Source organism: Staurois parvus, unplaced genomic scaffold, assembly GCF_062004578.1.
Source record: "Staurois parvus isolate SC_StPar_1 unplaced genomic scaffold, SC_StPar_1.0 ptg000009l, whole genome shotgun sequence".
NCBI classification, from domain to species: Eukaryota; Metazoa; Chordata; class Amphibia; order Anura; family Ranidae; genus Staurois; species Staurois parvus.
In genome coordinates this window covers 6,569,486-6,641,574 of record NW_028317805.1, presented here as the reverse complement: position 1 = coordinate 6,641,574, position 72,089 = coordinate 6,569,486, and the positions used below count along the sequence as shown (strand labels likewise).

Below are 72,089 nucleotides of genomic sequence, written 5' to 3'. Positions count from 1 at the left end.
TGGGAACCCGGTGCACAGGCAAGCTCACAATTTCAGTTTACTGAGGCACAGACAGAAATCCAGCATATTCTGTATACAGACAGACATATAGCACCTTCTGTACTGCATGATCATCATCATGATAATGATGTGGATCACATAAGCACAATGAGGTGCTTCTTGTTAGTTCTTATTCACACTTGTGTTTGAGGGACATTAAAAATGTGTGTGTCAGGAATCAAGGAATGACCAGAAAGGTGTGGACTGACACAGGGAAACGCAGGTCTCAGGTACAATACAATACAGGTTATTATTAGCCACCCAGATATATATATATATATATATATATATATATATATATATACAGTCATGGCCGAAATTGTTGGCACCCTTGATATTTCTCCAGGAAATCATGTATTTCTCACGAAACGTATTGCATTAACACATGTTTTGCTATACACATGTTTATTCCCTTTGTGTGTATTGGGACAAAACAAAAAAAGGGAGGAAAGAAAGCAAATTCGACATAATGTCACACAAACCTCCAAAAATGGGCTGGACAAAAGTATTGGCACCCTTTCACAACTGCGGATAAATAAGAATGTTACAAGCATGTGATGCTCCTGTAAACTCACCTGGGGCAAGTAACAGGTGTGGGCAATATAGAAATCACACCTGAAAGCAGATAAAAAGGAGAGACGTTCACTTAACCTTTGCATTGTGTGTCTGTCTGTGCCACACTAAGCATGGACAACAGAAAGAGGAGACGAGAACTGTCTGAGGACCTGAGAACCAAAATTGTGGCAAAATATCAACAATCTCAAGGTTACAAGTCCATCTCCAGAGAACTAGATTTGCCTTTGTCCACAGTGCGCAACATTATCAAGAAGTTTGCAACCCATGGCACTGTAGCTAATCTCCCTGGTCGTGGACGGATGAGGAAAATTGATGAAAGATTGCAACGCAGAATAGTCCGGATGGTGGATAAGCAGCCCCAAACATGTTCCAAAGACATTCAAGCTGTCCTGCAGGCTCAGGGAGCATCAGTGTCAGCGCGAACTATCCGTCGACATTTAAATGAAATGAAACGCTATGGCAGGAGACCCAGGAGGACCCCACTGCTGACACAGAGACATAAAAAAGCAAGACTACAGTTTGCCAAAATGTACTTGAGTAAGCCAAAAGCCTTCTGGGAAAACGTCTTGTGGACAGATGAGACCAAGATAGAGCTTTTCGGTAAAGCACATCATTCTACTGTTTACCGAAAACGGAATGAGGCCTACAAAGAACAAAACACAGTACCTACGGTAAAATATGGTGGAGGTTCAATGATGTTTTGGGGTTGTTTTGCTGCCTCTGGCACTGGGTGCCTTGACTGTGTGCAAGGCATCATGAAATCTGAGGATTACCAAAGGATTTTGGGTCGCACTGTAGGGCCCAGTGTCAGAAAGCTGGGTTTGCGTCCAAGATCCTGGGTCTTCCAGCAGGACAATGACCCCAAACATACGTCAAAAAGCACTCAGAAATGGATGGCAAAGAAGCGCTGGAGAGTTCTGAAGTGGCCAGCAATGAGCCCAGATCTAAATCCCATTGAACACCTGTGGAGAGATCTTAAAATTGCTGTTGGGAAAAGGTGTCCTTCCAATAAGAGAGACCTGGAGCTGTTTGCAAAGGAAGAGTGGTCCAAAATTCCGGGTGAGAGGTGTCAGAAGCTTATTGATGGTTATAGGAAGCGACTGATTTCAGTTATGTTTTCCAAAGGGTGTGCAACCAAATATTAAGTTAAGGGTGCCAATACTTTTGTCCAGCCCATTTTTGGGGTTTTGTGTGACATTATGTCATATTTGCTTTTCTGCCTCTGTTTTATATTTGTTCCAATACATACAAAGGGAATAAACATGTGTATAGCAAAACATGTGTTAATGCAATACCTTTTTTGTGTGAAATACTTGATTTTCAGGAAAAATATCAAGGGTGCCAACAATTTCGGCCATGACTGTATATAAATGCACAGTGAACAAACTAACCTTCCACTAATCTTAGGAGGTGCAGGAACACAGGCGTAGTCAGGGCTGGAGAGGTGGAATGGTCAGGCCGGCCGTAGGGTTCTGTAACGACTGCCTGGTGGTACCTCTAGCGGTCCTCAGGGCAGGATTCCCCAGGGCGCGGAGTCTAAGCCCCAGTCTGCCTTTTCACCAGAGCCCCTGATGGTGGGGATGGACTTGGCGCAGGACTGAGACCAGGTCGCGGCCCCTGAATACACCTGCTAGTGGTAGAGGGATCCGCCAGAGGTATGTGCAGGTACGGCTGGATCCGTGCAGGATGGATGGATGGCAGAGTAGTTAGCGTGGTCAGACAAGCCGGGTCGGTAACGGTGGAGGCAGATCAGTACAGAGCAGCAGGCAAAGAGTAAACGGGTCACAAGCCAAGGTACAGCAACAGGAGGTCAAACAGCATAGGAGTAGGCAGAAGAATAGTCAGGGATGAGCCAGTAGTCAGAACAGGAGACGGTCAACAGAGATCAGGATCAAGCCCGGTCAGCAACGAAGCAGGAACACAGGATACAGGTACAGAGGCTCATGGGAAAACATACACCAAGGCCCAGAGCACAGGCCTGGTCATGCCTTATATACACCTTTCTGCAATCAGCCCCAGGTTTTGCTGATTGTGAGCTTCTGGCTGCTAAGAGCACCCGCTGGTCAGCTCTGGTACTGCAGCCCACACGGCAGGTGAGTCCCACCACCAGTGCTGAGAGCACCCGCTGGTCAGCTCTGGTACTGCAGCCCACACGGCAGGCGAGTCCCACCACCAGTGCTGAGTCCATTCCTGACAGTGTGACTGATCCACACTTTTACCATCCCCCCCCAATCACTCCCCATTATGCTGCAAAGGCATTGTCACCTTAGTATGGCAATAGTGGCAGGTTGTTGTGTAAAACCACCCTAAGCCGTCTCCTGCAAAGAGGTGCCGTGCAAGCCTTCCTCCCAGCTCCCAAGTCAGTCTCCACATGGAGCTAATGTTGGCAAGTAGGTGAAAAAGCATTACTGAACAGGAAAAAAAATGTTGAAGTTTTATTTTTTATGGTGGGTGCAAGTAGATGGTCTTGCCTAAGACAAAAAATAGTCTAGTACTGGCCCTGCACACAGCATTTTGTGTGGTGAACAGATGGGAGACAGAATTGTGATGGGTGTCTACAACACTCTCTATGAATTCCTGGGATAGTGTTTGTTGTTAACTGTGAAATATAGTGGGGGGCAGAGGTAAGAGCTGTGGATTGGGGTGCATTGTAGATGGTTGTGCAGAAGTGAAATATGGCAGGAGAGCAGAGGTAATATGAGTGGCGGTGCAGAGGTGAGTTGTGGAATGGCTGTGTAAACTGTGGTTTAAGGGGTGCAGAGGTGAGATGTTGACAGGGGGGCAAAAGTGAGTTGTAGATGGGGGTGCTAAGGTGAGCTGTGGGCAGGAGGAAAAGAGGTGAGTTGTAGATGAGGGTTGCAGAGGTAAGCAAAGAGATGTGCAGCCTCAGCCAGGGTCACCAATAGGACAGTACAGTCAGCCTTGCTGTAATATTAATTATATTTTCCCTGGTCCCCATAAGTTCACCAGAGGTATCCAGGAGGCAAGGAGCAGAGAGGTACTCTTTTTTGTGTGCTGTGTTATAAAATGTCACAGGGATGTTTTCTTCTTCCTTTACCCTGCATTTGGCAGTTTTAACGCAATTTATTAACACACAAAATACTGCATCGCGAATGAATGGCATAGCATGAAGCTGACTTTGTCTTTGGCTTACCAGTTTTTTATAGCACACTCACTGGGATTTTTTTTTTCACACGGTAGATTATACGATGCAGTCTCTTAAGTAAACATTAAGTGCACATACTGTATGTAAATACCACATAGGCTCAGAATCTTTTTTTTTTTTCATTTAAAAAAAAAAAAAAAAAGCCTTTTCCCCTTCTGGAACTGCGCTTTTTGCTGCTCACCTCAATAGACACCTCATATATCCTCACTATTAACAACAAACAAAAGGCAAAGGTATTGTAAGGAGCTAAAACTCATACAATAATTTTACAATGACTTTTATATATCAGAAAAAAAAATCTATGTAATATGCATATAGTAAATTCAACTGATCTGTGCAATAAAACCTTCAATGAACTAAAAAAATCATCTTCTACATTAAAAATAACACACAGTAATGAAAATACTGCATGTTATGCTTTAGTAAATTAACCCTGGTATGTATTCATTTTTATTATGTTACTGTGAGCCTAAAAAATTAGTACTTGTGTGTATCATTGAACATCCTTTTATTAAGCACAGAGAAGAACCATTTATTTCATTAGCTCCCTTCTTCAATTCGCCTTCAATCACTGATCTCCCTCTGTGTGTTTAAATAAGTATAGCATATTTAAGCTGGCACTTGCTCTGGAGTCTTGTAAGACAAAGAGCACATAAAATAGATCCCTGCTGTTCTGTTCTACAAGATGTTGAGGGACCCTCTGGCATTAGAGACACTAATGTGCCATATAGGGGAAAACAATACCTTGTTATATAGATCTATGTGGCTGTATTTACGATGAGATAGGCAAACAACGCAGCCACGTTTGTCGTCTGTGCATTTTCCTTAACCCCTTAGGAATTAAAATTGCCCTCTAAGTCTGAATCTGAATGAGACTTAGATGCAGATTTTTTTTCTTGTGACAATGTGACAATAATTTGGTTTTTCCCTGCAGTAATCTTTCACTGATGCTTAAAAGCCCAATCCATCTTAAAGTGATATTTTTATTCATAAATGGAGTCTTGTCACCCATTGCCTTCTTAAGCTTTTGGAACTTTACCTCAGACCATCTTCCTGCTCTGTTTTAACCTACGTTGGTGTTTGACTTTTTCTTGCTCTTCCTAGTCCTCCTGTAGCAATCTCAATAAATCTGTGGAAATCGTTTATATGTGCTACCCCAGGGGTGAGGACTGGAGAATTGATATGCAAAGATTATACTATTTTTTTTACAATGACACCCTGAGAGACAAAAAGAGCTTCTTGAGGGAGTCATCCACCAAAACTCAAGTGCTATGAGAAACCTGACCATTTACCAGTTACAAGCAATGTGCTTGTAAATGGAATTTGTCTAGCACAGAGAAAACCTTTTCTTTATCTGGTTTTACATCTATAACCTCCTGCAGTGTGGATTTACACAAATATGTGTACATTGTACTTTGAAAGACCCATCGAGTGGCCAAGGAGAGGCCTAGTTTTATACTTACTGCCTCTCCTAGCCAACCATCTTATGCCACCCACATCTTGACCCCCCTCTGTCACGGACCGACTGACGGAAGCCTCTAGCGCCCCACAAGCCGGAATTCCCCAAGGCGCGGAATCTAAGCCCCGACCTGCTTGTTCACCAGAGCCCCTGATGGTGGGGATGGACTTGGAGCAGGTCGAGACCAGGTCGCGTCCCTGGGTACAACCAGCTGTGGTAGAGGTACTTGCCAGTGGCATGTAGCGGATGAGAGCCTGATGTGAAGAGGTGAACTAAGCATAGTCAGACAGGCCAGGTCGGTAACGGTGGAGGCAGAACGGTACAGAGCGGCAGGCAGAAGGATAAATGGGTCACAGGCCAGGTTCAGTAACAGGAGGTCAATATGTTCAGGAGCAAACAGAAGAATGGTCAGACAAGCCAGGGATCAGAGCAGGAGAAGGTCCACTTGCTAGCTTTATTATCACACTAACAAATATGGCCGTGGTAAACACACAAGGCAATCAAAGTTTTGGGAGGAGAACTTGAAGATCACAGTTTGCTTACTCTATATAGGGACACTTAGAACCAACAACTGGAAGTGTTGAGCCCTTCTCTTGTAACTGTTTGGTTCTAGAAGTGGAGAGCTGGAATGGGTGCCATTTAAGTGCATTATTCCATCAGCAAATGGTAAAGACTTATGCACTGCTATGTTCCAATTAAAGTGATAATATCAGGGAAGAAGATTACTGCACTCACTACTCTGGTGTACTCACACTTAAAATTAAATAAATGAAACAAATTTGGTGCACTATATCCTCAAAAATAAAACCAGGTGACCCTGAAGAAGTCACGAGACCTGTGACGCAGCACGTCAGGCGGAGCCTAGTGACATCACTTCCAGTCATGCTCAAACCGGCACAAGTGATGTGAGGAACCATTTTGATTGATGGCTATGATATGCTTTTGATTCATTACCTTTGTGAGTGCATTTTTTTACTTGAATAAAAGTGTTTACATTTTATGCACTATAATCTATTCCTTCTATATTTGATCATATACACCTTAATCCCACTGGATATCCGAGAGTATGTTCAATTACAGGGCCAAAACGAATGAAGTAGCTACTAAGGACTGGCAGTGGATAAGCAGAATTTGGTATCATCCCTAAAGTCATACATACTATCTGCTAGGTCAGGGAAGAAGTAGTTTAAAGAGGCATAGCACGTGGAAGGAACACATCACGGATCAGAAATTTGGAGACACATTTTTCTTGTAAAGCTTTTTTGGCCTATTATAAATTATAGGTCAGTGGTCAAGATCATATACAGCTTAATCCCACTGGATATCCAAGAGTATGTTCCCTTAAAGGGCCAGAATGAATGAAGTAGCTACTAAGGCCTGGCAGCAGATAAACAGAATTTGGTATCATCCCTAAGCGTGTATGACCTATCTGCTAGGTAAGGGAAGATGGTGAGTGCATGGTGCACCTACCTGGTGATGGGAAACACCACGATAGTCGGCACGGTGGAGTAATACATATTATTGTTCACCTTAATTTGGAGTAACATATAATTTTTTTAATGTGAGTGGATATTGTAGCACGTTTTATTTTTGGTTATACAAAATGGTGTTGCACTATGGTATGTTTTTGTTTTATTTTACACGGATCTGGAGTTTAAAGAGGCATAATACGTGGAAGGAACACATCGCAGATCAGAAATTTGGAGACACATTTTCCTTATAAAGCGTTTTTGGCTTATTATAACTTATAGGTATAGTGGGACCAAAATTCAAGCGTGGTGTTGATTATTGCTGGATGTTAACCCAATATATACTGGATTGGACGTTCATTATCGTAATTCTGTGATACATTTCTTTGGACTGTCACTTTATGTTCTCAAAATTTATGGTTTTATTTATGAGGAGATAGCGCACCACATTTGTTTCATTTATTCCATCAACAGCATTAAGTCAATAGAAGACCCCGCTAGATACGATACAAGGAAAACTTCAAACAAGCTCAATAGCTCTGGTAAGACAGCACCCACACCCTTTGATGGGCACCCAACAGTAGCTTAAACCATAGAAATACAGAAAGGAGTGCCAGACCAAAACCTGATGAAAGTCCAAAAAAAATGTAATCATTGGTAAAAAAAAAAAAAAGTGATATAAAAACAACCAACATGTTTGAGAGGCATCGGATTCAATCAGACTCGATTGGCAAAAGCAGAAAATCATTCACTGTTTTTGCATCGATCTGCAGCACTAAGATGCTTTGGTCATGAATTTGATCATATATCAACCAATCGGATTTTGAGTTTGCATGATGAAAACAGATATGTAATCTGTAATTTGTGACTTGCTTACAACTATCGATCGAAATCCAATTCTAGTATGTGGCATACTTAGGTTGTACACTATAGATTAGGTTGTACACTATAGATCGATTATTTCTATAAGAAAAATAAATTGAGTATTTATCAAAATGTGTATGGCCACCATTAGTCTGGAACCTTTTTATTATACACAGGAATGTGCTACTTGTTGCCCTAGGCCACTGCACACAGTTTCTCCGACTGGCTTGATGAAGGAGTGCAGATGCTCTGAGAAGCATAGCCAATTTTTATCCCACTGCTGTGATGTCACCTCTACTAGTGTGTGTTCCAACATGGCTTCTGTAAGTCGTATGTTTGAGGCGCTATCTTTCCACCATCTATCTGGATATACAGAGCCAGCCATCACACACAGAACAGCGGTTATTATTGATGAGCCTGTTGACATTTACAATGTGAGTTGCCAATTTTGTGTTTTTTTGTGTGCATTGGGCACATGAAAAGCTGTATACAATATTCATTTTGTTCATGTCTCAGCTCATATCAGCCATTCTGGCAGAAGTAGAGGCATAGGCACAGTGCCCTTGCCCCCTCCCTTCTCCTTCAGTTCATGTAATACACAACTGTTAACTGATGCCAAGACCTTCTTATCAGTCCATTATTGGACACACACAGACCCTTTCCATTGACCAATCCACATTTCAGCCTGGAAACCCTAATAAAACCGCCACCCTCTCAAGCTTGAGCAATCCAGAAAACTAACAGATACTTTGTCGTAAATAGGTAAGCTGAAGGGAATGGCCAATACACATTCCTGAATAACTGGTTAACTCATGAAATAATAACAGCACAGCCATAGTAAGGGCAAATTTACTTTGTCAGTTAATTTTTAACGTTTCAAGTCCAAATACCCCTATGTCAGACCATATGGGGAACCAATGCAATCCCTTATCTCTCCTAGGTAAAGTAGAAATGTGAAAGCTGGACAGTAATATGCACAATAGCAGACTGTAACGGGTAGGTATTCAGAGATCTCAATACCTACAGAAAACTATATCTGGGACTTTGTCATAAATGTGCTGACATCCCAGCAACCACCCCTTAGACAGGATGATTGGTCAGATGGTCTCTGCCAACACCCCCCTTAATGTAAAGAAAAATGGAGTGCAACCACATTTTGGGTTTTTGTACCATTTTGTACCATCAAGCAATTGAAGACCTGTCAAGTTATGAGAGCTAATATACCACACTGCTCATGGACTGAAATTTGCTGAAACCGAACTTGCAAGTATTCTTCATTTTTCACCTCTTTATCTTTCTGTTGCTTGTTGTCTCTTTGTTACTTTGTAATATCTTTGGTTGTTTTTTTAAATATTTTATTTGCATACTTTTTAACTCTTTCATTATTAAACTATATTTTAAAAAGTGCTAAAACTCTCCCTAATACCCTCATGCAAACTAATATAAATTCTGTCAATTGAAGAGTGCTACTCTAGTATAAATCTCTGAATATACCTGTCTGTGGTGACAGTGTGTATACAGACGTTTATTTTAAATTCATAATTGTTCTTACTAATATTGTGGACAGGTGATAGGCCGATCCTTTCTGGTGGCAGTGTGGAGTTTAAAGAGGTAATTTGTAAGTTAACTAAACCCAGTGACAATCTCTTGGCACCTAGATTGTGGTCCCGCCAGCTGGAAAATCTTTGTGCAGCATGAGGCTGAGAGTGGCTTTGTTGCGTAAGTGACAGCGCAGTGTGAGGTTGATTAGTTTTTTGTCACAGGTTGGTGAAAAGGACAGGGGTCTGACACCACATTTGTCACAGGTGCTTCTCTCTCCCTTGTTTGTTTAATTACAGAGGCTGCTTGTGCCCTGGGCTCAACTGTCACAATTGTTATGGACTATTATCAGAGACTTTTTATGAACTCATTTAAAATATAATATATGTTCATGAGGTCATACAGATTGGATTGTTTCTTTTTGTCACATGGGGCCTCAAACTATACTCGAGTTTCTAAAAAGTAATGAAAATACATTTAGCCACCACGTGCTACTTTGAGAAACTCATTTAAAAAAAACAACATGTGATAATACATAAGGTGATTAGTGAATTTAGAACTGTTCACTTTAACAACGGGCAAGTACATGCGGTGTGAGCTGGCATACTCACTAGAAATAATGGGGTTCAAAAACTGTACATACATGGTCAAATTTGCTAATTACATTGGGTGCAAAATGTAGTCATATGCCCTTACCTGCATTATCAAAGCATTGTGAACTGCATGAGACTACATCTAATTGTTAAACGGTTTACTTTTTTATATAGAACCTAAAGGTAAATATTTTTTTACCAATTTTCTATCCGTTTTTTTATTTTAGTTTAAAAGCATGTAGCTTTTTCTGTTAGGACCGTGTTGATATTAGGATGGAATTACTAAAGTGTTAAGTTATAGAAGGAAAGCCATTGACTGAAAGAAGGGCAAGCATGAACCAAGCTGTAGATATTTTGGCATGGTCCAGCTGGAAACTGTGGCAGAACCTTTGTTATTACTAAATTCTAATGGTTCACAGATTGCATAACTATGTCCGGCCTGTTTCTGAATAACGAGGGACTGTGATCTGCTAAGTCATTCACATGTAACTCAATCTCCAAAAATGCCAACGTGCCTGTTATCCTAATTCATAACTTTTACTTGCACTGTGAGTGTATTTCAACATCATAATTCAGAAGTGTGCAGTCCTTCTTTTTTATATCTGGGGCATGAGACAGTTTTACATTTTCTTTGCCTTTCCTCTTACATTCCAAGTCTTGGCTAATGTCAGTGGCTTTTTATATTTTATTTTTTTTTCTTGAACAAGCAACATTCTTAAGATGTGCTCTTCTCAGGCTGATGGAACTATCTTTGAACAACTGTGGGAATCGGAAAGGTCTGCAGTAATTGAACGCTTGAACATTTTCTGAAGATGTCGACTTTTTACTATTTTCACTGTCTTTCTGCTTGGAAAAAGAAAAGTTAACTGCCAGAAATATAGCTTAATGTTGCTTTAGGCAATGAACAGGTTTAGCTTGGTCACCATTTATATGTCATCGCTAACCAGTGTCACTGAAAGAGATCCAAAACTTAGTTTTGTGATCCTGCTTTCTTTAAAGGTTAATTCCATCCAACTGTACTGTTGAAAGAATTATATAGGAACTGTTTTTCACCCCATAAGATTTGTAAAGGAATGTACATGGATTTTTGATTAGCCTGCTTCAGCTGTGCTATTTGTTTGCATAGCATAAGAAGGCTGAGAATACTTTGTGAAGCTTGCAGGTGTGAAGACTCGCCTTTGTCATTTGAGAAGACTTACTCTAAAGTGCCAACTCTTTGGTGGGGTAACCCATGACAATTCTCCTTGTATTGGTCTAACTTTGTTTCTAATCAGTTGTTATGGGATGCTACATTTTAAAATTTGCACTTAAGAATAGCAACTAAAAAGTTTCCTATTCTGTATCCTTGTTCCATACCAGTGAATCAGCTAGCATTTTGAAAGGATAAGCTCACCTTTGGAAATATGTTACATGTTCCACCCCTTTTTAGGGTGGAGCATATAACATGTTCTCACTCCCAGAGCCTCTACATCTAGTGACAGCTAGCAGGGGACCTTCTCCCCCTGCTAGCTGTCACTATTTTTAAAAAAGCATGGTTGTATGGGCTCCGTCTGCCCAGCCACGTCATTCATGCACAGAAATCTGTGAATGAAAAACTACAAGCACTGACAGCCTTTGCAGCTGCCGGCTTCTAGTTCTCAATGAACTACCATGGCGCTGTTGTCTCTTGCTGTCAGTGTGTATCTGCCTGCCCATACGAGGTATAAACTCACAGATAGATACACTGCCAAGTCTGCAGAAGTCCTGCATGGCACCCGTGATCTGCTGATTGCAGGTGCAATGTTTTACAGGTTCCAAGTAAAAAAAAATAATAAATGCACATTTTTTTTATCTGCGCATTCATTTATTTTATTTTTTTACAAAGGTGAACTTATCCTATAACCTGAGGCTGTCAATCACAGCCTAACGGCAAACTGACTGTTCACTTTGCAAGGGACATTTCCCCAGAACTTAGTGAATGGGATGAAGGTCTGTTGACTTCCATCATCCAATCATGTACAAGCATAGTGCTGTTTTTTTTTTTGTTTCCTTGCATGTGATTGGTATTCTTTGCAAAGTGAAATACACACCTAACCTCAAGGGAAAATTCCATTGCAAAGTAGAACTTTCCTTTCAAAGTGAACAGCCTAATTGCCTTTATTAAATCATCGCTATTGTGTCTCTGTCAATGAAGATTTCCTTTCGGCTTCAACACCATGCTCAGTCAATTCCCCCCACCCCCATTATATGTTTTTCTGGTTCTTTTTAATATACTTCTCCTGTTTCCGAAGTCTTTAGCCCTGTCAATGTGATGCACTTGGTCCTTTTCAGTCGCTTTCCGGCGGTGGGCAGTCTCATCTCAATGTAGAAAGTAGCACTGATGAGTTGAGATGTCTTCATCAATATACAGTGAATGAAGGGTGCCTTGGTGTCAACACACCATGGGACCGACACATACAGTAACACCCTGTCTTCAGTCTTCCAGGTTGAATTTAAGATGTACTGTGGGCAACAGCTCTAGATTGAAGGTGAGAATTGCATTTAGAGTTGTTTTTTTTAACTGGCAAGGGTAACTATATACAACGTAAATGGGAAAAGAAATTACCACAGAGTTGGGCTTTAAAGAGCAAGCACTCCTGTTGAAAGGCTGCTTTCAAGTTTCAGCTGGTGTTTAGCAACTTGTGTGATTAACACTGTTTCTACTTAATATGGCATAAATATATACTCCAGTGAGTGCTTTTATTTTATTTCTTTGGCTTGTGTTTAAATATATTTCATGTTTATTTATAGCAGTTAGTTTTTCATTTTGCTTTTTCAAAATAGGTTTCCAGATTTCATGTGCATTTACAGGACATAAAGACATTAAATAGATGGTTTTTTGCCCAACTTTTCTGAGGTTGTGTGTGGAACGCGCTATAAAATATTGAAGAGCTTTGGAAGAACTTTTATAGAGATGAACAAACACAAAAATCCAGTGCATCATTAACCTTTTCCTTCCTAGTGGGGCCCATAGTGCATTGTGTTGCTACACTCTAGGTGATTTGCCTGAGGGCATGAAAAGCTACCTTAGATTGACATGTATTATCTGGTGGGAAATGCAGAGCGTTGTGTACCTCAATACACTGGAGACTCTTCACATCAAAGTGGATATTTGTGTTTGTGGATTCTGAGATAAATCATTTAGCATCTAATCCACCGGCATAGAAGCCGGAGCTCCCCTAACTTGTCAATAGGTTTTCAAACTGAGGTCTCTTTTCAGGTGCACTGAGGAACATTGGTGTGCATACTGCTGTCATTAGTGCTGGCTTTCTAAAAGTGATTTCCAGAGCTTGGAAGTGCTGCTCAAGAAATGTAGAGAATAAAATTTAAAAATGCCATGACAGTGACGGAGCTGGTCATGAAATAGGGATTAGAGGGGATCTCTTTTTCATTGAGGCCCCCTCCATGTAGTAACATAAAGTGGTCTAGGCTTCCCATAGCACCCTAGTATGTAAAAGTGGGCCGTGGTTCTTCCAAAATGCCATGTAACCCAAATAAATATACAGTACTTATTCAGTAGCAAGCTAACTCAGTAGTTGGCCTCGATAGCCCATATTGAGCTTGTATGTGTTCACTTTTCTATATAGATTTCCTTTTTTTTGTTTTTAAGAAAGCAAGAGCTAACTTTCACAGCTTGTTTCAGGTTTCAAGCATTTTGTTTAATTTTTCAATGGTGAATTTTTCTAATTTTACTAGGAGACTGAACTAACCCATACACTGTATGTACTGTAATTTATAAGTGAGATATAAAGTAGAGCCTGTTTTAGATTCTGCAGCTTTTAGACATGATCAGTAGTTGTTTCTTCTAAAAGGGATAAAACCTACTTGTCCTTCTCACTTTTTTATGGGTTTTCAAGGTGTTGCAAAGGGTATCCAGGCATTTCCAATTGGTGCTATCCTGGTAGGTTCTTGGAAATCCTAATAAAGCAGTTGATTGGTGGCATTTCTGAGCCGGAAGCACCACTAATCCTAAGGTGGATATGTTTCCCACTTTTATCACGAAAGTGGAGAATGCTCTTGAATTTTCAATAGATACAAAAGATAATCAGTTTAATTCTAAATTTTGCTAAGACATGGCGTGAATGCATTTTTGTGTATTTATGATAATTAAAGTCATACTGATTAGATTCACAATCTGAGGAGTGTATTTATGTAAAAGTTCACATAGCTATTCATTCTGCGAAAATGCAGTTACTGTGTGAATCAGGAAAAATTGAATGGTCTCAGGCTACTTCCCTTACAGGTCAAATGTATTCTTAAAGTGGTTCATGAATTGAAGTGGACTGGTTCAGGAAATTATCGCATCGCATTTTGGCCAATCGATAGAGCTAAGGATTATAGGAATAAATATGGTCCTCAGCTCTGTCTAGTGGCCATAATGCAGTATTTTCCCAAACCACTCTACTTTTTTTTATGAATTAATAACATTTAGCCTGTTAAAAGGAGAACATTCAATTTTGCCTTATTTGCATGGAATGAATGTACCAACACTTATGCTGGACAAATAGCTATGCAAACCTTTTTTTAAATAAATTCACCCCAAGGTTTGATATATTGATCATAGAATTAGTTCATGGACATGCAAACAAGTTTAAAGTGATCAGAATGCATAAAGGGGGGGAGGTGCAGCGCTAACTTAATAAATATACACTTAAATAGTTACACAAACCAATGTTAAGGTGCTATTAAAGTGCAAAACGGTGACTAAAATGAGTATAGTCCATAACGTGTTCAAAAGGTGTTCAAAACCCAAGAGTCTTCAAAAAGCTCCAATGCCTGGATTCGTGGATGAGGTGATAAAGGTATAAAGATTGCGCACTCACCAGATACGCAATCCAAATGCGCATTCAAAGCAGATAATCCTAGGGTCCTCATATGGATCTGGTCAGATCTGGTCACAAAAGCCCCTCGTCACTCGATGGTGTTTGCCACGCATAGAAGAAAAAAGGGGGGGCCACTCTGCAGATGTAAAGGGCTCCCAACGGAGCTGTTGGCAGTAAGTTTAAAGTGATACTAAAGGCTTACATGTTTTTGAAAATAACAAACATGTTATACTTACCTGTTCTGTGTAAGGGTTTTGCACAGAGCAGCCCCGATCCTCCTCTTCTCAGGTCCCCCACTGGCTCTTTGGGCTCCTCCTCCCCGACTGCTGTCTCTGAGCCAATGAAGAGGCAGAGATCTGGGACAGCAGCCGCTGTAATCGTACTTATTAAATAGATTTCAATTTTTTCAAATCTAAAAGTCAAATTACATACATTGCTAGAATTAATAGCAAGCTTTATTGTAGATACCTATGTGCTTCCAGTAATTTTCTTAGGATGTAAAATTGTGCCAAAGGCCAGGCAGCTGTAAGAACAAGTTTAGGTTCATAGGCTGTATATGCATCTTGTCTGCCTATTTCAGAACAATTTTTTATCATAAAAGCCAAAAAAGTACTGGAAATGAATTACAAAAAGAAAAAGAAAGCGGCAATCAATAATATCAATATTATACAGCAGCAAACCTCTAACCCAAATTTGGTGTAAAACCAAAAATCAAAATCGGAATGCGCTAAAAATATATATTAAAAAAAAAAAATCTATACACTGTGCAAAAAAGTCCAAACACCATAAGTTCAACATATGCAAAATTCCACTAATATTTTATGGATTGTTTCACTGTGGAATGTTGCATATGTTGAACTTATGGTGTTTGGACTTTTTTGCACAGTATATAGATTTTGTTTTTTTTTTTATATATTTTTAGCGCATTCCGATTTTGATTTTTTGTTTTACTGGAAATGAATTGCCTGGTTCCTCCATGAAAGGTGGAATGCATTGTGCTAATATATTTTTTTTTTCAAAATACAAGCAATCTCTCTATTCCATTTACTTTTTTGTACTTATGATGTCATCATCTGGTGCCTCTATCTTCAAGCTGTCCTGTTGTTGTGGTCAAATTTGACAGGCATAAGGCAAATGCCTTTTTTGCCCTCTGGTTGAAGAAACCCTGCCAGTGCCATGTTGCTTTTAGCTGCACCTTTGCTGCCAGCCCTTGAAATTGTGCCGCCCTAAGCTCAGACAGTTCCGTATTGCCAGTGTTACATTCCTGGAATCTCTCCGCTCCCGGCGTACTGGAATCCTGCTTTTACCTCTGATCAGTCATGCTAAGCCTGTGCTTATTTTTCTATTGAAATATGCAAAGACATCACACGACACTCATTTTTACAATCCTAATCTTTTACATCAGGCAATGGGAAACTAATTTCCTGCCCTGTCTTTACAATTGGAAAGCTGCATATTTGTTGAAATTGACATTAAGCTTAACATTCAATTATATAGCTAAACAGATTTATGCCCAAAATAAAACAAATCATAAAGCATCCCCGTGTATACATAATGTAGCATCTGTTTTTATGGCGTGTGCTCAACGGTTTCTTCATTTCCAACAGAAAAAAAGAAATTCTATTGTTTTTAAATTAAAATCATATTCTTTCTCAGAGCGCAAATACATGCTTGGAGCCATAAACTCCCGGCTGCTTTTAGTGCAAACAAATGCTAACAGAATAGGTAGTGACAGTGTGGCTGAAAGCTACCCACCCATAACTGATATTTATGTGTGGACACTGGCAGGCTGAATTTGTGTATCTGACAGAGGTTCCTGCTAGAAGTGGCTTTGTCCTCGTCTCTTACTCACTGCTCCTGCTGCATTCACTTATGAACCTGTTAGGTTCATAACTTCTTAAAAGTAAATGTACCAACTTTATGACCACTGACAGGTTAAGTGAATAATATTGATTATCCCACTACGATGGCATCTGAAACTTGGTAGAACATATTAACTACTTGCCGACCGCAGATAGCCGAATGACGGCTGCACTGCGGCCGTCCAGTTCTGGCTGGGCGTCATATGACATCCTCCCAGTACGCGCTCTCCTGCGCGCCCCCGGGGGCGCGCACCCGGCGATCTCCGTGATTGCTGTGTCCTACGGACACAGCTGATCACGTGATGTGGTACAAGGCCAATCACAGCGGCCTTTTACCACGTGATCAGCCGTGTCCAATGACACACTGATCACCAGGAAATGCAAATGCCGGTTCTCGGCTGCACTTTCCTCACGCTGTCAGATTGTGAGGAAAGTACTGCCGAAAACCAGCAGTTGTCAGAGCGGGGATCGGCACCGATCATCAGGGTCACTGATCATCAGTGCCCTGATTATCGGTGCCCAGCAGTGCCACACACAAGTTCCGCCCAGCAGTGTGCCCAGCAATGCACCCACCTGTGCCCAGCAGTGCACCCACCTGTGCCACCCAGCAGTGTCACCACCTGTGCCCAGAAGTGCCGCCTACCTGTGCCCAGTAGTGCCACCCACCTGTGCCCACCCACCAGTGCCACCCACCTGTGCCCACCAGTGCCACCCACCAGTGCCAATCAGTGCACCCCAGCAGTACTGCCAGTCAGTGCCACCAGTCAGTGCCCAGCGGTTGTGCCAGTCAGTGCCCAGCAGTGATGTCAGTCAGTGCCACCTATCAGTGCTGTCTATCAGTACCCATTATCAGTGTTGCCTATCAGTGCCACCTATCCATGACACCTCATTAGTGCTGCCTATCAGTGCCGCCTATCCGTGCCACCTCATTAGTGCTGCCTATCAGTGCCACCTATCAGTGCCGCCTATCAGTGCCCTTCAGTGCTGCCTATCAGTGCCGCCTATCAGTGCCCATCAGTGCTGCCTCATCAACGCACATCAGTGAAGGAGAAAAATTACCTGTTTGAAAAATGTTATAATAGAAACAAAGAAACTTTTTTTTTTCAAAGTTTTTTGCAATTTTTTTGCTTATAGCGCAAAAAGTAAAGTGCCCAGCAGCGGTTAAATACCACCAAAAGAAAGCTCTATTTGTGAGAAAAAAATGATAAAAATTTCATATGGGTACAATCTTGCATGACTGCGTAATTGTCAATCAAAGTGCGACAGCACTGAAAGCTGAAAATTGGCCTGGTAAATAAGGGGGTATAAGTGCCCAGTAGGCAAGCAAGTAAACATGTTGTCCATGAAGCTGATTGTATTGAAAGCAGAAAAAATGAGCATCACAGTTTGTTGTATATGAGGCTGGTAGCTGCAGACTCTTCCAGGTGTCCAAAAGCACCCACAATAAGTATGTGAGCATCAGAACTGGACCATGGAGAAATGGAAGAAGGTGGCCTGGTTTGATGAATCACGTTTTCTTTTACATCACGTGGATGGCTGGTGCGTGCACGTCCCTTACAAGGAGAAGAGATGGCAACAAGATGCAGTATGGGAAGAAGGCAAGCCAGTTGAGGGGATGTGATGCTTTGGGAACCTTGGGTCTGCGATTCATGTGGATATTTCTTTGACATGTACCACCTAGCTAAACATTGTTGCTGACCAAATACACCCCTTCATGGAAACGGTATACTCTTATGGTGGTGGCCTCTTTCAGCAGGATAATGCATCTTTGCAGAAATGGTTTAAAAACTGGTTTGTGGAATACAACAATGAGTTGGTGGTGTTGGCTTGACTTCCAAATTCTCCAGATCTCAATCCAATCAAACATCTGTGGAATGTACTGAAAAAACAAGTCAGATCCATGGAGACCCAACCTTGCAACTTACAGAACTTAAAAGACCTGCTACTGACTGCTTGGTGCCAGATACTACAGCATACCTTCAGATGTCTGGTGGCATCAATGTCTCAACAGGTCAGGGCTGTTTTGGCAGCAAAGGGGAACCTACTCGATTTTGGATGGGTGGTCTTAAAGTTATGGCTGATTATTATTATTATTATACAGGATTTATATAGCGCCAACAGTTTGCTCAGCTCTTTACAATATAACAGTGTGTATATATGGAAGGCTTCACTAGACAAGCCTTTTTGTGAATTAAAGTGAAAATGAGCTTTGGCCATAGAGGGCTAAACATCAAATTCACTGTGGGGAGCAGCAACAGGTCGTTTGGGATCTACCCCTTCTGCCCCTTAATCAAAGCCATGTAATGGGTACTCCATGACTGGGGTTGGCTGTATTACCCCGTTGATGGTATTAGTGACTCCTGTGCAGTAGATCCCCACCCCTGACCACAGGGTTGCTATAAGCAGCGCTAAAGTCTGATATTTAAAAAAACTACACTGAAATAGACCCCTAATTGCAGAGGCTGCCTGCTCACAATAAAACACACCTATCTGCCTGCTCACAGTCTTCCTTAGAATGTACACTGAGATGCACAGGGGCAGCTCAGTTCACATTCTGGCACAGTTCCTGTATGCTGGGATGACTGCACTTCACATGAATGGGAGTAGGAGTGGCACACGCTCCTCCATTCATGGGAGTGATGTGATTCCCAGGCTTGCCAATTAAGATGGCCAAAGACCAGCACCTGAAAGAAGCTGGAAGTAGTCAGACCACTAATGTAAAGGTAAGTATAGCTGAGTTTAATTCAACTTTAATGCCTACCGCCCCTCCCCCCCAACATACATGCACTTGCCATATATTCACTTCCCTGCTGCTCCTTGCTGCCAGGAGTAAAGAGAAATACCTGCTACTCCCAGATATCAAAATCATGTGACTTTCTCCCATGTGACAGTGTTGGTTCTTAGTGATTGGCCCAGCACTGTCACATGGGGCAGGGAAGGAGTCCTTCTTCCTGTGTAAACTCTGACTGAAGCTTACACAGGGCTACTCATGCTTGCTTTCAGCAGAGAGAGGAGCAGCAGGGGAACCAAGTGAAGGTAAGTATTAGCTCTGTGTGGGCCGGCTCTAAAGTCAACCCCTGCAAAACACAGATTCATGTCAATATCTTTTAAAAAATAATTTTCTGCTTTAGTATGCAGCTGTGATTTCCTACAATGGTCATTTCAATTATCAGCCCAAAGAAATCTTAATTTCTTTTTGTGTGATCATGACTGGTACTTGAAGGTCAGAACCTGTTGACCTGGGACACGGTGCAGAGAAGGTTCACATATACATTGGAACTATTTGTTTTACGTTTTTACATGCATATGACTGTGAGGGCTGTAAAGACACCATAAAAAACACTTTTCTGATTATCACAGAAATCGTTGTCTTTCAGAAAGTACATCGGGGTTATTTTATGTGGTCAGATTAGATTTCTCTTTAACATCCTTTGTGTATAAGAAATGTAACAAAAATTTCAGGTTCCTTCTGAGCTAACATAAACCTATAACTAATTCATCATATCCAAATGACTAAAACTGAGAGTAAGTAACAAAGTAGAATTTGACTTTAATACTATATAAGCTATGGAATGTGTTACACAAGTCAGCCAAACGGCTCTCTTGTGATTACTTATATGAGCATTAACACTAAAGTTCCAACTGCCTAGATTGAGCAAGCAGCAGCTGGATGATAACTTTGCTGGGAGTGACTTACATAAGACATGGAACACAGTCTCACCTATTGTGACATCACTCTGCAATGCCAGACACCTCTCACTACACACAGAACACAAGGCACACTGACTCACACACAATGTACATGTATGCACGCAAATGGCCAACTAATAGAGGAAAAAGAGGCTAAATCAGTTCTTTTTTTAATTTTATATTTTACAAGGATAGTTGTGTGTGCAAAATATGTGAGCATTTTCAATTAATTAAAGTGGTTGTAAACCTCAGACATGAACAAAGCATATCCCTCCATAGTGTGTACTTAATGAAGAGCACTAAGTGTCATTTCCATCTGCTGCCCTTTCCTATGCTATCAGCATGAATCACTGCTGGCAAGTTTTCCTGACACCAAGAGAAAAATGGTGACAGGGGAGGGACCTCCAGCAGATTGACAGCCTCAGCTCTGTTCTTGTGTGCTATGTGGAGGGGTGTGTGCCTCTTTTCTCCAATCAGCTTTCAGAGCTCGCTGTGTGTTGGCGACACACGTTCAATAAATAAGCTGCCTTAATGCAAAATAATGCATGACCAGGGGCGGACTGACCATTTGGAAACTCGGGCACTTAGCTCTGCAGAGTGTAATTACAGCTTTCAGCTGCCTGTTTTCTGACAGCTCAGAAAAGCTTCATTAATGGACTTTGAATGGATGTAGAGAAGAGAATACTGCAGATAGACAGGTACAACTTATGTAGGAGGATTTGTTTCATCTCTGTGTATCACCTGAGGCCAGTCTCTTCACTGGTTATATGTAAAGGTTTACAACCACCAGGGGCGGACTGACCATTTGGAAACTCGGGCACTGCCCGAGGGCCCGGGGTCAGTAGGGGGCCCCATGAGATGCCCCTGGTACCTTTTTCATAGGCTTTTTTGAGTTTGGGCAAGGACACAGGGGCCCCATGATCCCCTATTGCCCGGGGGCCCCATGATTTGTCAGTCCGCCCCTGACAACCACTTTGAATTATTAGCATTTCAGTAAGAGATGTGGATACTAATCATGTTATCACTGCATATCTTGGTTATCCACATCACTAAACCACTGAGCTCACATTCTACATAATGATACATCATAACAAAAATCACAGGGAAGACAACAAGTAGGCTGCAGTAAGATACTGCGGTTTATAGACAGAAATGTTAAATGAGAAAGCCAGTGATTCCCTAGGATATTTAGTACATACAGCCTGTTTATTCTGAGTTATCCTCTCTTTTAATAGTGTTCAGCAAAATGTAGGATAACATTACATGGACAAAATTGGAATAAATAAAAACTTTTTGTTCTTTTTCTTTTCAAAGTCAGATGTAACCACTTGTCATAATTGTGTGTTCAGCATGTTACAACCCCATAATAATAAAGGTGAGCTAATGGGCACTGATAATTTCCATCACCTGGCTGAACAATAGGCTGGACAACAATGTTACATACTGTACATGTCAGTTATCCTGGTTTTAATGCACTGGGTGGATTATAATGTTGGCAGCTTTGAGATAGTGTAATCTGTTAGTTTTGTGGTTTTGTAAAAGAAGGGCTATTATGTATATGTTAAGCAAATAAACATTGTCAACTGTTGCAAAAGTTGCCTTAAAATGATTTGTGATATGGCATTTACATGGCTGTATTTCTCAGGTAAATGTGTGCATTCTCCAAGTAGTGAGTATTTGTTTTCCAGACAACAGGAGCATTCAGAATCTCTGCTGGGCCGCTGTTGGCATGAAATTACTTTCAGATAACCAGAATAGTGATGGTATTGTTTTAATACATTATTACAGATCCGAGCAGAAGCCTTGTATTATGAACTGCAAAGTGCAATCACTGCACAGTTCTTAAAAAATGGAACCAAAGGTTGTAATGTATTAAGGAAATTACCTGTACAATATGTATACAGAGAGTGTGTGTGTGTTTGTATATATATACAGTCATGGCCGAAATTGTTGGCACCCTTGATATTTCTCCAGGAAATCATGTATTTCTCACGAAACGTATTGCATTAACACATGTTTTGCTATACACATGTTTATTCCCTTTGTGTGTATTGGGACAAAACAAAAAAAGGGAGGAAAGAAAGCAAATTCGACATAATGTCACACAAACCTCCAAAAATGGGCTGGACAAAAGTATTGGCACCCTTTCACAACTGCGGATAAATAAGAATGTTACAAGCATGTGATGCTCCTGTAAACTCACCTGGGGCAAGTAACAGGTGTGGGCAATATAGAAATCACACCTGAAAGCAGATAAAAAGGAGAGACGTTCACTTAACCTTTGCATTGTGTGTCTGTCTGTGCCACACTAAGCATGGACAACAGAAAGAGGAGACGAGAACTGTCTGAGGACCTGAGAACCAAAATTGTGGCAAAATATCAACAATCTCAAGGTTACAAGTCCATCTCCAGAGAACTAGATTTGCCTTTGTCCACAGTGCGCAACATTATCAAGAAGTTTGCAACCCATGGCACTGTAGCTAATCTCCCTGGTCGTGGACGGATGAGGAAAATTGAGGAAAGATTGCAACGCAGAATAGTCCGGATGGTGGATAAGCAGCCCCAAACATGTTCCAAAGACATTCAAGCTGTCCTGCAGGCTCAGGGAGCATCAGTGTCAGCGCGAACTATCCGTCGACATTTAAATGAAATGAAACGCTATGGCAGGAGACCCAGGAGGACCCCACTGCTGACACAGAGACATAAAAAAGCAAGACTACAGTTTGCCAAAATGTACTTGAGTAAGCCAAAAGCCTTCTGGGAAAACGTCTTGTGGACAGATGAGACCAAGATAGAGCTTTTCGGTAAAGCACATCATTCTACTGTTTACCGAAAACGGAATGAGGCCTACAAAGAACAAAACACAGTACCTACGGTAAAATATGGTGGAGGTTCAATGATGTTTTGGGGTTGTTTTGCTGCCTCTGGCACTGGGTGCCTTGACTGTGTGCAAGGCATCATGAAATCTGAGGATTACCAAAGGATTTTGGGTCGCACTGTAGGGCCCAGTGTCAGAAAGCTGGGTTTGCGTCCAAGATCCTGGGTCTTCCAGCAGGACAATGACCCCAAACATACGTCAAAAAGCACTCAGAAATGGATGGCAAAGAAGCGCTGGAGAGTTCTGAAGTGGCCAGCAATGAGCCCAGATCTAAATCCCATTGAACACCTGTGGAGAGATCTTAAAATTGCTGTTGGGAAAAGGTGTCCTTCCAATAAGAGAGACCTGGAGCTGTTTGCAAAGGAAGAGTGGTCCAAAATTCCGGGTGAGAGGTGTCAGAAGCTTATTGATGGTTATAGGAAGCGACTGATTTCAGTTATGTTTTCCAAAGGGTGTGCAACCAAATATTAAGTTAAGGGTGCCAATACTTTTGTCCAGCCCATTTTTGGGGTTTTGTGTGACATTATGTCATATTTGCTTTTCTGCCTCTGTTTTATATTTGTTCCAATACATACAAAGGGAATAAACATGTGTATAGCAAAACATGTGTTAATGCAATACCTTTTTTGTGTGAAATACTTGATTTTCAGGAAAAATATCAAGGGTGCCAACAATTTCGGCCATGACTGTATATATATATATATATTTTATATACAGGTGAAACTCAAAAAATTAGAATATCGTGTAAAAGTTAATTTATTTCAGTAATGCAACTTAAACGGTGAAACTAATATATGAGATAGACTCATTACATGCAAAGCAAGATAGTTCAAGCCGTGATTTGTCATAATTGTGATGATTATGGCTCACAGCTCATGAAAACCCCAAATCCACAATCTCAGAAAATTTGAATATTACATGCAATCAATAAAACAAGGATTGTACATAGAACAATATCAGACCTATGAAAAGTATAAGCATGCATATGTACTCAGTACTTGGTTTGGGCCCCTTTTGCAGCAATTACTGCCTCAGTGCAGCGTGGCATGGAAGCTATCAGCCCGTGGCACTGCTGAGGTGTTATGGAAGACCAGGATGCTTCAATAGCGGCCTTATGCATTGTTCGGTCTCATGTCTCTCATCTTTCTCTTGGCAATGCCCCATAGATTCTCTATGGGGTTCAGGTCAGGAGAGTTTGCTGGCCAATCAATCACAGTAATCCCACGGTCATTGAACAAGGTTTTGGTGCTTTTGGCAGTGTGTATTATAAATGATAGCGAAAGAGTATCAACCAAAAATCCAGAAAAACACACCATACAAATGTTATACATTGAGATGCAGTTCAGTGAGTAAAATAAGTATTTGATCCCCTACCAACCAACAAGATTTCTGGCTCCCACAGATTAGCTATATGCTCATGTGGTACACAGATTAGTCCTGTCAATTTAAGAACAACTCGTTATTTGTATAAAAGACAAGTGTCCACAGAATCTCTTTCTTCCATTCAAACCTCACCATCATGGCACAAGAACAAAGAGCTGTCAAAGGACATCAGGGACAAGATTGTAGACCTGCACAAGTCTGGAATGGGCTACAAGACCATCAGTAAGAAGCTTGGTTAGAAGGAGATAACTGTGGGAGCGATTATTCACAAATGGAAGAAATACAAACTAACCATCAATCGCCCTTGTTCTTGAGCTCCATACAAGATTTTGCCTCATGGGGTAAGGATGATCATAAGAAAAGTGAAGGATCAGCCCAGAACTACACGGGAGGAGCTTGTGAATGAACTCAATGCAGTTGGAACCACAGTCACCAAACAACCCATTGGTAACACAATATGCCACCATGGATTCAAATCTTGCAGTACCCGCAAGATTCCCCTCCTCAAGAAGGCACATATACAGGCCCATCTAAAGTTTGCTAGTGAACATCTAAATGACTCAGAGAAAGAGAGGGAGAAAGTGCTGTGGTCAGATGATTGAGCTCTTTGGCATTAACTCGACTTGCTGTGTTTGGAGGAAGAAAAATGCTGACTATGACCCTAAGAACACCATCCCTACAGTCAATCACGGAGATGGAATCATTATGCTTTGTGGCTGTTTCTCTGCTAAAGGTACAGGCTGACTTTGCTTCATTGAGGGGCCAATGGAAGGGGCCATGTATTGCAAAAGGTTGGATGAGAACCTTCTTCCCTCAGCCAGAACACTGAAGATGGGTTGTGGATGGGTCTTCTAGTATGATAATGACCAAAACATACCACCAAGGCAACAAAGGAGTGGTTCAAGAAGAAGCACATTAAGTTGATGGAGTGGCCTAGCCAGTCTCCAGACCTTAATCCTATAGAAAATTTATGGAGGGAGCAGAAACTTTGAGTTTCCAAGTAACAGCCAAGAAACCTTAAGGATTAAGAGAAGATCTGTAAAGAAGAGAGGACCAAAATCCCTCCTGAGATGTGTGAAAACCTGATAACCAGCTACAAGAAACATCTTACCTCTCTGCTTGCTAACAAGGGTTTCTCCACCAAGTACTAAGCCATGTTTTGCTTGAGAATCAAATACTTATTTTACTCACTGAACTGCAACTCAATTTATAACATTTGTATCGTGTGTTTTTGCTGGAATTTTGGTTGATAGTCTGTCTTTATCATTTAAAATACCGTATTTGCCGGCGTATAAGACGACTGGGCGTATAAGACGACCCCCCTACTTTTCCTGCTAAAATGTAGTGTTTGGGCTATACTCGCTGTATAAGACTACCCCTCTTCCAGTGCACACCAGTGGGAGGAATAGTGCCCCATCATTGGTATCAGTGGGAGGAATAGTGCCCCATCATTGGTATCAGTGGCAGGAATAGTGCCCCATCATTGGCATTAGTGGCAGGAATAGTGCCCCATCATTAGTATCAGTGGGGGGAATAGTGCCCCATCATTGGTATCAGTGGCAGGAATAGTGCCCCATCATTGGTATCAGTGGGAGGAATAGTGCCCCATCATTAGTATCAGTGGGGGGAATAGTGCCCCATCATTGGTATCAGTGGGGGGAATAGTGCCCCATCATTGGTGTCAGTGGGAGGAATAGTGTCCCAACATTGGTGTCAGTGGGAGGAATGGTGTCCCATCATTAGTGTCAGTGGGGGGTGGAATAGTGCCCCATCATTGGTGTCAGTGGGGGGTGGAATAGTGCCCCATCATTGGTGTCAGTGGGGGGGGGGATAGTGCCCCATCGTTGATGTCAGTGGGGGGAGGAATAGTGCCCCATCGTTGGTGTCAGTGGGGGGGAGGAATAGTGCCCCATCGTTGGTGTCAGTGGGGGGGAGGAATAGTGCCCCATCGTTGGTGTCAGTGGGGGGGAGGAATAGTGCCCCATCGTTGGTGTCAGTGGGGGGGAGGAATAGTGCCCCATCGTTGGTGTCAGTGGGAGGAATAGTGCCCCATCGTTGGTGTCAGTGGGGGGGAGGAATAGTGCCCCATCGTTGGTGTCAGTGGAGGAATAGTGCCCCATCATAGGTATCAGTGGGAGGAATAGTGCTCCATCATTGGTATCCGTGACACCAATGATGGGGTACTATTCCTCCCACTGACACTTGCTGACTCTGTTCTCGTATGGTGCTGCTGCAGCCAGCATATGTGGTTGCAGCAGCACCTCTACACTGACCACTTACCTGCTGGTCCTGCACTCGATTTTCGCGGGGCCGCTCGGCTCCACCCCCTCGCCGGTGATTGGCCGCCTGTGTGCCTTTCCTGAGCTACAGTTCTGGCGGCCAATCGCTGGTGAGGAGGCGGAGCCGAGCAGCCGCGCGAACATCCAGTGGCCGAACTGAAGGCGCTTCCTGGACCGGATCGTCGTGGGACCGGAACCAGGTAAGAAATAGCCCCTGCCCACCGCTGTACTTAGTGTCCCCTCCGTTAGGGGAAGGGGGGGGCGGCGGCGGCACCGCGCCGCCCCCCTAAAAAGTGTCAGTATGCCGTATACCGGCGTATAAGACGACCCCCGACTTTTGAGAATATTTTTAAGGGGTAAAAAGTCGTCTTATACGCCGGCAAATACGGTACATATATGATAAAAATTATAGACCTGTCATTTCTTTCTAAGTGGACAAACTTACAAAATCTGCAGGGGATCAAATAATTTTTTTCCCCACTGTGTGTGTGTATATACTGTATGTATATATATATATATATATATATATATATATATAAAATTTATAACTAGTCCATGGAAACAAGTTATTTGAATCCTTAAGGTGTTACTAAGCCCAGGACCCTGCATTCACTATATCTCATCTCCCAGAGTACACATAATATGGAAATGCAATTATTTTAGTACATATAAACTGCTAAATACCTTTTCTCATCAGCAGTACATAGCAGTCTGGTGATTTCTATCAGTGTCCAGCTGAGCACTGGTTATTCTTGTAGGAGGAGTTTTCATTCTCCTCTCACTGTCCAATGGGGCTGCATAACCCCATCTTCATATACAGACTGATTTTACTGTTGTGCATTTGCTAACACTTTAACACATTGATTGAAAAAAAAAAAGTTAAAGAAAAATAGAAAGAAACTAGTTATTCACATGTTTTTACATATGTGAATGGGTTGTATATAACATAAATAATATTCACTTATATATACACACACACACAATGCATCCAGTAAGTATTCACAGCACTTAACTTTTGCCACATTTTGTTATGTTACAGCCTTATTCCAAAATGGATTAAATTCTTTTTTTTCCCTCAACATTATACAAACAATACCCCATAATGACAGCCTGAAAGAAGTTCATTTTGAAATCTTTGCAATTTATTAAAAATACAAAACAAAAAAAACCACATGTACATAAGTATTCACAGCCTTTGCTCAATACTTTGTTGAAGCACCTTTAGCACCAATTACAGCCTCAAGTCGTTTTGAGTATGATGCTGCAAGCTTGGCACACCTAATTTTGGGCAATTTCTCCCATTCTTCTTTGCAGTACGTCTCAAACTCCATCAGGTTGGATGGGGAGCGTCGGTGCAGTCATTTTAAGATCTCTCCAGAGATGTTCAATCGGGTTCAAGTCTGGGCTCTGGCTGGGCCACTCCAGGACATTCACAGAGTTGGCCCAGTATGGTCCTTTGTTATGTGGGTTGTGTGCTTAGGGTCGTTGTCCTGTTGAAGGATGAATCGTCACCCCAGTCTAAGGTCCAGAGCGCACTGGAACACCTAGGTATTCATCAAGGATGTCTCTGTACATTGCTGAATTCATCCTTCCTTCAATCCTGACTAGTCTTCCAGTTCCTGCAGCTGAAAAACATCCCTACAGCATGATGTTGCCACAACCATGCTTCACTGTAGGGATGGTATTGGCCAGGTGGTGAGCAGTGCCTGGTTTCCTCCAGACATGACACTTGGCATTCAGGCCAAAGAGTTTAATCTTTGTTTCATCAGACCAGAGAGTTTTGTTTCTCATAGTCTGAGAGTCCCTCAGGTGCCTTTTGGCAAACTCCAGGCGGGCTGCCATTTGCCTTTTACAGAGGATGGCTTCTGCCTGGCTACTCTACCATACAAGCCTGATTGGTAGAGTGCTGCAGAGATGGTTGTTTTTCTTGAAGTTTCTCCTCTCTCCACAGAGAAACGCTGGAGCTCTTTCAGAGTGACCATCGGGTGCTTGGTTACCTCCCTGGCTAAGGCCCTTCTCCCTCGATCGCTCATTTTGGTCGGGCGGCCCACTCCTGGTGGTTCCAAACGTCTTCCATTTATGGATGATAGAGGCCACTGTGCTCATTAGGACCTTCAATGCTGCAGACTTTTTTCTGTACCCTTCCCCCGATCTGTGCCTTGATATAATCCTGTCTCGGAGGTCTACAGACAATTCCTTGGACTTCATGGCTTGGTTTGTGCTCTGACATGGACTGTTAACTGTGGGACCTTATATAGACAGGTTTATGCCTTTCCTAATCAAGTCCAATCAACTGAATTTCCCACAGGTGGACTCCAATCAAGTTGTGGAAACATCTCAAGGATGATCAGTGGGAACAGGATGCACCAGAGCTCAATTTTGAGTGTCATGGCAAAGGCTGTGAGTACTTATGTACATGTAGTTTTTTTTTGTTTTTTATTTATAATAAATTGCAAATATTTCAAAACAGAACTTATTTCATGTTGTCATTATGGGGTATTGTTTGTAGAATGTTGAGGAAAAAAATGAATTTAATCCATTTTGGAATAAGGCTGTAGCATAACAAAATGTGGCAAAAGTTAAGCGCTGTGAATACTTTCTGGATGCACTGTGTGTGTATGTATATATATGTATATATATGTGTGTGTGTGTAATGCAGGCTTTGCTTCTTGCTTAGTAGGGCTGTACAGTGACTAAGCTTTCATTGTTTCATCTGTGTAACAGTGTACATCCAAAGGTCATGTCTGTCCTCATCCAACACCAAAGGCTATCAATAAGGCTGACCTAGCTTAACAATATTTATATCTTTAAATCCTATAACTTATTTTATATCTTTAATATGCATAAGACTAGAGAACATTTAAAAGTCTGCATATTAAATACAATAATTAAAATATGAAACAGCAAGCGGGTATAAAAGTCACATCAAAAGTTCCTTTAGTTAAATGTCATAATAACTTTATTTTCTAAAAATACACTAATATTGTACCATAATGTTTATTATTATTATTTTTATTATTATTGTAAAATTGATAAGTTCAGAGCACATGAAATCTTCACCCCATTTACTCTACCTCCCCCACAAAGACCATGATAAAAGAAAAATGACGTTCACACTTAGAGGTACATAAAAAAATGTAATATCCTAAGATAAACTTCTATGTTGTTATGTCACGCTGAAGGGGACAAGGTGCCCAGAACAATGACAAAGGGTCTTCAGATGAATAAACAATGATTGCACTGGATTGGTTCACAGGGGCTACTTAGATGCGGATGGTCTTGTGTCTGGCAAGCAGCCCCAGGCACAGTGCTGCTATTTGGCTGGATAGAATGGGTCGCCAATATGCAATCATTTTCAGCTGTGGATCATTTCAGAGAGTGGCAGGTGAAGCTCCAGTCATCTGTCAAGTGACAATAACGCAGTGTCTCACACAATTTCAGAAGGCCACCGTGCATCACATTGATAAATACATTTATTTCCTGCCCTCAATGAAGAAAAATAAGGCTGCTGTGAAGTTGAAAGTAGCTTTCGGTTTAGTTACTTACTTTGAGCCTATGGAAGTGTTAATAAAGGTAACCTGTCAGGATAGAAATCTGGAAATTGCCATACGCTTGTAAAGGAAGCCTGTGTTTAGGAAAGCATGGGGACTTCCAGTGTCAGCTTCATCTTCTAGAAATATTAGTTGCCTGCTTGCTATGCTGATCTAGTGCTTTTACCCACACAACAATTAAAAAACAATATTAAAACTCTTATGTTCACCATCATGCAATTCTTTGTAGCTCCTCTTCCTGAAGAGTGACCCAAAGCTGGAATCTGGACCAGCCACCAGTCTGCATCCTTCTTCATGATGTCATCATGCTGCTAATTTCATCTGGAGCCTGTGAGGGGCCCTGATCATGGAGAGACGATAGGAAATGTTCACATCACCCAGGCAATGATGTGAGCACCTGAAGAAGGAGCCTCCCATGCTACAGTCCAGAAGCTAGAACATTCAGGACCAGGGGCAGACTGATCATTTGGAAAATCGGGCACTGCCCGAGGGTTCGGGGTCAGTAGGGGGCCCCATGAGATGCCCCTGGTACCTTTTTCATAGGCTTTTTTGAATTTAGGCAAGGACACAGGGGCCCCATAATCCCCTATTGCCCAGGGGCCCCATGAGTTGTCAGTCCACCCCTGCTCAGGACCCAGAACATTATGTGACTGTGGATTCATGCAAATTAAAAGGGGTTTTAGATTAGGTTAGTTTTTTACTAAATAAAATTTGCAGTTAATTCAAGTGGGGGTGGGGTTTAAAGGATGGAGGGTTGTTTTCAGAGATCAGGTTTAATACTTTGAGTCTTTGACTCTGAACAAGCATTCAGAATAAGACCTAAGACTCAGGATAAAGAATAAGACTTCACTCTTTATAGTTGTTCTAGGTCAGTATGGGCCACTATATATCAGCATGGGTTTAATTTAACTATAAGACTTTTGCATTCTGAGAACGTGCACAGAAATGACAAACATACGAGTGACAAAACGTTTCCAAAAATGTGCATTGCAAAACATGCTTGGCTTACAGCCAAAAATAGGTGCATCAACTACTTTAGCATATTTGTCAAGCATAGGGCAGCCCATCCACATGAATGGCGGTATGGGGACTCAGGTACTGCCCTGAGGGACATGAATCAGTGAAAAACTATTCTTCAAAAAGTACCAATTTTAAAGAGGCAGTCATTTTTCATTGCTTAAAGTAAAAAAAAAAGACAAATTCCTTTAAATATCATGCCTCTGGCTCCCCTAAACTTAGTAGTTTACTTCTGATTCAAGTCCATGTCTCCCCAAAACACACAGCCTCTGAGAACTGGAGGACCAGGATACAGATTTGGGGTCTCTGTGCCCAAAGCAGCATTGACTGCTTCAACCCCTCCCCCTTCCTAGACTCAGAGACTCTAAGAAGATGTTGATAGAATCAGCTCAAAACAAAACTGATGCTGAGGACTCTTACTCGTATTTATTAAGTTGTTATGTGTTTACTGTCTTTCTACCATTGTGTGCCTCCTAGGTGTGTATTCCCATTGTTAATTGAGTTACCTATTGTTTCTGTCTGTTAGTCCTACTGGAGATGTGATTAGTGCTATGTCCACTTTACCTTGTTACCAAACCACTGTGGGAGTGGGATATTTATGCTAATGTATAATATTTGTTTTTATTGTTCATATGGGGACTGCCCCTGTTCCTGAAGTGTAAAAAAAAATTGATTATTTCTATTCAATAAAGTAGTTCCACTTGAGCTAGTGCCATCTAGTTCTTGGGTGCGATGCCCGGCTATTATACCTTGGTCCTGTGTTCCAGGAGTGAAGAGGCAGTTCTTTGATGAAATCACCCAATCAGGGTGACAGGCGTTCTGTCACAATCTCTTCTCCAGGTAAGTGACACAGACGCATTGGCCATTCACATGATGTAAAAAAAAATGTCATTTGTCAGACCAGTCCACCTTCTTCCATTGCTTTGTGGTCCAGTTCTGGTGCTTACATGCCCATTGTAGGATTTGTTTTGGCTGTGGACATGGATTAGCATGTGCACACCAACCTGTTGGCTACACGGCCCCATACAAAACAAACTGCGATGCATATTTTTTTCTGCTTTCAACAAATCAGCTCCAGGGATATGTTTACTTGCTGCCTAAAATATCCCACTGACTTTCAGCTGCCATTGTAACATGATAATCAGTGTCATTCACTTAACTTGTCAGTTACCATAAAGTAATGGCTGATCGGTGTGTATACAGTATATATATATATATATATATATATATATATATATGTATATATATATATATATATTATATGTGTGTCACAATAAAAAATAGCATGTCATAGTGACTACTGATATAAACATTTACTATTTACTATTGAGAGCTTTTAAACAACCCTTTTCCCTGGTAGAATAAGTGTAATAGCAGCAGCTTAGCCAGTAATGTATCACAGTCAGTAATTCTTCATGCCCGAGAGAGAAGGAATTATATCCTCTTATTAGGAAGTAACCTTTTAGGCAGGTGGAAACACTAATCCAATCAATTAGTCCCAAATACACAATACCTTCTTGTTAACCCCCCAAGTATAGTTAATTTGTTTTAATACAGAAACCAGTAGTAAAGAAGAGTCATCCCTTTCGTGTTGTGGCACCTCTGAAACTAGGCAGGGATCAAAGTGTGGCTTATTTAATGAGGGCATGAGTAGGAGAAAAGCAGAGCCCCACACTATCTCCAGTGTTGCCATCAATGCAAGTGCCAAGGTTATTCCACTTGACACAAAAGTTGTAAGAAGTTTAGGAAGTTCCAAGGATTTATTTACAGAATTTTCTTTATAGTAAACTATCCTCTTTCGGTGAGTTAAATACAGTGATAGGATTTTTACTCCATGTTGTTGGAGACACCTAATTCTTTTCTGTAGATACTGACAAATGCCATTTTTATGCATTGTTTAAAGTAAAAAAAAAAAATGAGAGCTTAATAAAAGGTTCTTCCTGTACAAAAATTACCTTTTCAATTGCAGTCTTAAATAGGAATTTTTCATCCTTTGTGTCTTTTTAGGCATTTAGTGAGTACACCAGAGGTGTACCTCGTGTCGTAGTAAACCAAGGGCATTGCTAGGGATGCCATGCTTCATGCAAAACACAGCACCTAGTTTTGCATCAAACTTTGTGCAAAGTTTTAGTAGAAAAGCAATTTCCATTACAGGGAGATTACATTACATTATTACCACTGATAATTTGGTTGCTGTGATAATTGAACTTTCTTGGAAGCTATTGAACATCATGGCTTTGCCACCATTTCAGGCTTCCTATATGTATTTCCCAGACTTACCCATTGCATTTCTCCACTAACCTAATAATGTCCTCTTCACTCCCATGTCTGACTACGAGATTTATCTAAAATACGTCTCTAGGGTACCCCCATACTCCCCCATCCCCATAAAATGATCTTTCTTTTCTGAATAGACTAACTTCTATCTTTAAACAGTCCCTCAAAACCCTACAAAATGACCCTGGAAAATAATGATGTTCACCCTCACTCCTTGGTATAGTGATAATCTTGTCCTTTATTCACATAAAGCAAAGGGCATCATCTGCCAAAGAATGCTGGTAAAGAACCCTATTTTAATATGATTGAATGGTGGCACCAACACATTGCACAAACTGTAGTTGACATATACAATACAATGGAGTGTGACACATACAATACTACTTCTCTGTAAAATGACATTTTCCCTCTAACCCAACCAATCCTCACCCAAGTAATGAGCATTAAACACCCACAACCACTGCCATTCTCTTCTTGTCTGCACAAACTAGTAGATGCAGGGTCGTCTTCTCCTTCTGTGCTATATCTGAATCCTTGTTTTTGTCTGGCACGTATAAGTTGCATACAATAGTAAAAAATAATTATGATTGTAGATGAAATGGAAAGATACATTTTAGCATTATTAAATTAGAAAATGGCTTGTGGCAAACTGGCAAATATGTATTTTTATGGCAATAGGGTAGATTTACCAAAGGCCAAAAGACTGTGAACTTTGCAAGTGTAGTTACACTCGTTTTCCCAAAAGCTTAGTGAATGTGGTAAAACTCTGTTGCTTTCCACCATCCAATCATGTGCAAGCAAAAATGTTGCTTTCTTTATTTTCCTTGTACCTGATTGGGTATTCTTTACAAAGTGAAGCTTTATCACATTAACTAAGCTTTGGGGAAAATGCATGCAACTGCACTTGCAAAGTGCACAGTCTGTTTGCTTTTAGTAAATCCACCCCAATGTTTAACAAAACTGAAATGTATCCTGTATCTATGAAGGCTTAATTTAGATACATATGTTTACAAATGTGATTCTTGATTGTAAAGGTCATGTTTCAAAAGTCTGTTTTTTTTTGTTTTGTTTTGTTAAACTATTCAAGTGAGTTAGGACAAAATGCATGTATGTTCTGGGCTTCGTGCTTAGTAGATCAGCACAATGACTGGCCCTGGTAGCCCCAGGGCACTTCTACAAGCAGAACACAAGTCAGTTGGCTTTCATTGAAAATAATACAGCCTATAGATTGCTGAATTTGTCATGCTCTTTGTCTCAGCAATCATACAGCAAGGATGCTTGGTGCATCATCTGAAACAATAGTAGAGAAAGAATCCTCAAAAAATGGAAACAATATAACTATATAAATGTAAAAGCCACAAAGCAGTACTTTCAGATACAGCTTACAATAATATCTACTACAAATTACTGAAAATGCAAAATCCCTTTAGTACTACATGCACATAACTCTAATATGGAACTACAGCTCTTTATTTTCACTCAGAATGAACAAAAATGGTCAAATCAGTGGAACTGCAGATTTATTACTTCTCAAACCTGCACACAGATGTTTAGGAGAATAAAAAAGTTTGCAGTTTTCTGATTTGTCCAGTTTTCAACCTGATCTGTTCATCACTATCAAGGGCTACAGAGTTATTGTCAGTGGATAAAGCAGGCATCTTTATTAGTTTGAGCATAACCCTTTCCAAATTTTTGCGTAGAACAGGTACTGTATACATAGGAACAGCAACCACAGAAACTACAAAATGGGCAAGTAGCATGGCCTGGCAGTTGGGAAACCCAAACAGAATTCGGGAGTGCATAACTAGAGAGATTGTCAGAATGGAGGAAGAGGTCTTGATTACCCTATATAGATCTTTAGATAGACCTCATTTAGAACAGTTTTTGAGACCTCACTTACAAAAAGATATTGAGAATGAATGAGTCCCGAGACAGACAGCAAAAATGGTGAGGGATAAACACACCAGGAGCATCTGTGGAAACTAATATGTATAGCCTTCAGAAAAGAAGGGAAAGGGGGACAAGTCTGCAGCCTTTAAACACATTAAGATTGTGAATAAGGTTCAAGAGAGGCAATATTTATTTATTTATTTTTTATTTTTTATTTTTTTTTTGTATTTCAATGGTTTTTATTAATTTTAAACAGTATAAAACAGAGGCAACAAAACACACCCACGCAGGGGCTATCAATTGCACCAATAAAAAAGGCATAATAGAGCAGACAACGCTCTAATTCCAATAAGGCAAAACGTATGCCCACGCAGGGGCTATCAATGGCACATAGGTTACAATAACATCAGTAAGACTCTGACTATCGCAACTAAAGACAGTTGTCCACTGTCACATCAAAACAAACAGAAAAGGAGAGAAGAAGAGCAGAGAAGAAAGGGAAAAAAAAACAAAAACAAAAAAAACCAAAGAGCAGGGGTCCACGAGCGCCAATACCAAACTCCATTACCTCCCCACACTGGCCGGGGGGGAGCGTGGGAAAGGCGTATTGCAACCACGGCTCCCATACTTTCAAAAATTTATGTTGAGAGTCATTGCATATACTCAACATCTGTTCGTTGAGCATCATAGTAGTCATACGATCCCGCACCCCCTGGAAATGTACAAACGGACTCTTCCAGGCCTGAGCAATTGTCCTAGTAGCCGATAAAAACAAATAGGAAGCCAACCGCTGCTGACGAGCCAAGAGGCCCGGTATGGGGCAATGAAGCAAAGCATACCGAGCATCCCGGCGTATGGAGAGATGGAACAAAGTGAAAAGGAGGCCAAACAAACGAGACCAAAAACGAACCAACCTCGGGCATGACCACCAGATATGCAGTACATCGCCACGATGGCCACAACCCCGAAAACATCGATCACTACAGGCAGGGTTAGCCTGGGCCAGACGAGCCGGAACCCAGTACCAACGGAACAATACCTTGTAGGCTGCTTCCAGCGTGGTCGTATTAAATGAACATTTAGCTATGAGTGACCAGGCCCTACTCCAGTCCTCCGGATCCACAGCCACTCCCAGGTCGCGTTCCCACTGAACAACATATGAAAGAGAAGTGTGAGACGAGCGTCTGTTCAAAGCTGCGTAAAGAAGGGAGATAAGGCCCGGGGCACCCGGGTGCTGCTGGCAAAGCCATTCAAAGGCAGATTTCTGATATGGGAAAGCAGAAGTGGCTCTCAGCAAAAGTAGCCAGTGCCGCAATTGAAGGTACCGAAAAAATTCCGCTGGGGGAACATCCCGAGACTCCCGAAGGACATTCCAGGCGGGAAAGGACCGAAAAATCAAAAAGTGTTGCACCTGTGAGAAACCATGAGCCACCCACCAAGAAAATGCCCTCGGGCAATCTAGACCCGGTGGGAAAAGAGGGTTGTTAACGATTGGAAGCAAGGGCAAAAAGGGTGACATCAGGCCACTGGAGTAACGTACCGAGTCCCAGACTTGTAGGCCATGGAGCAACATCGGACTCAGCGCCATAGGGCGCAGGGCAGGGGGAAGCCATAGGAGTGTCGACAGTGCAATAGGGGCACAATTAGGTAGTTCCAGCAGGACCCAGAGAGGAACATCGGAGGAAGCGTGCAACATAGACAGCGGGGCAATCTGGCTCGCCTGATAATACTTAGCTACATTGGGTACCCCAAGACCACCCTGGAGTCTATGAGCAAAGAGCGTATTTCTAGAGACTCTGGGGTGTTTATCAGCCCAGATAAAACGCATAAACTTCGCCTGAAGCAACCGAAGAAAGTGAGGGGGAAACCGCACCGGGAGGGTGCGAAAATAATATAACAATTTCGGCAAGATGGTCATTTTCACTGAATGAACCCGTCCTATCCAAGACAGGTGCGGAAATTGCCAGGAATGCATAAGAGAAGATAAAGAGCTAAGCAAAGGATAATAATTTGCAGCAAAAAGGGAGTCATAGGTGGGGGTCAAGCGAATGCCCAAGTATTCCAGAAAAGAGGACAAGAGAGGCAATATTTTTAATAGGAACTTTAGAAAATATTATTTTTTTGAAAAATTAGCTGATGCTTGCAATAGACGTCTAGCAGATGTAGTACGTTAATCAACAGTAAGGGAAATGTGCGTGGGACAAACATAGTCGATTAAAACTCACAGAAAAAAAAAATGAAAAGAAAAAAAACAGCCGAAAAATAAAAAAGGGGCAGGCTCAATGATCCACGTGGTATTTTTTTTTTTTTGTACTCTCTTATGTTTCTACAATGCAGGTTTCCTTCCACCAACTCATGACCTTTTGATATCTGTAGAAAAGCATAAATTACCATAAAAAAAAAAAAGCATAGAAAACAAAAATCTTTTTTTTATGCTCACATACCCTTTTGGAAATGCAAACATATACAGTACATTTGTATGTAATACAATTGTTATGCAATACATTGTTAATAGTACTAATATGAAATTTTGTCTACCACTTGCTAGTAACTAGGAGAAACACTTTGTGTACATGGAAAGATGTATAAAATCGTTTGAGTCATGTACAGCTTCAATGAAGTAATGCGAGCTTAGACCAGGGGTCTCCAAACTTTTCAAACAAGGGGCTAGTTTATTTTACTGCAGACTTTAGGAGGGCCAGATTGTGGCCAGTGGGGGTAGAAAATGTACAAGGCCCAGCATTAGTGAAAATAAACATTGCATCAGGGTTGGTGGTCAGTAGGAGCAGGAGATTTCCCTGTCATTGGTATTGGTGGGAGTAAGAGTGCCCCATCATTGGTATTAGTTGGATGATTAGTACCCCATAATTAGTATCCCATCACTGGTATCAGTGGGAGGAATAGTATCCCATCACTGGTATCAGTGGGAGAAATAGTGCCCCATCATTGGTATCAGTAGAAGAAATTGTGCCCCGTTGTTAATGTCAATGGGAGGAATAGTGCCCCATCATGGTATCAGTGGGAGGAATAGTATCCTATCATGGTATCAGTGGGAGGAATAGTATCCCATCATTGGTATCAGTAGGAGGAATAGTATTCCATCATTGGTATCAGTGGGTGGAATAGTATTCCATCATTGGTATCAGTGGGAGAAATAGTATTCCATCATTGGTATCAGTGGGTGGAATAGTATTCCATCATTGGTATCAGTGGGAGGAATAGTATTCCATCATTGGTATCAGTGGGTGGAATAGTATTCCATCATTGGTATCAGTGGGAGGAATAGTATTCCATCATTGGTATCAGTGGGAGGAATAGTATTCCATCATTGGTATCAGTGGGAGGAATAGTATTCCATCATTGGTATCAGTGGGAGGAATAGTATTCCATCATTGGTATCAGTGGGAGGAATAGTATTCCATCATTGGTATCAGTGGGAGGAATAGTATTCCATCATTGGTATCAGTGGGTGGAATAGTATTCCATCATTGGTATCAGTGGGAGGAATAGTATTCCATCATTGGTATCAGTGGGAGGAATAGTATCCCATCATTGGTATCAGTGGGAGGAATAGTGCCCCATCACTGGTATCAGTGGGAGGAATAGTATCCCATCATTGGTATCAGCGGGAGGAATAGTATCCCATCATTGGTATCAGTGGGAGGAATAGTGCCCCATCATTGGTATCAGTAGAAGAAATTGTGCCCCGTTGTTGATGTCAATGGGAGGAATAGTGGGAGGAATAGTGCCCCATCATTAGTGTCACTGGCAGAATTATGCCCTACTGTTGGTGTCAGTGGGAAGAATAGTGCCCCAAGGGCCAGATAAAGGCCAGAAAAGGGTCTCATCTGGCCCTCGGGCTGCAGTTTGGTGACCACTGGTTTATACGGTTTCATACATCAGGATTTCAGTTTGCGAGAGAAGGAGCCTGCAGTGGATTAATTTAGGGATACATCTCCTATATGATAAACAGCAAAGATAAATTTTATTTCGTTATGGGTAGAGTAGGTAGGGTTCGACCTGTATTAGGTTTTAAATTATGTCTATGATCATATAGAAAATTTTTGCTTCCTGTTCCGACACCTTGCACAAGACAAGAAATGACTATAAATTTGCGTTTTGATTGGGTCGCAGAAAGCTCAAAAATAAGATAGCTTTAAAATATAAAAATATGATAAGTGTTTTACTTACTGTTGCCCATTGAAGGAGATGTCCACCTACTTACTGTTCTGTGTGAAGAACATTTAATAGAAATTCAGGATAAAGCTCCCAATATGGGAGCATGAACAGTAACTAAAGGTTGACAGAGGTTCCAACTCTTCCCTCTCTATCTCCCCCCCCAAAAAAAAATAAGTAGCATGCTTTCATGTTTTATGGATTTATGATTTTTAACATGTTTATTGGGATATGGACTGATGCCAACAGAAGTATTAGGGTGAAGCAGCCTCCTACATCATGACCATCTCATCTATTAAATGGCTTGTTCCATGTACCCCATCCATGGACCTCCTTGTCCTCTTGGGCCCAAAGGCAGTATATCTACTCCTGATGCTGAGACTTGCACTTTCTAAAACAGAAGAGCCTGCAGTTTGCACATTCCTGACTTAAATTATTCTTTTTTTTTTTTTTGCTGTTAACATTCTCGATGAGCTGTTTTCTTTCTCAATTTTTTATAAAATGGAAATAAATATTTAATGAAAATATGCTTTCCTTTTGCAGTGTACCAGAGTAATGGCAAGTGGACACACAGTACAAATGGCTTTACCTTGTGAGTGTTTGTACAGCAGAGAAAAATGTTTTAAGGTAATCTTCCACGATAATAATGCATGACCACTGGAAAAAAGCATATCCAGGAAAAATGTAATCTGATATTACAACACTAAGAGAAATATGTATTTTACAGTAGTGTCGGTTCAGCTAAATAAATGGCAAAGCAATGTTTCAGTCATCGTAGGAAAAAAAAAACAGAGATAGCACTTTTCAGAGCATCTGTGGAAAAAATGCTGGATGATGTTTTAAACCTGTGTTCATCATACTATATGGTACAAAGTCAGAGTATGCTAAAATATGTTTGTGTTTTGTTTTTGCTTCTATAATCAGCTAAAAAGGTGAAAAATGGGTAGATTATACTGGAGTTATTTTTGATTGTTAGAGAAATAGTTTTAGTACTTGCTCAGTCTGCCTTTTATGTACTCAATAAGCAGATTTCACCATAGGGTGTAGCTCAACTCTGTGTTCCCAATTAGAAAATATGAGCCTTGGTCCTACAACTTCTTATTTTTCAGAAAGGGAAACTAGTGTATTTGTTTTAGAAAAACATATTGTAAGCTATTGCTTTTTTTGTTTCTCTGTTTCTTTTTTTTTTGCTCTGAAAGGAAATTTTCACAACATTTGTGATAACCCCCCAACCCAGTGAAAAATAAACAAATGATTTTGCTATTTCCTCAATTGGAAGCCACCTTTTAAATGTTTTAGGCATAAAACCTGGATATAAATGGTAGCACTTTGGCGGTACCAGTTTGATTAATTATATGGGGTTTTAAGTTTTTTTTATTATTATTATTTCTTGGGTAACCAAGATACTATTAGTAGAAGTACTGAGAAAAGGGATGCAAATACTGGTGAGTACAAAAAAAAGAAAATTGCAGACTCTTACAATTAACAGTAAAGGTTTTAAAAACTAGAAAACATATTTATATCTTATTAAACAATTTTGGCAGGACTTTAGGCTCTTTCCAGTCAGTCTGTGTTGCAGCATTCCTCTCTCCAATCTACCTCTATGTGCATAGAGTAGTAGCAGTAATCAGAAAGAGCAATTGGGAGTATAAATGATTTCTTTCTAGATAATCAGGGGAATGTATAATTAGTATGAATCAGTGGGGATGATTTATCAAAGCCCAGTGGGCTTGTCACTTTACAAGGGAAGTTGCACTTGGGAAGGATATTCTCCCCAGAGCTTATTGAATGAGGTGAAGCATCATCCAATCACATGCAAGAAAAAAAAGTTGCTTTTTTTCCTTGTACATGATTGGGTATTCTTTGCTATTTCACCACATTTACCAAGCTCTGGAGAAAATTCCCTTGCAAAGTGCAACTTTCCTTGCAAGGCAAACACCCTTTTTCCTATTAGTCAACTCCAAATTGCCCATAGTCAGGCTGCCTAAAGAACTTGATAGTACAGAGTTGGGACTCTAGATTTAAACCAAAAAAGGTTGCATAAACAGATACATTGTGGTGCATGGGCAGCCCTTTTGGAATAATTTGGATGCACCACTGCGACCCTACATAATGCACTGTACCAGGGGCGGACTGACCATTTGGAAACTCGGGCACTGCCCGAGGGCCCTGGGTCAGTAGGGGGCCCCATGAGATGCCCCTGGTACCTTTTTCATAGGCTGAGTTCGGACAAGGACACAGGGGCCCCATGATCCCCTATTGCCCGGGGGCCCCATGAGTTGTCAGTCTGCCCCTGCACTGTACTGTGCATGCAGTAACATACCACAAAGGTCTGAATCCAGATTCAGTGCTCTAAAATGCCAAGTCCCTGATAAGCAGAATATTCTACACATGAGAGTGCCCTAATGCACATAATCAGTGTTTGAATGAAAAAGAAAGCCCTGTGCAAGTAAGCGCTGTGCCATTGTGCATATTTTCATACTAACTTATAAGACTGTGTAGAGTCATACAATCCAGTTCTAGTTACAGTTTTATTTTTTTTAGAAATATTTTCTTACAATCTTGTCAATCTGTTATATAGGATTGCAGTCCTAATCAGAGAAGCAACTCTCCTTCACTGTATTATTGTCTCCTTAATCTCTGGTCATATTTTAGGCTGTTGAATGTGTGGCAACGAGCAAGAATGAGCAAGCAAAGTGACTCTTCTGTAGGAATCATTGGTGGCACAACAATACTATAAAACAGAAATGTTACTGATATCTAGGTTTTTCCACTAAAATGGGGAATATGGGCTGCAAATATACAAGGTCTATGTGGTGAATCTCCATATGCAGCAGTGAAAAGACAGCAAATGATCTGCAAACTCCTTTCTATTAAACTCTTTTAGTGTTCTGTTCTGTGCACCAAATACTGAGGATTTCCAAGCACATAAAGGGTTTTCTATGGCTAGGTTCACATCTATGTGTTAGTGCATTTGCCGATCCACAGAAACGCACTACAATCTATTTAGCCTTATTTCCTATGGGTCCCGTTCACATCTATGCAGTTTTCTGCAATGGGGTTTATTTACTAAAACTGGAGAATGCAGCTCTGCACAGAAACCAGTCAGCTTCCAGGATTTATTGTCAAAGCTTAATTGAACAAGCTGGCATAGAAGCTGATTGGCTACCATGCACAGCTGCTCCAGATTTTGCAATCTCTTGTTTTAGTAAATCAACCCCAATATGTTTTTGGAAAGGTGCAGGGACTTTTTTTACATGCATTTTTTAGCTCCAAAGGCTTCAATGGAATTGCATAAAAATGCAAAATGTACATGCCTTTTTGGTACTTCCTAAAAGATGCAAAACACATCAAAAAGACACATGAATAAACACAAAAGAAGCCACAAAATGCATCAACCACATATGAATAGTCGTGAACCTAGCTTAAACCATCACAGACTGTCACTCAATTACAAACTTCTTAAAATAAAGATCTCTTGTTAAAACTGGTAACATTTTATTAACTTACTTGCTAAATGTGGTGCTTGGGTCAGTATTCCACAGTCAGCAATAGGCAGACCCCTAGGCTACAAGCACAATTGTAACATTTCTAGTTGGGAGCAGTGGAGACATTGGGAGCATGTGCAGGCGAGACCCAACAAACTAGGCAATTAATCAAGTATACAATTGAGCATTTCAGGACCTTACTTTACAATATCAGATTTTCCAGAAGTATGGAGTTATGCTTTAAATGCTCATGTTCCTACCAGCAATTCCCATTATTTGTTGCAGTCGTGATTTCTACAAGGAGCGTATTTTTTAGAGAAGAAGGAATATCTGCAAAGAAAAAAAAAAGTACATGGCTGGAATTAATTAGGGGGAAAAATAAATGGCAGATGTCCCGTCTCATTCTTGGTAGCCTCATTGTTTTGTGGCGAGTGGTTGGGAAATCTGCATTGTAAAGTTAGCCATTGTTTATTTCTCTTGTAAGTATGTGAAAGGAATAGTTGTACTTACCATGTCTGTGTCTGCATTATGACTCAAGCTGACACCTTTGACAGTCACATAGTATTAGCCAGATGGCAGGGAGCTGTGCCGCTGAAATGAAACTCTGACAAGCAGCCAAATGATTGGGAAAATGTCTAGAAACAGTTAAGAGCAGAAATTCTGTGCCCACTCCTTCAGGAAATGCTGCATGTATGACCATGTTTTATTGTTATTTATTTCTGTTTTGTAGATTTGATTGGTGCTTTATAATTTTATCAGTGTTTAATTTCCACCATTTTTTTTTAAAGATTTAATGAATGCAATTCAGGCCTAGAGCTGTAAACTTTGTTAAGAATTAAAAAACATTTTGTTTAATCCGGTTTTACCTTTATTTTTAACCTTGGACAGTTATATAAGTGAAGTAACACCCCGGTCACACCGGGTGCAACTTGACACATGATTTGCTATGCCATGCGAGTTGAAAATTGCATGACAAGTCGCACCCTATTGTCCGAATTAAAGCGGTCATATAGGTGTGATTCTGACTAGGTCGGAGACGCACTGATTTCTAAAGTAGTGCATGCACTACTTCAGGTGCGACTTGCATAGACATCTGTGTCTTGCAAGCCGTGGATGTCTTACAAGTCGCACCTCAAGTTGGAATGACACCCCACTTTGAAATCGTGCGACTTCACTGGAAGTCGCATGATTTCAAAGTTGGATCGGTGTGAAGGGGGTGTTATAATTTATACGTGTAAGTATGGATTTATTATGCTGAAACGTATGGATTTATTTATACTGTAACATTATAAATAGCACAGGAAAGCAAATCTAAAATCTACTATTAAAATAATACATAACATACTTGAAAAAAGGTAGGACACCTGATTAGCAGAACATAGATTTTATACATAGGCAGTGGTGTAGCCAGGATATCACTTGTAGGGTTAAAATTGCCTGGTATCTATTTTGTGACTGTTAATTTTTTTGTGTCTGTACCTGACTTCAAGTACAAAGGGTACTGTATGGCATTCTAAACAAGTATCAATTCCATTTGGATGCACAACCTGTATAAAGTAAACCAAAGAAATAAAATGTCCTTTAATTTCCCTGATTGAATCACATTTTCCTTTATTCGTGCCTTACACCTCTCCTCTCGCAGCTCCCATTAGGAGGATTTCAGAGGCAGTACAGTCAATCCAGAAATTAGGGGGCAAGACTAGGTGTGGCCACATACTGATTGAAGAACTACAGGCCTGTGAATTAAAAGTGACAATGCTTATTCCACTGTAAATGTGATGCATCTGTATTTTTGTATTAGACTTTTTCTAATGATGTACTCTGTACTGTTTATCACTTAAAAGTCTTCTATACTGTACACAGTGAAAATTGTTAATTATTAAAAAAAAAAGAAAAAAAAGAAAAAAAGTGGCAATGCTACCAGCCATGCTCTCTACAAAATTTTCTCAACCCATTGTCATACAAGCAGGTATAACCTACATAAAAGTGGCAACTCTACTTTAAATTCAGGAGCAATGCAGCATAGTCACCACCCCATTAAGGGAAGCTGCATTAAGTGGCTTTCACTGGCAGGCTTAACACTTATTTGTGGGACTTTGCAAGGGGACTAAGGAAATACTGTTAAATGAAAAAACATACAGTAATTGGTGCAGCATGGCACCCCACAGAATCTTCTCTTGTGGCTCTGTGTTACATATATGCTGACGCCATGATCTGGCCCCATTGTACCAATTGTGCCATATTTACTTTGATAGATATTTGAATTGATACATTACACTTTTCAGTCCCATTCACATCACTGAGTTAAAGTAACTTGCATTGGTGCGCTGTGGTACAGGTAATTTTAAATAGCTCCCCGAAGCACTGGTGTTGCAGTGCACAATTGTGGTGCTGTGTACTAAAATGTAACAGTTGCGATTTTAAGTACAACGTTGAACATTGGTCCCTTTAAAAGGAATTGGCAGCCTGCAGATATTAAAGGCTTACTTTTTTTTTAAATAACAAACACATCATACTTACCTGCTCTCTGCACTGGTATTGCACAGAGCAGCCCCGATCCTCCTCTTCTTGGGTCCCCTGCCGCCACTCCTGGTCTCTCCCTCCTGTCGGGTGCCCCCACACCAAGCAGCTTGCTATGGGGGCAAGCGCTGCTCCATGTGTCCATTCACTCATTGGCTCCCGCTGCTTTCTAAGCCAATGAGGAGAGGGATTCCCAGGACTGCTGAGACTCCGATGAACATTGCTGGAACAATAGGGGGCTTAGGTGAGTATAAGGGTGGGCTGGTGGAGCTGCTGTACAGAGAAGGTTCTTTACCTTCATGCATAGACTGCATGAAGGTAAAACACCTTGAGCCTTTATAACTCCTTTAAAGCAATGGACATGTGTTAAGTGCACCACAAGAGATTGCCCTTGTTTGAATGGGCCCTTGGCTTTTTTATGCATAGTTTGCATTTACATACAGTGATCACCTGCAGATTTTGGGTCTAAAATTTTTAACATAGGTGTATTTAAAATGATAGAGACAGAATATCAACCACAAATCCAGAAAAAAGCACATGATACAAATGTTATAAATTGAGTTGCAGTTCAGTGAGTAAAATAAGTATATGATCCCCTACAAACCAACAATAATTCTGGCTCCCACAGACTGGCTATGTGCTCATGTGGAACACAGATTAGTCCTGTCAATTTAAGAAGGTGCTCCTACCGACAACCTGTTATGTGTATTAAAAACACCTGTCCACAGAATCTCTTTCTTCCATTCGAACCTCACCATCATGAGCAAAGAGCTGTCAAAGGACATCAGGGACAAGATTGTAGACCTGCACAAGGCTGGAATGGGCTACAAGACCATCAGTAAGAAGCTTGGCGAGAAGGAGACAACTGTTGGAGCGATTAATCGCAAATGGAAGAAATACAAAATAACCATCAATCGCCCTCAGTCTGGAGCTCCATGCAAGATTTCACCTCATGGGGTAAGGATAATCATGAGAAAAGTGAGGGATCAGCCCAGAACTACACGAGAGGAGCTTTTGAAAGCTATCAAGGCAGTTGGGACCACAGTCACCAAACAAATCATTGGTAACACAATACACTGCTATGGATTGAAATCCTGCAGCACCAGCAATGTCCCCCACCTCAAGAAAGCACATGTACAGGCCTGTCTGAAGTTTGCCAATGAACATCTAAATGATTCAAAGAAAGATTGGGAGAAAGTGCTGTGGTCAGATGAGACCAAAATTGAGCTCTTTGGCATTAACTCGATTCGTCGTGTTTGCAGGAAGAAAAATGCTGACTATGACCCTAAGAACACCATCCCTGCAGTCAAGCACAGAAGTGGAAACATTATGCTTTGGGGCTGTTTCTCTGCTAAAGGTACAGGCTGACTTTGCCGCATTGAGGGGCCAATGGAAGGGGCCATGTATTGTAAAATATTGGATGAGAACCTTCTTCCCTTAGCCAGAACACTGAAAATGGGTCATGGATGGGTCTTCCAGCATGACAATGACCAAAATCATACAACCAAGGCAATAAAGGAGTGGCTCAAGAAAAAGCACATTAAGGTCATGGAGTGGCCTAGCTAGTCTCTAGACCTTAATCCTATAGAAAATGTATGGAGGGAGCTGAAACTTCGAGTTTCCATGTAACAGCCAAGAAACCTTAAGGATTAAGAGAAGATCTGTAAAGAAGAGTGGACCAAAATCCCTCCTGAGATGTGTGCAAACCTGGTAACCAACTACAGGTAACGCCTTACCTCTGTGCTTGCTAGCAAGGGTTTCTCTTAGGGTACTAAGTCGTGTTTTGCTTGGGGATCAAATACTTATTTTACGCACTGAACTGCAACTCAATTTATAACATTTGTATCATGTGTTTTTTCTGGATTTTTGGTTGATATTCTGTCTCTATCATTTAAAATACACCTATGATAAAAAATTATAGACCCTTCATTTCTTTGTAAGTGGGCAAACGTACAAAATCTGCAGGGGATCAAATAATTATACTCCCCACTGTACCAGCACTAAAAAAATAAAATGTATCAAAATTTAGAATCTACCAGTCTTGGGATGGGCATTCAGCTGTAGGGTCTTAATAAATAATAAATAACTACCCAATTTATAATTTGAAGGTGCTGGCACATATCTTCCATCGCTGTCTCACTATTGAATAGTTTACCCAAGATTCCTGGTGAGCCTTTGACCATTTTATGGACAAGGCATTGTAGAGATTGCCACATTTCTGTCTCTGACCTCTGGATTGAAGGATTTAGGAAATGCACGGACTGCCAATGTTGGCCTCCTCCTGAGAATTCTACCTGCCTGGCTGTCACTCCTTTAGCGTCACCAATCAGGAACCAAGTATACAGCACGTCCAGGTAAAGTTACAACACCTAATTTGCATACTTGTTCTAGAGTCAATGACTCAGAACCCATTAGTATGACAGCCAGGCAACTAGCATTTTTAAGAGAACAGCAAAAGTAGAGTATGCTTTTCTGACATTACAAATTTCCTTTAAAACATTTTTATGGAAATACATACCATGTGTAATAAAAGCAAGGCAGTTATGAACACAATCATTTATTGCTGATCATGAGAAAATACTTATAATGATGTACAATGTACCAGAAAGAAATAATAGCAGATAAAACTATACAAATCATGTTTTAATTGATTTTTCTAATCTCTCCAAGTTTCTTATGAAATGATGCAGAAAATATATAGTATAGATATTACTCAAGAAATCAGAAATTATTATATTGGCATGTTAAAAAAATTATGTTCTTGGGTGAGTTCTGCAGATAATGAAGGAACATGCCTTCATAAGAATTACAGCCAAACCCATGGCTGGATGAAGAGAGAAACCTAGTGCTTTTATTGACACACTATTTCAAAGTGTGCGAAGGCCAGATCTTTTCTGACATGTCTCCTAAAAGCTGACGGGGCACTTCAGAAGGCCCTGCTATGAAATCCCTGGAGTGTCCTCTATCAGCCTATTTAGCCAAGTGGAATAGATTGACCAAAATCTCAGACACATGCATGGAACTTGCAACACGACACCGACTGGTGTACAGGGACAGGCTGGATTCATGTCAGTTTAGGTTATCTGATATCATAATAAATTGTTTTTTTCTATGTAGAGATCACTTTAACATACTTTAGTTTTTGAGATGGTAAAAAGGAACTGTTAACATTTCTGGTGAAGGATATACCCCTGCTAGAATAATATTTTACTTCTGTGTTCTTAGATAATAACACTTTAAAATGCACTGAGAGACACCAGTGGTTAACATGAGCAAATAGGAATGATACAAATACACAACTCGCTTGTGAAATGTATTGAAACAAAGGCATCAAAAAGCCCTCTTCTAAAGCCCTGTAAAGTACAGTATGTCTTCTTAAAGTGCTGGTAAAGACTAAAGGTTTTATTACCTTATTGCATTCTCTGCATTAAGGTAACAAAAAAAGTTTAGGTGCACCTTCCTTCCGGACCTCCTAAATACTTACCTGAGCCTGATCTCGATCCAGAGCTGTGCCTGAGAGCAGCAGTGCTACTCTGTCTCTCTCTCTCTCCTTCCTCACTGGACTCAATCAAATTCAGTGACAAGTGAGTGGGAGGCAGGACTGACCCACACTGTGTGTGTCAATAGACACCCACAGTGCAGCTCGGGATCCAGCCCATGTGAGTTACTCAGAAGGTAGGAGGAGACAGGAGCGTTGGCGGGGGATCCCAGAAGAGAAGGATCGGGGCTGCTCTGTGCAATGGTTTTGCACAGAGCAGGTAACTGCAGGCAGTCCCTAAGTTACAAACATCTGACTTACATATAATTTGTACTTAGGAACAGAGGCAGTGTAATGTCACGCTGGTTCTGGAAACCACCGGGCAGCCATCTTGCTGCTCACCACATGCTGTTACCTACTATCTGGTGGACCTGTCAGCAATCCCACATCACTGCATGGCCTGTTAAAGTGGAGTTCTACCTGAGAAAACAAATAAAAGTCAGAAGCTACAAAAACTGTAGCTGCTGACTTTTAAAATATGGACACTTACCTGTCCCTCGGTCCAGCGGTGCCTCACCACCACTGGTTTCACCAGCCGTCTTCTCTCCCTGGCTCCGGCACCTTCAGTGTAAGCACCCAGCTGTGACAGTTTGCAGCTTCACAGCCGGGTGCCCATGGATGGGCGAGAAGTGATGAGCTTTGTGAATGGCCCCGTAGTCTTCTGGGACCTGTCACGTGTCCCAGAAAACTACGAGGAGGGTGGGGGGGAAGGACAACTTCCACATCCGATTGCCAAGGCGATCGTAGTGGGAGCGTGTACCTGTCAAATTCAGGTACCCGCTCCCTCCCCAAAGGTGCCAATGGGGAGCGGAGGACAAAGGCTTAAAGTGGGACTTCCCCTTTTGGGTGGAGCTCCGACTTAACCTTTCCCTATGCTATCCAAAACTTAAAAATAATTTTTGGCTGGAGTTACACTTAAAAAATGTACCTGTTCCATCTTACATACAAATTCAATTTAAGAACAAACCTACAGAACCTATCTTATTCGGAAACCGGGGACTGTCTGTATAACATGTTTGTTGTTTTAAAAAAAAAAAAAATCCTTTACAATTACTTTAAAATGAACCTGTGCTTTGGTAATGCAGAGCAAAGCAACAAGATACTGACTTTCCTTTTACTCCCCCGCTGCTCTGTTCAGCTGCTAGGAATTAGGGAAATTCATGTGTGAACTATGAGCATCTCACTGAAGTTATAGCTTACGCAGGGCCCATCACTGTCACATGCTTCTCTGTTCCCAAAAATACTGGGCATTTCATTTTGTTCTAGGTAGTGACTGGAGAGTCAGAGGAGAGAAAAATAATAAGCATATGCTGGGGAGGGTTGGGGTTTACTTTGCTCTGAATGGGCAAAACACTGCTTTGCTTTACAGTGAGAGAGGATGTGGTCAATGCACTAAACCGTCACATAAATATCTCATAGATTTGAAATTTATATTGTTTCACATTAAATAACTGTTAAATTCTACAAGCCAAAATTTCCTTTTACCATTTATAAGACCATCTCCTGTTTCTGTTCGCAGCAGACACCTCATAGGACCGTAATGGTAACACAAATTATTAGCATTTTAAGGCTTGTCTGCTTTGGTTTTCCTGAATTGACTTCCATATACAAAATACAACAACATTTGTTAAATTAACATTCTATAAATTTGGTTGATCTATGAGATAGATTGTTTAGTGAATAGAAAAAAATATTTATAATCATAATAATTAGCACACAAGACTGAAAATACCACATGATTACCCTCTTTACCCCAGGTTACTTACATGTATTCACCTTCAACATGTCCAAAATTAAAGGGTTGATTCACCTATTCATGGCAGTGAGCAGAGTCATGCAGATCATCTCTGACCTGCTTGTATTGGTTTCTATAGGATACAATTTCACTTCACCCGGCTGCTCCTGGAAGCCAGTCCTGCAGCGCAGGCAGAACAAACTCTCTTGCCCAAGTAAAGCATTAAAAAGCTAAATATAATGTGAATTAGTGCAGCGCTACCCCAACACTACACTACTCTCTCACTGTCTTATCCCAAAAATGGATGAAATAAACCAATAAATGATGTACAATAAATACGTAAAATAGAATAGAATTCACATAAAAACAGTTTCCCATTTTTGGGATAAGACAGTGAGGGAGTAGTGTAGTGTTGGGGTAGTGCTGCACCAATTCACATTATATTTTGCACATTATCCATTTGGTATATGGTTGGGTGTCAGCAGCCTCCTCCCCATAATTGGTATTAGTCCATTTTTTGAGTAGCGCAGGAGGTTCCTATCATTCATTAAAAGGCTAAGTTCCACCTTTCTATAAAAATATTAAATACACATATTTTTAAAGAAAAAAAATATGCACTTATTCTTTTTTGTTGCAGGAGCCTGAAAAGCATTGCACCCAAAATCAGCGAATCAGGGGTGCAATGTCACGCTCTTGCAGACAAGACCTGCAGCTTTCAGCCCATACCTCCAATGCAGACTCACTATTTGAATCTGCAGAGCTTGTGAATGAACTACCAAAGTGCTCATCAGCCTTTGTGGCTTTGTGGCCGATGGCTTGTAGTTCTGAATGAACTGCAATGTGCAGATCATTCAGAGCTACAAGCCATCAGCCATAAAGGCTGACAGTACTTGTAGTTCAAGGCATTCACAAGAAACTGTAAATGAAAGACTCGGCTATGCAGGCTGATTTTAAATTGTGACAGCGGGTGCAAGGATAAGATCCCTAGCCTGCTGTTACAATGAGGGGTTGGGGGGGAGGGAGTCGGGGGATTGGTGGCAGCAGCTGGAACATGTTATATGTTTCACCCTAAATAATTAGATAAAAGAGTTTGTATAAGGTGAGCCAATATGGAGGGCATCTCATATCTATGGCTAATCTGAAATAAAAAGTTATAATTGGGGTGCCTGTAAATCCCTTTTATGATGGATGAGAAAAAGATAGATCAGGTGAGAAGATGGAATTGTTTTGTAATGTCAAGCAACCATGGGTAATGCAGGATTTTCCTTTCTGCAGTGCAAACTCATGAGCCAGCTACAAAATGTTACCCTGACTTGGGTGGTATGTGACTGTTATACATACAGTATCAGGGACGGACTGACAACTCATGGGGCCCCCGGGCAATAGGGGATCATGGGGCCCCTGTGTCCTTGCCCAAACTCAAAAAAGCCTATGAAAAAGGTACTAGGAGCATCTCATGGGGCCCCCTACTGACCCTGGGCCCTCGGGCAGTGCCTGAGTTTCCAAATAGTCAGTACGCCCCTGTACAGTATGCAGTGATGCAAATCACCTTGTCTATGACACATAGGGCCAGATAATGCTTCCCAGGGCCCCAAGCTATTACACTCCACTGTGACTACTCTAAATGCTTTCCAGTACCCACTGCGACACCTCCTGCATGTCCTGCCACCACAATACTTATACTCCCTTCACCCATACTCCTCTTATCTGGTTTGACAGCTGACATTAGGGAGGCATCTTTATATGATCATTCTAAGGGGGGACAGAATATCTACAATTTCAGGTTCCAGTGGACATTTTAGTAAATGAGGTGCAGTACTCTCCCGTAAGCTTGCATAATAATTTACAAAAAAGGATCTAATTATAGCTTATCGTCAGGCACATATCAAAAATGTCATGAAAATTCTTGAATTATCCCCTCACACACAATAAATCCTAATACAATCAAAAGGGATGATGTCATTTTTAATTTCTGTCTCACAATCTTCTCCCTATTATTTTTCCCCATAGTGCTGTCAGGGCAGGGGCCGAGGAACGGACAGGCAGGCCTAACAATGTAACGCACTGGCTGACGACAACCACTACCCACAGACCGAAGTCCCTCAGGGCGCGGAGTCTAAGTCCCAGGCTGCCCTTCACCAGGGCCCCCGATGGTGGGGATGGACTTGACGCAGCCAGGAACCAGGTCGCGGCCCCCGAGACACCTCAGCTGCGGTAATGGCCACCGCCAATGGCGTGTAGCTGGTGGAAGAGACAAAAGAGTAGTCAGACAAGCCGGGTCAACAACAACAGGACAAAACAGTACAGGACAGCAGACGAGAATCACAGGTCACGAGCCGGGTTCAGCAACAGAGGGTCAGATCAAGGGAGAATACAAAGAATAGTCAAGTCACAAGCTGAATCAGATACCAGGAGAGTCACGAGAGTCAGAACAGAGTAATAGCAACACAAAGACACAAGACACAAGTGCAAAGAGCATGTGCGGGCCACAGGCTTATATGTCATCAGCCACACCCCTCTGGGGGATGGACCACAGAGACCTGAAGGCATAAAAGGATTCCCATCATGCACAGCAGAATCCAAGATGGACGCCAGCACATGGAGTAACATAACCTCAGGGAAAAGGTAGGACCTTGACAAGTGCCTACACCTGGCTACCCATTGGTCAGATTTTGAACATGTTTAAAAGTCCCTGCAACTGTTAACTGAAATCATATGTGTAAGTACTTTCAATACTTATGCATGTCGATTATTTTTATGATTTTCTATTGCTGGAAAAGAACGTGGTATAAGACGGTATTCCTCTCAAAGTGGAAATGTCACAGGTGAGCTTTTTATACTATAAATCAGTGCAGTGCTACTTGCCTAATCTTATTAATGCAACACATACCGGTAACCAGGGGCGGACTGACCATTTGGAAACTCGGGCACTGCCCGAGGGCCCGGGGTCAGTAGGGGGCCCCATGAGATGCCCCTGGTACCTTTTTCATAGGCGTTTTGAGTTTGGGCAAGGACACAGGGGCCCCATGATCCCCTATTGCCCGGGGACCCCATGAGTTGTCAGTCCGCCCCTGCCGGTAACTAATATCTATTTACATATAAATATAGTGTATATAATCCACCCACAAAGTGTTATACTTTCTATAAACCACCTTATATATTATCTCCTCCACCAATGCATTTTACATTGTTAAATATAACAAAAATAGTCCATCATGTTTCTTTCTCCAGCTTCTTTCTCCAGCCTGTGCAGACTTTTTACCCAGAATGCACTCTCCCTCTTTTGGTGTAAGACCTGTAAATTATAAAGGTTAGAAGATGTCTTCCCCTTCAGGGTTTAAACATGGTACTTTACTCCTTTCTTCCCTTTTATCTCCTCCTCACTCCAGCTCAAGGATAGCTCACAGTAAGACACACATAACTCTCACAGTGCTTTCCATTAAAATCAAAACACATTTATATAAAAAATTAAATTTCACTCACATTTTGTTGTGCACATAATCCAATGCACATCAGCATTCTGCTTAAAATCACATATGGTACTTATATAGTAATCATTATTGTTTTTCTCTGTGTGTACTGGTCACTTTCTGAATATGCTTTGTGATGTGACCCGACTCCGCCCTAGATGTTATGTCAAAAAGTGTGACTTCCTCAGGAGTTTGAAAAGAATATATTATAAGACAGAATTCCCCCAAATTGGAAAGTTCATAGGAGAGATTTTTATGCCTACCTTTTGGAATATCGCAGCAAATAAGATCCTCACTGAGTCCATTATTGCTGTCTCATGTTGGTGTAGACGTTGGGGACAATATTCTAATGCAATCACGCATTAATCATTGAGGAGCAAGATCCTTTACTAGGATATATGTTTTGAAAGTTTTGAAGATGTAGACCTAAAAAGTCCTCCTTTAACCCTAGCCGTAATCAGTGTGTGCCATCAAGAAAATAAGTATAAAATATAAAATTTCCCCAAAATGTGGGTCTCTTTGTCACATTGTATGACTTCATTTAGGCTCAACCCAAAATACAATTAGTTTTAAATGGTTGCTTGATTACAAGTATATTAAGGATTTCAGTTTTTATTGGCTTACAACAATGCAGTGTAAAAGGTGGATGGGTGTAACCTCAGTTATAATTGCAGCTGACTTGTGGAATGTAACACCAAAGGGTTGAGCAAATGGAAGAAGATTGTACAATTAAGGCAACGCCTATCACTGTGTTTTGAATGGCACAATAAATTTTCTATTGCCATAAGCTTTTTATTAAATATGACATAATATCATGTAATACATTGGCAGCATATCATATACTGACATCACAATTAGAGGATTTTTTTAACTTTCTTTGTAGTTAATGATTTTTATTTTGTGTTCCTGTTTGACTGTGCGAGGCATGATTGGCTGTACTTTCAAAGACATCCATGCAATGGCAAATTTTGGACTGGCTGTTCCTGTTAAAGTCTTCAAGATCAGAGGATTAAGATCAGAATTAAACAAATATATCTTGTCCAGAATTCGTTTGCTTAATGGGATATTCAAAAACATTTTCTCATTGAGGTTGAGCCTACTACACACAGTCAGAAAATCGTACGAAAAATTCCACTTTCAAAGCGATCGTACGATAATCTGATTGTTAGTACACAGTTTTTGTCAGAAATTATTTGAAGGGGCAAGCATGAAAATGTTTCTCAAATGATACCAGATCATACGATTTTAGTTTAATCAGTACAGTTTTCATCCAAAAATACATTACAAATACAATACATTACATCACTTTTGAATTTTTATTCTGTCAAACAAGAATTTTCGTAACTTTAGTAACCTCTTCACTTTCGATATGAGACTAGAATGCAAAAAAATGGATGATCATTTGTCCGCTATTCTTATTGTGTGTATGGGACCTAAGCTTCTTCAACCTTTACTACTGATTGTCATTGTTTCTACAGTCAGAAACTGAAGATCTTTTCAATTGCCTCAAACATGTTGCTATTCTGAACTACACCTTGCTTTAATAGGCTACAGTGCTTAGGGCTTAGAATACCAACTTTCTGTAGCAGGCTACAGTGATGGTATGGAGAATACCTGGGTTGCATATACAGATGGCCTAATGATTGGTGTTCCCACTAAACTCAATAGATTTCAAGCTGTTGTGTGGCCTGGAGTAGGTAGGCTCTGCCACCTGTAAGTATTTTAAATTTAACTTGACTTGTCATGAATGGTAAAGTACAAGGGACATGGTGGTGCCTCTAAATGCATGTGTTAGTCTTCAATTTAATTACTCCTTTCCTTTGGAGAGCCCTTGAATCCTAGACTCAGAATGTACATGGGGCTTTGACTTCTGCCCAAGCTGAGATTGACCCATATATCTCCCTTCACTGAGCCCCTGACCAATGCAATCGCCTTTCCTGCCCAACAAATTTCTGGGTGTTGGAAGAAGCAGCTTAACTTAAGCAGGGTACACATGCTCAATATATTCGCTGGTTAGCAGGAACTGGCCGACATTTGGACCTGGTGTACAGCTGTCCTTCCGACAGAAGCTGATTTATGGGCTGGATTTGCCAAAAGAGAAATGCTGGAAAACTAGCATCCAATCAGCTCTCGCAGCCAATGGCTGTAAACGCTGATTAGTGTGTTGTGGCGGGGATGGGGTCCCCCTGTCAGAACATAAAGGCACAGAGAGAGGTCGCTGTATTAACATTGCTTAATTAGTACAGCAACCTTTCAGTTTTTTTATTCATTCAGCCTGCTGAATTGAACACAAAAAACCTTAATGTGTATACCAGGCTTAAGATTTGATTATTGCTTTAGGAGCTTGGCCCCAGAAAGTATGTACCAGGGGTATGCAGAGGTGCCCATAAAGGAGGAGATGCTCAAAGGTTTCTTGTATAACAATGTGGGTCTTTATTGTTCTTAAAAAAACATGTAACACTGTCAACGTGTATCTTGGCTTACACAGGCCATTATGCGCAGTCCCACGTCAAGGGTCCTCTGTATACTGTGGAGCTAACTAAAATATCCAAAGCCTCCATAGTAGGAGCACATGTATCATGGGATAGGTTAAGGGCATGTGTGCCTGGAGGAGCCCATCCCTCCTTAACCACTTCCCGACTGCCCTATAGCAGATATACTGCTACAGGGCAGCACAGGGGCGCAAAACCACGAATAAATGATTGTGATTTTGCATTTCTGGGTAGGGGGCATGCGCGTCCTACCCGCGCCATCATTCACGTCCCCGCCGCTGTCATTCACCGGGTCCTGTCTGGTAATTACTCATTTACTCGCCGGCGCCTGGTTATTGCCGAGCATCTCCAACGGGAGGAGAACTGTTTGTAAACAAAACAGTTCTCCTTTCTCCTCTCTGTCAGCTTGTGCACACTGCTTTGGATGGCTGTGCACAGCACAGCCATGCAAAGCAGTGTAATTATAGTGAAGCACACGGACACAGCTTATAGTGAAACAGCACACAGTTAACCCTTTGATCGGACCTCATGTTAACCCTTTCCTGCCCAGTGCCATTAGCTTTTTTTTTTAGCACTGATCACTGTGTTGGTGTCACTGGGGATGTCAGTGACACCAAGTCGGTTCCCCTCAGTGTCAGAAAATGCCCACCACAGTCCCGCTATAAGTCACTGATCGCCGCCATTACTAGTAAAAAATAAAAAATAAAACAAAAAATTCCAGTATCTATTGCTCCATTTGTAAACGCTATAACGTTCACGTAATCCAATTAATTTACACGCATTGGGATTTTTTTTTAGCAAAGACATGTAGCAGAATACATTTTGGCCTAAATTTGATGTTTTAAATTTTTTTACTGGACATATTTAATAGCATAAAGTAAAAAATATTGTTTTTTTCTCAAAATTGTCGTTCTTTTTTTATAGCGCAAAAAAATTTAAAACGCACAGACGATCAAATACCACCAATAGAAAGCTTTATTAGTGGGAAAAAAACACGTAAATTTCATTTGGGTGCAGCATTGCATGACCGCGCAATTGTCAGTTAAAGTAACGCAGCTCCATAACAAAAAAAATGGCCTGGTCAGGAAGGGGGGTAAAGTGGTTAAAGGTATAGGGACACACGTGACACCCAGCTATACCAAAATGACAACAAAGGCATCCAGTGTGTCCCTGCATCCAAACTAGCCAACTACTTAAAAATGGCAACCGTCCCAACCTATAACCAGCCTTAGCAGTAAGGTGCACATGGAAGGGCAATGTACATCGCAAACAAACAAAGCATTTCCCAGCAACACTTACCAGCCAGCCTGCTCCTACTATGGAGGCTTTAGAAATTTTAGTTTGTAAGGTCCACAGTATACAGAGGATCCTTGACATAGGACTGTGGCTTACGCATGTATTTGCAAATGTGTGCAAGCAAAACCCTGTTTTTAACGCAAACTGTTAGACAGGGCCAAATTGGTTGTATCGCAAGCTGACTGGTAAGTGTTGCTGGGAAATCCTTGGTTTGTGCTGAGGCTGGTTATAGGTGGGGACGGTTGCCATTTTTTGTGTCGTTGGGTTATTGTAAAAATATTTGTCTGGTGCATTTTAAAATGTGACAATAACATGCATGTACATCATATATTTCAAACAAATATTTTGTACGATAACCACTCATATTCTCTATAGTGTATTTATATCCTATGGCCTTTTATTTTATTATTATTAAGTGTTCTTGCATGGCAAGACCACTTCCTGTTATCTCACATATATATTCTTATTATTATAGCCAAATGTACCACCCTAACTCCTCCCACAGTTTTTACACTACATACACAGTAATATACCGAAACCTGCGGATTGTTCACGATTGGTGTGCTATTACTTTGTGGAACATTTCGTAGAATGGTTCAGGAAATATCAGCGTTTTTGTGGTGAAATTGGTCCCATAGGAATGAATGGCGGAATGTTCAAAACTAGAGTGGGTGCTGAGAAAAGCTAGAGTGTGAGATGAAAAATCAGGACATAATTTCTAAACTGCCATCACTCCCTCATTTTCAAGCCCACCTACACAAATATCAAAACGTTCAGCTATCCCTGCTGCCACTAAAAATGTCCACGGCTAAGCCATAGTCCTGATAATTTTCACAATATGACCATTTGTTTGCAACTCACGCCGCCCATTGACATTCATTGAAACTCCACTCCAACCACCTCAAATTTGAAGGGCAATTTCTAACCTGCGACTGTGCCTTCATTTTTAATATTTCAGAGACATACTATGCATCAAAATGTAGGTCTGGGTCTTGTGATGCTCACAATATAAAGCTCTTTGGTGTAGGATTTATAATTTTTAAACTACAACAGTTTGAAGATGGCAACTGCCAGTGAAGTGAGCAAGTTGGAGCAGTTTGTTTTTAAATGCTCTTCTCTGCCCTTGCTGTAGAGTGAGTTGCCATAGGAACCCAGGTGTGTGAGCAGGCAGCAGAGTGACAAAAGCTAGAGTGTGAACTGTAGACTACTGGTGGAGGCAAGAACACTTCACACAATTTCCCCAGAAATTGTAGCTTTTCTAGTTTTATTTTATTTTAGTGTCCTTAATGCACCTTCTTGATTAAATGACCAGCATAAGCCACAAAACATGTTAATGATGTTACATGTATTTTGATGAACAACAAATACCCACTTACCTTTGAGTATCATCTTCTCTATGGCCTCCTCTCCCTACTACCCACTTTTTGGGGCCAAGATCCTTTATCAGTGCTTGTATTGGGATCCCACCACCTTCAGCACTGGATTCCTTGGAAGAACCCTGACAAGCATGAAGTGCGTCTACCCTGCACAGAGACAACAATATTCTCCCCATGCTCAAAATACAGGTTGCCACATACCAATTATCATTCTAAACCAGCCTACAACCTTTTTGTCATAGATATACTACACATATAAGATTCTTTCCCAGGGATTATTCACCCATTTTTAACACTCATTCGTAGCAACTCCTAACTTAGATTTGGGCAGAGATTGAGGTCTCATGTATAGTCTGGGGCTCCACATATGCAAAACGATCCACTTGAAGATTGAGTCAGAGACTTGAAGGCACCAGAAATGGACTTAATTTAAGTACTGTTGTGTTAAAGTGTTTTAGGCCACATCAGGCCCACAAGAAGGCTTAGTTTTCAATTTTACCTGCAATGTACCTTTAACTCCGATTAGTTTCAAAACCCATGATTAGTCAAAGATGGAAGCAAGGGCATCTTTCAATCATTCAGTAGTGCAATCAAGGGTAGCAGAGCCCTCACCCACTTCATTACTGCCACCACCAATGGCTATTTATTTTGTATATCACCGAAAGCTTCTACAGAGAGTACACTACACTGCCTCTCGTAAGTGGTTTGGTGATTAATTAGTTCTTAAATGCTTTATTTATATACCTTTCTTCTGGAAAATCAACTCAATTTATTTCTGCAATATTTGCCATATAATTAACACAGACTTTGCCAGTGATGAATGGTGTTCTGCAATAGTTACTGTAAACACGACTGGCAAAAGGAGGAAGAAAAAAATCTTTCATGGGCAGAAAATATTGGAGCATTAATGTCTTGCAGGCGCCTTCTCGCCTGTACGTCAGTGGTCAGTAAAATTAAATCTATTGACTGCTGACATTGTGCTGTGTTTCATGCACCTTCTTTGATGGAGATAAAATCAGTAAAAAAATAATTTCGACAATAATAAAAATGATATCTGTATATTAGGAAAATGTCAGTAAGTGAATAAAAATTATATATTGTATTATCTTGTCTTATTATAAAAATCCTTCAGTTTTATTTGACAAGTGGAAATAGCTGGGCTCATAATCCTGTGAACAGCAAGATCATGGCCTGAAACTAGTCTGCAGCCCAGTGCAGAAGATTGTTGTTATAATACAGAGTTGTCAAGCAAACTTTGGTTCATCTGCTGCGGTGGAACTACATGTCCAAGCCAGGGGCGGACTGACAACTCATGGGGCCCCCGGGCAATAGGGGATCATGGGGCCCCTGTGTCCTTGCCCAAACTCAAAAAAGCCTATGAAAAAGGTACCAGGGGCATCTCATTGGGCCCCCTACTGACCCCAGGCCCTCGGGCAGTGCCCGAGTTTCCACATGGTCACTCCGCCCCTGGTCCAAGCTATGCTGGACCTTGTAGTTGTAACACACCTCAAAAGGCCATGGGCTGTTTAAAGGAGCATTTTTCCATATACATAAAAATATATCCAAAATCAAAACGTTTTTGTTTCATTTTGGATAAAGTTACTTCTGACATGGTTTTTTTTTTTTAATGCTTCTTTGGAAATCCATCCCTTTTCTTTATACTGGTGAACACTGTCACAGAGACAAAGTGATGAAAAAAAATCATAATTTTACTTTTGTCACTGGAACTCTTCTGATGGAAACACTAGTTTCAGCTAACAGGAGATATTCTTTCACTTTGGAAACATTTATCTTGACTTCCTCTTATACCTGCAGACAGGACTAAAGGTGAATTCCATTTTCGTAGAAATAAAATATAGTAAATGAAAAAAAAAAATATTGTATACACATATTACATATACCGTATATTATAGCATAGCTACACAACAAGCCATATTGTAATTTAATGTTAATAAATGTTATCTTTCCTTTTCAAACTGCAGTGCTGTAATTTTCTGTAATATTCAATGCACTGTCTCAACATGGAGGGGTTCTGTAAACAGTTGGTGTACAGGACTCCCCTAGAAATGTTATTTCCTGCATGTGTGAAGAACTCAAATCCAGTTTTTAGCCATCATCTGCAACAGAAATTTTATTTTTGTCAGGATACTCCCTAAGGATTATTTCCTTTCAAAGGGACGCAGACACTGCAACCTCTCATCAGAACCCAGAAAATGCACCAACTGATTAATATACATTAGTCACTGCTGTTCAGAAACAGTATCCAAAGCGGAACAAACTTTTTTCTTCAAAGACAGGTATCTGCAACAACCTTTGTATATTGATCAACCAGAGGGGATTGGTTTTTTTTTTCTCAGCAAAAGTGGAGTTAATCTTTAAAGAAAAATGAATGTATACACATACAGTATGCACAGTCAGGTCCATAAATATTGGGACATCAACACAATTCTAACTTTTTTGTCTCTATACATCACCACGATGGATTTGAAATGAAACGAACAAGATGTGCTTTAACTGCAGACTGTCAGCTTTAATTTGAGGGTATTTACATCCAAATCAGGTGAACGGTGTAGGAATTACAACAGTTTGCATATGTGCCTCCCACTTTTTAAGGGACCAAAAGTAATGGGACAATTGGCTTCTCAGCTGTTCCATGGCCAGGTGTGTGTTATTCCCTCATTATCCCAATTACAATGAGCAGATAAAAGGTCCAGAGTTCATTTCAAGTGTGCTATTTGCATTTGGAATCTGTTGCTGTCAACTCTCAAGATGAGATTCAAAGAGCAGTCACTATCAGTGAAGCAAGCCATCATTAGGCTGAAAAAACAAAACAAACCCATCAGAGAGATAGCAAAAACATTAGGCGTGGCCAAAACAACTGTTTGGAACATTCTTAAAAAGAAGGAATGCATCGGTGAGCTCAGCAACACCAAAAAACCCAGAAGACCACGGAAAACAACTGTGGTGGATGACCAAGAATTCTTTCCCTGGTGAAGAAAACACCCTTCACAACAGTTGGCCAGATCAAGAACACTCTCCAGGAGGTAGGTGTATGTGTGTCAAAGTCAACAATCAAGAGAAGACTTCACCAGAGTGAATACAGAGGGTTCACCACAAGATGTAAACCATTGGTGAGCCTCAAAAACAGGAAGGCCAGATTAGAGTTTGCCAAACGACATGTAAAAAAAGCCTTCACAGTTCTGGAACAACATCCTATGGACAGACAAAACCAAGATCAACTTGTACCAGAGTGATGGGAAGAGAAGATATGGAGAAGGAAAGGAACTGCTCATGATCCTAAGCATACCACCTCATCAGTGAAGCATGGTGGTGGTAGTGTCATGGTGTGGGCATGTATGGCTGCCAATGGAACTGCTTCTCTTGTATTTATTGATGATGTGACTGCTGACAAAAGCAGCAGGATGAATTCTGAAGTGTTTCGGGCAATATTATCTGCTCATATTCAGCCAAATGCTTCAGAACTCATTGGACGCCGCTTCACAGTGCAGATGGACAATGACCCAAAGCATACTGCAAAAGCAACCAAAGAGTTTTTGAAGGAAAAGAAGTGGAATGTTATGCAATGGCCAAGTCAATCACCTGACCTGAATCCGATTGAGCATGCATTTCACTTGCTGAAGACAAAACTGAAGGGAAAATTCCCCAAGAACAAGCAGGAACTGAAGACAGTTGCAGTAGAGGCCTGGCAGAGCATCACCAGGGATGAAACCCAGCGTCTGGTGATGTCTATGCGTTCCAGACTTCAGGCTGTAATTGACTGCAAAGGATTTGCAGCCAAGTATTAAAAAGTGAAAGTTTGATTTATGATTATTTTCTGTCCCATTACTTTTGGTCCCTTAACAAGTGGGAGGCACATATGCAAATTGTTGTAATTCCTACACCGTTCACCTGATTTGGATGTAAATACCCTCAAATTAAAGCTGACAGTCTGCAGTTAAAACACATTTTGTTCATTTCATTTCAAATCCATTGTGGTGGTGTATAGAGCCAAAAATGTTAGAATTGTGTTGATGTCCCAATATTTATGGACCTGACTGTATGTAAAGAAATAAGTGTGTGCTTATGTTTCAAGGTCTGTCTATTTGTCTTCTTATCTTCCTACGACTATGCTACTTCAGGCTGCCTAAACATGGAACCCTTATTGGTGGACATTGCATGTTTAGTTGTTACTGTAGTTACACGCTTTTGCAGGACTGTTCTAAACACAAGGCAGCAAGGGATGATTTGTTAGCATGGCCAGGTTTTGGGGTGCAGAGCAATGCCAAAATATTCAAATACTGTAGCTTCATATTTTTACCACAATGTTTTTCTTCTTCTGGTCTTTTCTAGGATTTTGAGGGGGTCTCCAAGACACTCTGCAGTTTGGTATACACATAGGCATCTGCTTTTCTTTTTATTTAGTGATTGTAGTCTACCTCTGTTGTTTTCTTCTTTTTAAATAATGTGACATGAGCCTGGAGCAGATATAAAAGGGCAACATATTTGGGTACCTAGGGCAACAGTGTGTCAAAATAGAGACTTCTCCTTGTGTGTTTGTAAATGTTTATGCATATTACAATATGCCAAATTTTGCTTTTCCAAAATCCAGTTTTTTACTGGCTGCAATCCTTTACACTCTTAAACTTTCCAGTGGCTTATCTCAGCCTTACATACAAAGAACAATAGGGGCTTGAATACAAATTTGCATCCAACTAGATGATTTTAATTTTATGCAGCGTTGGCATCCTGAGGTTACCATTTCTCATTGTTTGCATGACTTATACCTTCTGACTATCATGTGGGCTGAAATTGTCTGTATCGTATGCCATTCTGTCTATGAACATGATCCCTTGTTGAGTAACACCTTCTGAGATTCATTGAAAAAGTCATAAAAAGAAACATTTCATTGGAATGAGATCTAAACAGTCACAAAGCAAGAGAAGCGGAAAAAATAAAAGCAATTAAAATGCCTTTAAACGGTTTTTGTTTTGTAATTGCTGAAGGCGCCTTATATAATCTTCTGTTCCACCACTGCAAAACAGTCAACAAAGTATACTTGTTTAGCACCTGGAAGTTAATTGAGGAGACCCTTGCCCTTTCAACTGTCACATGACTATTGATTTTCAATGCGGCAAGGTTCTTTGTTACCCTAGGCGTGTAGCTCAGCACATTTCGAGCTGTTTTTCCCCTTATCAGTTTGGTCCCTAAGTACTTGTACATTAAGACAGCAAATATCCACAGTTAACGGGGTGTCACATGGTAGTCAAGTGGACGTGCCAAATTTCTAATGAAGTTGGGTTGTTGGCAAACACAGCAGTCATCATACAGTGAAAGAGGTCTTCTTTTGTGTATCTCCAGCACACTTGAGTGCATCTAAAGATACCCGTTACATAATTGTCTAAGGGCCAAGCTACTGGGAGAAGAGAAGTGTAACCAATGGCAGTTTTTTTTCTCTTTAAATCAACTGAGTTCTGTGGAATTTTATCAAGAAACAGATTCCTTTTAAAGATTTGCTTGTGTTTTTTTTTATGCAATTTTCTTTTCTTACTTATACCTTTATTGAAATGGGACCTAAGAGAAAAAAAATATCCGTCATTTCTCTTAACCAGTAAATCTTTCCCACTTTATGGTCTCTAGTGAGCTGTTCCACTCGTGTGAACAAATTGCGCCTTTTCATTGTAATTATTTCTAAATATTATTCAATAAAAGAATATGTGGTGGTAGTTTAATCATTTTGTTTTATATATATATATATATATATATATATATATTTAGGATCACAGTGAAAGACAATCCCTTCTTCAAAATAAGAATGTCCTTGGTTTTCTTCAGCACCAGGGGGCTGAGATATGAGACTCCAGCACTCTCATATTGAAAGCTCCAATGTTTTGTAGCCCCTGTACTGGTGTATGTTGGCTAATGTCCTTTCTCTCGATTAAAGCACCCCCTGAGATTTGCTCATTTTGGCATCGCTAGCAGTAATTAGACCATATACATGATGCATATTTGTCAGCTTTTAGTACAGAGTATAGCCGGCCATAGATGGAACGATTTTCTTTCTTGCAACCATTCACTGGATTGCCCCATCAACACAGTTAGTGTTGATGGGGAATCCCTCCTGTGGAGCCATTGTGTTCTCCCGGTGGGGGGCGGGGGGAGCCATCCCCATCAGGACAACACAGTGATTACTTCTAGTGACTATAATAGCCGCCAGCAATAGTTGCATGTAAAACCTGACAGGCTGGTTGTACCCAAGGTAATTGATCGATCAACTTGGGTACATTCGACCTGCCTATACATGGTTTGAATCTCAGCTTGTACCTGCTGAACCAGCCAAGATTTGAACCATCTATTGCCAGCTTAAGTGACATAGATTTTCCAGCATGATGGAAAACCTCTTGAAACCAGACTTCAATATCTGTATTTTCAACATGAGGTGAAGCAACATTGGACCACAACAGAAACCACCTTGGTGGGTGCCAGAGGGTCTTGACTATTTTGTGGACAGATATATTACATCTTTACAAAAAATGCATTAACCAGTTGATGACTGCCCTATACCAGATTTACTGCTGCAGGGCGGCCGTTCTATGCAAAATCACATATATAAACGTGATTTTGCACTTCTTGGTGAAGGGGGCACATGCCTGCCTGCGGGGTGCCACTTCTGCTGTGATTTGTCACAGCAGAAGCTGATCAACAAGTGCTGGCCAATGGATGAGCATGTCGAGGAGACTGAAGTGTACAATCCAAACCCACACATTCCTGCATTAAAAATGGCTGTGTGTATAAGTGGGTGCTGCAGCGACCATCGGCTGGAACCGAACAGAATCATCAAGGGAGAATGTCACCAGCACATCAGGGATCACCAATATGGGTCCAAAAGTTATAATGAATGATCACATAGTTACAGCAAGGAAAAATTTCGGAGTCTTATAGGACCCGTTCATCAGGCATGGTCCTGCAAGACTCCAAAACATTGCCTTGCTGTAAGTATGAGATTGTTCATTAAAACTTTTGGACCCATATTGGTGATCCTCGGTGTGCTGGTGACATTCTCCCTTGAGGAGACTGCCAGGACACAGGTCTGCCTATGTAAACAAAGCAGAGCTCTGTCCTGTCAGCGGCAATCTGATAGATTTTCTTTCCCTACAAAGCAAGGAAAGAAAATCTAGCAGATTGCCTAGTAAAAGCAGTACACATAGTACACAAATCACACAGCTAGGCATGCAGTTAACCCTTTGATCATCAGATGTTTAACCCCTTCCCAGCCAGTGTCATTAGTACAGTGACAGTGCACATTTTTAGCACTGATCACTGTATTAGTGTCACAGGTTCCCACAAAGTGTCAGTTAGTGTTAGATGGTCCACTGTGATATTGCAGTCCCGCTATAAGACGCTGATTGATTACTAGCAGAAAAAAAAATCAAGTATATATCAAATAGTTTGTAGACGCTGTAACTTTTGTGCATACTAAACAGTACACGCTTATTGGGATTTTTTTTTTTTTTACCAAAAATATGTAGCAGAATACATTTTGGCCTAAATTTATGAAGAAATTTTTTTTATTGGATATGTTTTATAGCAGAAAATAAAAAATATATATATTTTTTTTTTTCAAAATTGTCGGTCTTTTCTTGTTTAAAGCAAAACACAAAGGTGATCAAATACCACCAAATGTAAACTCTATTTGTGGGGGGGAAATGTCATTTGTATACATCTTTGCATGATTGCGCAATTGTCAGTTAAAATAACAGCATCGTATCGCAAAAAATGGCCTGATCAGGAAGGGGGGTAAATCTTCCGGAGGGCAAGTGGTTAAGCACCATGATTTCACTACAATTCCAAGCTTCAATATAGTTAGTCAAATGTTTTATATTCCAAGTTATTTGCTGGCTGTCACTGGCCTCAATACTTTCTAAATCACTGACCGAGAACAAGCACACGGCGAAGAGGCCATGATTCCTAGTTAGCATATTTGTTCTAGGTACGTGACTTAGGGAAGTATTAAACGGCTTTAAAAGAAACCTATTTTGAGGAAATATGGCTGTCATTCCAGAACTCTTCTTTCCAAAATACTAATTGCCTGGCTATTAGGATGGTCCAAAGGTAGCTAATGTTTTTAAAGGAGAGTTCAGCAATGACAGCCATATTTTCTCAGCATAGGTTTTTTTTTATGCCTTGACATATGCAAGGATCTCTTGTCTATTGTTTAATGTTGCCAGCTATTACTGGCTGTAAGAGGCACAACAAGCTCTGTGTACAGTTCTTTCAATGTGGTTTTGAACATGGAGGAGGAAAACTATTTCTTCCCTAAGATCAGTTTGTCTAAGGCTAGGTTCACACCTATGTGGTTTGCGTTTGATCCATTTCTGCAGTGCTTTTTGCGGTGCGTTTTTGCACATGCGTTTTTGATGCGGTTTTGTGTTTTTTTTTCTTGTTGCTAGGCAGAATAAAATGCAAAATGCACTACATGCTTTTCTGCAGCATCTCTATTGAAGGCTATAGAACCAAAAACACAACTTTTTTGTGTTTAAAAAAGTCCCTGATCCTCTCCAAAGAATGCACGGGGTGAAAACGCAGAGATGTGAACCTGTCCCATAGGAAATCATGTTAAATGGACTGTAGTGCGTTTCTGCAAAACACTGTGGAAAAAATGCTTAGGTGTGAACCTAGACTAAGTAATTTCAGGCATTATATGTTCTTCCTTTTGTATATCAGTCCGTCTATCTGTCTCCATGCCAATGCATTCTCTATACATTATATGACATAGTACAAATTAACAGATTGTTTCATTTACTCAAGACACCTTCTATGCTCAGTGAAGTAAAAGTCATTATTTGGACAGCAAACCTGCAACTTCTACTCTAACAGACCAAATATTATGTTCTGCTATTGATTATCAGCAAAGCGATATCTCCTGTAATAAAATGTCATTTCTTCACATACAAACCCTGCTGTCATCTCTAGAGTTGTTTTTCACTATGGCACAGGTGATAATATTTTTAGAGGAAAGGATTGGAAAATATATTAAATAAGAAAGCAAAACAGAAGAAAAAAAATCAATGTCAACTGACCTGAGACAAGCAAGTTATACCCGGGTCAGGGAAGGAGTTGAAGGCTAGGAACCGCTCTTATCTTGGACCCTCAGAGTCAGGAAGGAGAATCATATAATGAATTTCAACAAGGAATGTGGAAAAGCAGCCAAAGTGGTGCAGCAAAGTGGTTAATAGGATCATTAGCCTAGTTGCTGTATTTTTTTGGACATTGTATGCCCGCACCACAGCGCTGGAGAGCAGATTGTAGGAACAGGCTGACAGTTACTAGCTAACTCAGCAGTGCTGGGTGCAAACTGCCATCTTCCTGCGGATTTACAGCTGCCACTTCTGCTAGTTCAATTAGTTCTATAGCACACAGATGTTGCTTAAATGTTGCTGCTAATGATACTGCAATAAGCGTAAGATTCATGCCATATTTTGAGGCACGTAAATTTCTCAAGTGGCACAATTAAAGTGAAAATATTAGGTGGGGAGGACTTGGCAGTCTATGGAACTTGGAAAGCGCACCCGCTATGCAATAATGGGTCAAAAATTCATTCAAGTTTTACTGCTGTTCAGAGTTTTAAAAGACTTTTTCACAGCTGAATGCAAAGTGGAAGAAAAAAAAAAAAAAAAAGCATTAGGAAACAAGCGTGCGCCTCTGCTCTTATAACATGACTTTTTATTTTAACCCAACGCTGAACATTGACAAGTGTGGCTGATAAAATAAAATTTAAAAATGAAGCTATAAAATGTGTAAGATGATCAGTTGGTATTAATGACTTATTATTTGCAGTCTGCTGAGGTGATGTGGGATAGAATTGGCTCCTCTGGGCTGTAAAATGCAATTGTGAAAATGGAACTGTGTGAGAACTACAGCACACGTTGCACGTCTTTCTAGTCCTACATTCGTGCACTATCAATCCTTTTGAATGAGACATTAACATTTTCAGTAGCTGTATGGACAATGTTCTATTGTGTTGTGTCCTGTTCTATTGTGGTGTCTTCTGCACTTGACATCCAGAGACAGTCAGAGCACAGGACCTATGCTGCATCCAATGGTATATTCCACATCTAACAAGAACAACTAAAAGGAAAATGCTAGGAGGGACAAATCCTGACAAAAAAAAGTCCCCTTTTTCCTAAAATTTTTTTTCTTTGTGTATTCTTGCTGCTCAGTGAAGCAGTCTTTCCTGGATCATGTCCAGTAGCTGTAGAATGCTGAGAATGGGCACTAGTGCTAGATCACTATAACTGAGCAGCACAGTGGCTAAATGGTTAGCACTTCCGCCTGGCAGTACTAGGGTTACTGGCTCATATCCCAACCATGGTACCACCTGCCTGGAGTTTGCATGTTCTCCCTGTGCCTGCGTGGGTTTTCTCTGGGTACTCCGGTTTCCTCCCACACTCCAAAGACATGCTGGTAGGTGAATTGGCTCCTGTCTAAATTGGTCCTAGTATGTGAGTGTATGAATGTAGGTTAGGAGCCTTAGATTGTACACCCCTTGAGGGTTAGGGAATGATGTGAATGTACAATATATATGTAAAGCGCAGCGTAAATTGACGGAGCTATATAAGTACCTGAAATAAATAAATTAAAATACTTACTAAAGCTGATTTACTCAGAATCACGTGCAGTTGTAATAATAATAATAACTCCATTGACCACCTAATGGCTAAAGAAAGATGATAGACCCAGAAAAACTGCAGAGAAGATGGTATCAGCGGGCATAGATTTGTCAATGGTGGAGGAGAGCTGACTAGGGGCCATAATGTGCCAGTATCCCATGCATACTTCTACACTATGACAAGAGCCCCTTTGCAGCTGATGATTTAGTTCTACTTTAAAGAGAGTTTGTCATGAGAGAACCATGGAGGCTGCAATGGCAAACCTTTCACTCTGCAAATGTGAGTTGCCTGGCTGTTGAGAGGGCTCTTTGACTTCAATATTTTCAAGTCAAGGTTTTTTTTGTCTTTCCTAGAATACATACTTGCCCTAGGCCAATGATACAGAAAATATTTAAACCACAGACAACCAGGCACGTTGCATTTTCAGAATGAGGTTTGCATTGACAAGCCCCTTGTTTTGGCTTATGACAGAGTTAAACAGCAACCAGGGGTGGACTGACCATTCTAGAACTCGGGCACTGCCCGAGGGCCCGGGGTCAGTAGGGGGCCCCATGAAATGCCCCTGGTACCTTTTTATAGGCTTTTTTTGAGTGTGGGCAAGGACACAGGGGCCCCATGATCCCCTATTGCCCGGGAGCCCCATGAGTTGTCAGTCCGCCCTTGTCAGCAACTATAAATTTAGATTGTGCTCGGTAAAAAAAGTGTTCACCACAAGGTACAGGGTGCATTGCAACAGTCAGAAATGAAGAGACAGAACGCCTGCTGAGTCACCCTAGGTTCACACCTAAGCGTTTTCCGCAGCGTTTTGCAGAAACGCAGTACAGTCCATTTAACGTGATTTCCTATGGGATACGTTCACATCTCCTGGTGCGTTTTTTTGGAAAGGGTCAGGGACCTTTTTGAATGCAAAAAGTTGTGTTTTGGTTCTATAGACTTCAATTGAAATGCTGCAGAAAAGTATGTGATGCGTTTTTGATGCGTTTTGCAATTTAAAACTGCCTAGCAACAAGAAGAAAAAAAAGCAAAACGCATCAAAAATGCAGGCGAAAAAACGCAATGCAGAAACGGCTTGAGCTCAACCTGCATAGGTGTGAACCTAGCCTAAGACATTGCTTACAAATCAACATATTTTTAACCAGTTGTGCAGTTAATGCTGGAAATCATTGGAGGTCAGGGAGAGGTGTAACGTGAAGAGAACATTTAGTTACTTTTCAGTTCTTACACATGTGCATGACTGCTAGAGCAATGGAAGCCCCATAAACAGCATGTGATTTTTTTTTCTTACTCTGTGCAGAAAGGACTGACATTTCCCATTTTGTTATATGGTGCAAACATGAATAATCAGAATTTTTCTTTCATTGCATTGACTATAGGCAACTAAAATCTATTTGACATCTGGGCTCATCATCAATTTCTTGCATTACCTTAATAAACATGAGATGAAATGCAGCCTATTTCACTGAGAAGAAAGATTTAAATGTTCCACATAAACCTGGCCACACACATTACAATCTTTTAAATTAGTGTGTGAGTCTCTCTATATTGATATAGTGTACATAGAATGAATTGTTTTAAACTATAGTGTTTTTGAAAAATCTAAAAGATATTGTACAAAGTCTGTTAAATCAAATTGTAATATGTGTGGCCAGCTTTGTGTGATTGTTCCTTCTGATGAAAGGTTGTACTCAGCCCCTTCATATATTCAGCCTAATTGTATAAAGACTTAGTATCATGTAAACCCATAATATTTTAACTAGTATGAAAAGGTTTTTTGGTGGTCATTAGTGAGTACCCTAATTAGAATGATAGTAATCATTAATTGCAGATCATTACACATTTGTGTAATTTGTACTTTGCCTTCGGCACCTTGCCAACTCACCAACTCATACTTGGCTTAGCTACTCGTTTTTAGACTCGGCACCCTGATACTGTGCAAATCATGGCTTAAAATGTTGAAG

The 72,089-nt window shown here is 40.8% G+C and overlaps 1 long non-coding RNA gene across 1 annotated transcript; it reads right to left on the bottom strand.

The window, feature by feature from the left end:
* Positions 1-29,574: 29,574 nt before the first annotated feature.
* LOC149474238 (uncharacterized) lies at positions 29,575-32,220 on the bottom strand. The gene is made up of 2 exons (XR_016311652.1): positions 31,956-32,220; positions 29,575-30,039 (listed from the first exon to the last, which is right to left on the bottom strand). It is a non-coding gene; the product is annotated as an uncharacterized LOC149474238 (long non-coding RNA).
* Positions 32,221-72,089: the final 39,869 nt, after the last annotated feature.